Below are 70,268 nucleotides of genomic sequence, written 5' to 3' on the forward strand. Positions count from 1 at the left end.
CTGGATACGAGCGAGCAGAGCCACGCTGCCAGGCTGGAGCTGAGCCTGAGTGGAAAGCAGAACGTGTGAGCAGCCCCACTGAGGATCCACCTCTTGGCACAGGGCTGCCCTAGGGTGAATCCCCTCCTCCCCGGGCAGGGCAGGGCAGGGCAGGGCAGGGCAGAGCAGAGGAGCTCCCGTGCCTCCCCAGCAGGCAGCAGAGCCAGCTGTGCCATGGGCACGGAGCGGGGCGGGCTGGGCAGCCTGACCGTGTTCAGCAGGGAGGATTTCGAGGATGAGTGGCTGCGAGTGGCCAGCGGGGGCTTTGGCCACGTGTACCAGGTGAAGCACAGGAGGTGGAGGACGGTCTACGCCGTGAAGTGCTCCCCGTACCTGCTGCAGGACTCCAGCATGGACAGGTAACCCCTGATCAGCTCCGCTCTGCTCTGCTCTGCTCTGGCCATCCCAGCTGGATGGATTGGGGGATGAAACTCTGCAGAAGGAGCTTGTGCCCCTCGGGAAGGGCTGGGTACCCAGAGGGAGTGGGGAATTGGCCAGGGGTACCAGGTGAAGCACAGGAGGTGGTCTGTGCACTGAAGTTCTCCCTGTACCTGCTGCAGGGCTCCAGCATGGACAGGTAACCTCTGGTCTGCTCTGCTCTGATCTGCTCTGCTCTGATCTGCTCTGGCCATCCCAGCTGGAGGGACTGGGAGATAAAACTTGGCAGAAGGAGCTTGGGAGTGGGGAATAGGAGTTCTGCCTTTCCCTGTCCCCTGTGGATGCACAAGGAACGCAGGGAATAGAGCAGGGCTGAAGCTGGGGCAGAGCTCAGCACCTCAAACACAGATTAAAGCAGCCTGGTGGGTTATTTACAGCTGGTGGGTTATTTACAGCTGCCCCTGGACACTGGGGCTGAGGTGTATCCATCAAACTGAATCAATCACCAGTTAAAGATGAGGGGCAGAGGATTTACAGCTGGTTTTGCTGCCCTGCTCCTGTAGCCTCCAGACATCTCTTTCTTCTCTGTGGGGCACCTGCAGCTCCTCTCTGCCTCTTGCTCTCCCAGCAGAGACTCTTCTGGTGCCCACCTTGAGTCTGGAGATGGAGCAGGGCCAGGCAATCACAACCACTGCTGATAACACATCCAGTACAGGCAGGGCTGATGGGAAAACAGCAGAGTTGATGGACTTGTTTAATTTAAAATTTTATTCCCTTCAATTTGGAAGGATCCTGCCTGGATAAAAAAATCTCACTCTTGTGATTTCTTGTTGCAGACACCAACTGAGTTCAGACTGAGCACTGCCTGTCCTCAGTTTGCTCTGCAGATTCCACATTTGCATTTTGTTCTTGTTTGGGGGGGGGGTGGGGGAAAGAGTAAAACAATCAGTTTTAATTCTGTGTCTTATCAACTGTAGTAAAATACCTGAGATTCCTCATCCCACGGGTAGGTCTCACTGTGAGGAGATTTTGCTTGGCTGAACCATTTCAGATGCCTGGCCCAATTGCTGGCAGCTCAGCTCCATTCCCAGGGTGTGCTTTGTGAAGGCGCTCCTGGCCCTTTGCTGCCTGGCTGCTCCCCCAAACTCGTTCAGCAGGTCGGGAGGGGTGAGCCTTGGGAGAGCTTGGAGGAACAGGTCTGCCAGAGCTGGCAGCCAGCAGCAGTGCCAGGGTTCCCTGGGAGCACAGCCACCGTGCCCAGGGAGAGAGCTGCAGGCACAGGAGGAGCTGCAGGAGTGGCCAGGGTGTGGCACGGAGCTGTGCCTGCTCCTGGCATCCTGCTGCCAGGGACACTGGGAATTTCATGGTGCCATGGAGTGCTTTGGGCTGGGAGGAACCTTAAAGCTCATCTCAGTCCTCCTGCCTGCTCCTGGCATCCTGCTGCCTGGGAATACCAGGAATTCATGGCACCACAGAGTGCTTTGGGCTGGGAGCAGCCCTAGAGCTCATCTCAGTCCTCCTGCCTGCTCCTAGCATCCTGCTGCCAGGGACACTGGGAATTTCATGGCACCACAGAGTGCTTTGGGCTGGGAGCAGCCTTAAAGCTCATCTCAGCCCTCCTGCCTGCTCCTGGCATCCTGCTGCCAGGGAATTGGGAATTTCATGGCACCACAGAGTGCTTTGGGAGCAGCCTTAAAGCTCATCTGACTCCTCCCTGCCATGGCCAGGGGCATCTTCCACTGTCCCAGGCTGCTCCAGCCTGGCCTTGGACACTTCCAGGGATGGGGCAGCCTCTGGGAATTCCGTGCCAGCCCCTCTCCTCTCTCACAGGAGAGGATTCCTCCCCATCTAACCCTGCCCTGGGGCACTTCAAAGCCATTTCAGCAGTGTCACAAGCACAGGCTCTCTGTCCTCACTGCTAAGGATTGAAACAAGTGCAAGCTTTTCATCTTTTCTTCGTGCTGGCTGACTTTGCCCAAATAAACCTCAGCTCATTTTCAGAAGTCACAACACCATCCATGTAGATTTTAATCTACAAAAGATCCCTGTGTGGCAGCATTACCATCCACTCAAGGGGGAATTTGGGGTGAATATTTTTGGGATAGGCAGTGCTCAGAAAGGCTGGGTGTCACTGAGTTACTACAGAGTTACTGAGCTTGTGAATCAACTTATAAAATTTCTTGCTCCCACTGTATTTTTTAAATTTTTTTTTAATTTTTAAATTTATTTTTATTTTTAATTTTTATTTTTAATTTTTTTAAATTTTTTTTTTCCAGGACCAGCATGAACTGTCTAATGGAGGAGGCCAGCAAGATGGAGAAAATCAAATTCCAGCACATTGTCACCATCTACGGGGTGTGCAACAGCCCCCTGGGGATAGTGATGGAATACATGGCCAGGGGCTCCTTGGAGAGAATCCTCCCCACCCACAGGATGTCCTGGCAGCTGAAATTCAGGGTGATCCATGAGATGGGCTTGGCCATGAATTTCCTGCACAGCATGAGCCCTCCCCTGCTGCACCTGGATCTGAAGCCAGGGAATGTCCTCCTGGATGGGAACATGCACGTCAAGGTACGGCCACTGCTCACACCAGAGCCGGGTTATTTCTGCCAGACAGCTCCAGAACCCCAGTAAATCAGGTTCTGCAGGAACACCCCGTGAAAGAGTGACCTGTGGGGTGGTTAACGAGCAGCTGCTGAGCAAATGACCCTGGTGGTGTTCTCAGCATCACACAGCCACTCTGGGCCAGCTCTGGGGATTTAAGGCTCCAGCTGCACACAGTGGCTGCAGCTTGTCAGGGTTTTGTCAAGTTCCAGCTGCTCTCAGCTCCTCCTGCCCTGATCCCAAAGATGGGGAGATGTCTGGGTGACAGCGGGAGGGACAGTGTGAGCATTTTGGGGCATTTTCCCTGTTCCTGCTTGCAGATCTCCGACTTTGGGCTGTCCAAGTGGATGGAGCAGTCCAGCAGGATGCAGTACATCGAGAGCTCAGCTCTGAGGGGCACCCTGAGCTACATCCCCCCCGAAATGTTCCTGCAGAACAGCAAGCCCCCAGGGATCAAGTACGATGTGTACAGGTGAGGGCTGGCCCAGGGCACCCAGGGGTGTCCCCGGGCTGTGACACCCAGCAAGGGGGGCTGGACACTGCCTCAGTTTGTTTCAGTTCTGCTTTTCTGCCTTGTAGAATGTGGGGAACACAGTGGGGTGCCCCAGCCTCAGTGGTGAGACTGAGAGGGAGGAGGTTTTCTGTGGATAATCATCATCCCAATGCACCCTATGCCCCAGGTGCCATCACACCCTGTTCCCAAAAACGAGTGAGATCAGAGCGCAAACAGCCAGTGCTGCTCTTTCAGCACAGTCCCTGCTGAGACTGATTTTAAAACAATTCCAATATTGCCTTATCTGCCCCAGTGTTCAGCTTCATTTTGGTCAGGAACAGGCAGAGCAGAGATTTCAGCTTGGCTTTTGTCCTCTTGGGCAAGGAGCTTTGCAGCATATTCACATGAGCCCCAAGTCCATGTCTGGAAACTCCTCAGCCTTTGCAGCACAGAGTAACCCAAGGCAAGAGGGAAAGGAGGATTTGCAGGGCCAGAGGAACTTGCAGGAGCCAAGAGCTCGAGACCTCAATGTGAATAAAGTGGAAGAAAGGCACTGAGAGCCTGACTTTGCCAGGAAAGGCTCCCAGTGCCTGCTCAGACCCTTTGGAAGGTGATGACCACACTCCTAAGGGAGATGGTGAGGCAGAACAACAAGGCCTGATCCTTTTGGCCTGGGGGACGAAATCCTTCTGCTCTGGGAGCTGAAATCCTCCCCTCCTGAAGAACCTCCTTCCTGACCTCCCCATTTCCCCAGAAGGCAGGAGCAATAAGAGCATCTCATGTCCAAGAGCTCACAGTCTCTCCTCTCCCGCAGCTTCGGCATCGTCATCTGGGAGGTGCTCATGCAGAAAAAGCCTTACACAGGTAAACACAAACCCTGCACCCGTGGAATGTCTGTCCCAGCCCTTTTCCCGGGCAGAACACCCAGAGGTGCTGGATTTCTCCAGGGGCCAACATGATGGCCATCATCGTGAAGGTGGCGGCGGGGAAGAGGCCGGGGCTGGAGCTCGTCAGGGACGACTGGCCCGGGGAGTGCCACCAGATGGTGGACCTGATGAAGAGGTGCTGGGACCAGGACCCCAAGCAAAGGCCCAGCTTTGCAGGTGGGACTGGGGCGTGGATCTGATGGGGTTTCCAGTGTTGAGATGACCCCGAGGTGTTAGAAAGTCTCCTTTTCCCAGCCCCCAAACCAAAGAAGGCAGAATTCCTTGGCTCTTGTTGTCAAGGTTGTTTATTTTCTGTTATCTCTATCATTCTTTCTCCAACCTGCTGAGATCTGTCCAGCAGGTCAGGTTGTGGAACACTGACCGCCCTCAGGGCAGTGTTATCTTTTTATACTAAAGACTACCTGTACTTTATTTACAATTACTTTCCAATACCTATCACTTGTGTTAGACAGTCTGTCTGTACTCTAAACCAATCCCAAAGTGCCACCATCACAGCAGAAGATGGAGGCTAAGAAGGAGAAAGACAGGACACGCCCAGATTCCTCCATCTTGCCCCCTGAACCCCCATTCTAAAAACCCCAAAATTCTACATTTTCAACTGGTGATAAATTCACTATCATTCTATTCAAATCCTGTGGCTTGTAACTCCTTACACAAAGTTGGTAATCATTTCCATGGGTTAAAATCAAAGGCACAGGTATCTCTGACTCCATGCCAAGGTCTCTGAGCCCCCTGCCAGGGTCTCAAGTCCTCCAGGGCAGCCACAGGAGTTTCCTGGGTTCTGACATGGATCAGCCAAGGGTCATCCATGGGTTGACAGACAGGGTTTGTGTCCCGTTTTCCCAGTTCCACCTCCGAGGTTTAACAGCTGGGTGCCCTTTTGCTGTCGCACATCCCCTCACCCCTTCTCCCTCCCTTCCCACGTGGCTCTGGAGCTGGGGCACAGCTGAGCTGAGCTGCTCTGCCCGGGCAGATATCCCTGTGGAGACCGACGTGCTGCTGGCTCTGATCCAGAGCCTGGTGCAGGACCCGGAGAACGAGCGCCTGGTCAGGAAGATGTCCCACAAACCGGCCATCTCCAGGAGCCAGCAGGTGAGCAAACCCCCCTGCGCCTCTCAGGAAACTCCTCGGAGCCTGCTCCTTGTTCTGACCAGACCTTGAGGCTCTTTCCCTTCCCTAAGGTGCTCCTCAGCACCTTCAAAGGCTGTCTGCACAGGCTGTGACTGTTACTCATTTATGGGGATGAGATGCCTGCAAATTAATTAACAAATTCACTAACAAATGCACTAAATGATAAATAGTCCAACAGGAAAACCCTTTTTTGGACCTGCCCAGGTGAATTGGGTTTATCATGGTGCCCTCAATCACTAAAAGAAACTCAAGCAAACACAGAATCACAGGGTTCTGTTCACGGCACAAATCTGAGGGTGTTCTAGTTTGAACAATTCTTACAGAATTTTTTAAAAATAGTTTTAAATCCTCATGTTTCTCTGGCTAAGAAAAAAAATCAGGCTTCTGGAGAGTCACGATGTAATCCCAGCTACTGGAGTAATTATGCCTAGAAAACAGGGAGAGATAGGAGTTGGGAATTATTGGTGTTTAGAGGGTTTTGCCAAGCTGTGCAAGAAACCAGAGACCTGAAGAAGTACGGGCTTGGGGGTCCCTAAACAACAAAGGAAATAATTTTTGGATGCTGCTATGCAGTCAGGAAGCAGAATATGGATGTGTTTGGGAGCAAATGAGCACAAGGAGGAAAAGCTCATGGATATCCAGAGATCATCTTCAGGCTCCCCCATTCCTGATGTGTCATGATTGGCTTAGCTGAGTTTAGGGTGCAAAAACAGGATTGGATGAAAAACTCTCAAATGATAACACAAAACTGCAGAGCAGCAGCAAAGGGCTTTGTGCAAACATTAGAGAATGCAAATAAACACTCTGTTTTATCCTTTTCCTTTCCTCCTTTCTGCAAACAAGGGTGACAAAGAGGAGTTCACCTTCCCCCGAGACACCAGGAGTGGGGGTAAGTAGGGGACTGGCTTTAGAAATTGAAAATGAAAGACGGGGAAGACATAAAAGTTGTTTGTTTTGTTGTAGAGGGATGTGGCTCATAAGGTTTTCCTTGTGGGGGACATTTTAAAGTAAGGAAAATTTTAAGTTAAGGAAAAGTTTAAGTTGAAGAAAATGTACTATTAAGGAAATAGATGCTGTGAGAGAGAGGCCAAATGTCCCAGGTCATGTCTGGCCTTATTTTACATTCCTTATCTCTCAAATGACTTCATTCCATGTCACTCTACAAAGACCCACAGGCTCTCCCTCCCTTCTTGGGAATTTTTCACTCTTTTCCTCCCATTTTCCATCCCTGCCTTTAGGAAAGGACCCCCAGGAGGTTCCTGTCCCACCTCCACACGGGGATGCTGGCACCCCTGAGGAGCTGTGCCCCGAGGAGCTGGGCAGGGTGCAGGAGAACGGCCTGACCCCGCTGCACCTGCAGGTGCTGCAGGGCCACGCGGCCAAGGTGCGCTCGCTGCTGGGCCGCGGGGCCGGCGCCAACGTCGCGGCGGGCGGCGGCTGCACCCCGCTGCTGCTGGCCGTGCAGCGCCGGCTCCCCGACATCTGCGCCCTCCTCATCGAGCACGGCGCCGACGTGGACGCGGCCGACGAGGACGGCTGGGGCCCGCTGCACTTCGCGGCCCAGCATGGCGACGACCGCACGGCGCGGCTGCTGCTGGACCACCGGGCCCGCGCCGACGCCCAGGAGCGCGACGGGTGGACCCCGCTGCACCTGGCGGCCCAGAACAACTTCGAGAACGTGGCGCGGGTGCTGCTGTCCCGCCAGGCCGACCCCAACGCGCAGGAGGTGGACGGCAAGACCGCCCTGCATGTGGCCGCGGGCTTCGGGCACGTGGGCCTGGTCAAGCTGCTGGCCAGCCAAGGGGCCGACCTGGAGAGGAAGCAGAAGAACCTCAGGACGCCGCTGCACGTGGCCGTGGAGAGGGGCAAGTTCAGGGTGGTGCAGTACCTGCTGAAGAACGGCATCTCCGTCAACAGCCTGGACCAGAACCACTACAGCGCCCTGCACCTGGCCGTGGCCAGGGGCAAGTACCTGATCTGCGAGAAACTCATCAAGTACGGGGCCAACGTGGAGCTGAGGACGGACAAAGGCTGGACCCCCCTGCACCTGGCCTCCTTCAAGGGGCACATCGAGATCATCCGGCTGCTGAAGGGCAGCCGCGCCCGGCTGGACGCCAAGGGCGGCATGGACTGGACGCCGCTGCACCTGGCCACGCGCTACGGGGACGAGCCCGTGGTCAGCGAGCTGCTGCGCTGCGGGGCCGACCCCAACACGGCCGAGAGGTCCCGCTGGGCCCCCCTGCACTTCGCCGTGCTCAGGGGCTCCTTCCTCAGCGTCATCAACCTCCTGGAGTGCCGCGCCGACGTCAACGCCAGGAACAAGGTGGGCCGGACCCCGCTGCACCTGGCCGTGCTCAAGGGCAACATGGCCATCGTCAAGACGCTGCTGAAGGCGGGGGCCCTGCTGGACGTGGAGGACATCACGGGGTGCACGGCCCTGCAGCTGGCCGTGAGGCACCAGCGGGAGAGCATCATCACCCTGCTGCAGGGCAAGGAGGCCTTGGGGAGCAAAGCTGGGAGCAGGACTCTGAATGAGGTGAAGATGCCCAGGCTCATCCCAGGAAGGACAGATCTGTAAATTCACCAACTCTAAAATCTGCAGCCTGAGCATTCCCACATTGGCTTTGATGCCTCAAAGCACCTTGTCCTGTCCCCTGCTGATTGCAGGAAAATATTTGCCCTTTTTAAATTGACGTTTTTAAGCGTGAACACTCAGAGAGTAAAAGAAAATGAAGTAATTTGATGACAAGGTCTTTTCCAAGCTTGCAGAACGTTTTGGCTTGGTTATACTCTAGGCAGTGCTTTCCTACTGAATCCTTCCTGAGCAGGGATTTATGCACCCCCTGTTCATGCAGGCAGTGCTGAAGCTGTGCACAGCACACACAGCTTTTATTGCTTTCATTCCATGTTTTCCTACAGAGAAAATTGGTGTAAAATGGCCCTGGCACAGGTGGGAATTGAATCGTGAGATTCTCACCTGCTGCTGGCACAGCAACGTGTCAGATTTCCTGACATCTCCTTTCTGTAACAAGAATGAAATAAAACAAGGCAGGGAGGAAAAATCACTGCTAGAGAGTATTGAAATGGATGCAGCACAGGGAACAGAAATTCCAGAATTATCACACACGAGATCTGGCTGCTTGCAGGTCAAGGTTTGAGTCGTGTCTCTGGGGGGAAATAATTCCTGGTTTCCTTCAGGAGGATGTTCCAGCTCAATCAGTCCTGTGAAAAACATCTTCTGTGGATTTGATTCGCTGGTGACAGTGAGAGCCCTGGTGTGCAGCTCTGACAGCCCTGCTGTGACTCCTGAGTCCCCAAACGTGCCTGCTGGGAGGGTGACTTGTCATGGCCTTGAGCTGGGAAGAGGCTGAAATAGAAACAAACAACCCCAGCTCTGCAGGGGAGCTGTTGTTGCCTGATAACGTGAGATTAAATGGGTTAAAAAGAGGGGTTAAAAAGCCAAACCTCTGCTAATGCAGTTTTCATGTTATATTAACTTAAGGTATTGATGTGTATTGTATTCAAACCCAATTTTTCACAATGCTTTGACACCAGAGCCTTTGGATATCATTTAAAATAAATTGTAATGAAATGATTCATTTTTAACATTTGCCGTTGGTGAAGTGGGGAGCTGGGCAGGTTATGAAATGAAATGCTGGTGACATTTTGGGTTGCAGGGAGTGTAAAAAATTGACTTTTTTATTGCAACCACCAAACCCCCCCCCCCCCACCCCAAAGTCTTGGCATTTCCCTGATTTACCTGCTCTTGATATTCCCTAATTTTCCCCAAGGAGGAAAGGCCTGGCTGAAGGAATTCTTAGGATGCTCAGACGTTCCTGTGCAGCTCCTTCCCTCAGCTTCAGCTCTATTGATTCAGCAAATGTCTCCCCTGCTCAGTGTCATTTGAAATATTTACCCAGAAAAGAAGAAATCCAATTGCCACTTAATTCAGCAGCTCCTTTCTGTCCCCGCTCCAGCAGAAAAACAAAACTCAGCTCGTATGTCATGGAATGTTCTCTACAAGAGCTTAATTAAATTTATAATGAAAATAACAGGGGATTAAGAAGACATGAGGGAAATACATTGCTCTTGCAGAGCATTCCAGAGGTGATAGAAGCAATTTGCAGAGAAAATTACCTGTTTGCTGCTCAGTTTCTATAGAAATTAAATGAGTCTTTACAAACTCTGGAAAAGTGCATTCCAGCCTCCGCTTTGTGACTGTGCAACTTGCAGTTTATTTCTAAAATTATTCGTAGATCTCCATCCCCCCTCCCCTTTCTTTTTTTTTTCCTTTTGCCTTTTTCAACTCCATTTCAGTCTTTTGTCCCTGCTGATAAATCTGCTGCTGATTATCTCACGTTCTTACCCAAAGTTCACAGCCCAGGCAGGGCATGGCAGCAGCAGCAGGGCAGAAACCTCCTAAACAGCTTGTTTAGATTCCAAGAAATAAAAAATTTTGTTATGGCTCAAAAATGATGATTTTGGGGTACCCAGAGCTGCCTGGTGAGCAGGGTGGTGTTCTAATGTTGGCAGAGAGTTGTGGAATGACTCTGAGCATCCCTGGGCTGCAGCAGCTCCTGACACCCTGAACCACGGGGAGATTTCCAAACCAACTGTTCTTCAAATCCCTCACAGAATCCCAGCATGGTGTGGGGTGGTAAAGACAGAAAACCAGAGGGGGGAAATTTAAGGTCACTTCAAGCTGATCTTGTTACAGGCCTGCTCCCTGCTGGAGTCACCTCGAGCTCTGTAAATCCTGGGTGTGCTTGAGAGGAACAGCAGATTTGTGTTTCCAAACCAGCTGTGGGGCTGCTGGTGGATAAAACCAGCACTGGGAGAGAAAAGAAACAATGGGAAGGACTCCACTGATTGATGAATGGAAAAAGAGATTTGCTTTTACAAATAAACTTCAAGTTTTCTGACAAACAAAATTAGACATTGAAAGATGAAAGAAACAGGGGAAGAAAAACCCCTAAATTCCATAAGAATTAAAAATTAAAAGGGAGGGTTATACATTAGAGGGGAATCTTTGGGATCAGGTGTTCTGGGGAGTCTGAATCTCTCAAGTACCTCCGAAATGGGGAAAGAGAGAAGGGAAATGTGGCTGGAAATTGGGATAAAAAGGAGGCTGCACCCTCCAAAAATTGAGAGACCCCAGGGGATGCCCCATGGCCTCTGCCTTGATTGGAATGAAGCCAAAGGACTCCTCTGTCTCCTTTTTGGACACAAACCCCTGGTGTTTGTGGGTTCATTTTCCTGGCAGGCTGCCTGCACTCCCTCTGCATCACCTCCATCCTGGACACCTTTGGGAAAGGGATGGGACTGTCAGGAGCCCGTGTTCCCCACGAGCAGCACGCCAAGAAACTCAGAGCAAATCAATCAGCAGAGCAGGGGATGGTTTCACGAGGGGCTGGCACTGATTTCCTAAGTGCTCTCTCAGTGCTGGATCTGACTGTAATATCAATCCTCTGATGTAAAATTCCTTTGAAGGGGAGATGCTTGTTGTGATGAAAACGTGGACGTTTCAGTGAGAAGTGTGGCTCTTCTGTGAGGGAATGCTCCCAGGAAAATGCTTGGAATTGAATTTGGTTAAATCCACGTTTTGCATTGCTCCTGCTTCCCAGAGACTGTGATTTGTTTGTTTGGCAGTGCTGCAATTATGCAGATATGGGATTAAATTAAAATTAAAATAATGCTGCGTTTTAGAGGAAAAGAGATCTGAATAAATACAGCTTGTGGGGGGGAAAAAACCCTTATTTTTAGCAGAAATGCTTGTTTTTTTCCATAGCCCCTTAGGTGTGGAAAATCAAGATGTTTCTGACAGCAGTGATGTGAATGTAGGAGGCAGTGATTTTAATGTAAGAAGGAATAGTGAATTCTCTGTGTTTCTTTCTCTTGCAAGGAGGTGGTTGTAGGCTCTGTGCTGTGGCAGACGTCAGTGTGAGACGTGCCTGGCTCTGCTCAGCCTCTCCCTGGCCTGGCAGCATTCCTCTGCTCTGCTCCCTCCCCAGGCCAGCCAGCACTGCCCTGTGCCCCCCAGCCCCAGGGAGGGGACGCGAGATCTCTGAAGGCAGGGCTTGGAGTCTGGGGTTCATTGCAGAGGGCCTGGGTGCAGGGACCTTTTGGAGTTTGGGGTTCATTGCGAAGGGCCTGGGTGCAGGGACCTTTTGGAGTTTGGGGTTCATTGCAGAGGGCCTGGGTGCAGGGACCTTTTGGAGTTTGGGGTTCATTGCAGAGGGCCTGGGTGCAGGGACCTTTTGGAGTTTGGGGTTCATTGCAGAGGGCCTGGGTGCAGGGACCTTTTGGAGTTTGGGGTTCATTGCAAAGGGCCTGGGTGCAGGGACCTTTTGGAGTTTGGGGTTCATTGCAAAGGGTGCAGGGACCTTTTGGAATTTGGGATCATTGCAAAGGGCCTGGGAGCAGGGACCTTTTGGAGTTTGGGGTTCATTGCAAAGGGAGCAGGGACCTTTTGGAGTTTGGGGTTCATTGCAAAGGGTGCAGGGACCTTTTGGAGTTTGGGGTTCATTGCGAAGGGCCTGGGAGCAGGGACCTTTTGGAGTTTGGGGTTCATTGCAGAGGGCCTGGGTGCAGGGACCTTTTGGAGTTTGGGGTTCATTGCAGAGGGCCTGGGTGCAGGGACCTTTTGGAGTTTGGGGTTCATTGCAGAGGGCCTGGGTGCAGGGACCTTTTGGAGTTTGGGGTTCATTGCGAAGGGCCTGGGTGCAGGGCCCTGCTGGGAGCTGCCAGCTACACTCAGAGCAGGCCTGAGAGAGAGAAGGAGAGATAAAGAGAGTGGTAGAGAGGATGAGAGAGCGAGGTTCCTGTTACAATACAATAAATCTTCTGGCTGTGGAACTTGGGGTTCATTGCAAAGGGTGCAGGGACCTTTTGGAGTTTGGGGTTCATTGCAAAGGGCCTGGGTGCAGGGCCCTGCTGGGAGCTGCCAGGCACAGCTCAGAGCAGGAATGAGAGAAGAGAGGGGAGAGAGGATGAGAGGGTAAGAGAGTAGAAGAGGTAAGAGCATAAAAAGGTAAAGAGAGAGCGACATTCCCGTTCCAATACAATAAATCATCTTCTGTGTTGAATATTCTGATTCCCACTAACCAATCTAGTACAAGATACAAATCCTACAGCATTTCCATACAGCGTATAAGAATCATTACATTACCATCCTGTGTCACATTTTAAACCCTAAAAACTCCTCTTTGGCCCCTTCTGCCAAGCTGTAGGGTCTGCTCTGACCCTTGGAGCTGTCTGCAAGCAGAGGGTGTTGTTCCATCAAAAGGGGATCACCTTCAGCAGCCACACCATTGTTTTCCAGTTGTTCAGTGACTGAGGGATCTCAAAGCTTGCTTTCTTTTCAATCTCACTTATAGTTTCTATATTCTCAAAATCTTTTGGCAGGCAATCATATTGATAAGGCTTTCCTGTTTCATCTTCCCCAGCCTGTCCCTTCGCAATAAAACCACATTGTCCCCTCCAAAGCCGCTCCCCAGCAAGCTCCATCAGTGCAGGTGTGAGCTGCACTTCCATTAAAATAATGGGGAAGGGCCTGGCTGGGAATCAAGGAGCTCTTGCTGTTTGCTCCTAGCAGGCAGCTCATCCCCAGCAAGTTCAACATCTTTTGATCAGCTGCTGCTTTCCTCTCCTCTGCCACAGAGCACAGCAGGGAACTCTCCTCCTGTGCAATTTGCTGCTGGCCTCCTTCTCTTCTTTGGGAAAAAAAAAATCAAAAAATCCCCACGAACCAGAGCCCAAAAGTGATTGTTTTTAGAGCCTGAGGTTCTTGGCAGTGAGAGGTGGAGTTCAGCTCTGTGGGGACAGCTTGGGGAGGAGATATCACAGTTCAGGCTCTCATTTTGGCAATTCAGAGCTCCTCACACCCTCTGTGGCCTTGGGAAAAAAATCTTTTGTACCCAAACAAAGCCCAGGAAAATATTTATATCCCTCAAAGGTGCAGAGCCCTAAATGTGCTGCCCAGCCTGGGTGTGGGGGGTCGTGGAACCATGGAATTTGTGAGTCCACAGAGCTTTTTGTGTGGCAAGGATTGGTGCTACCCACAGCAGTATGCTGGGAGGAATATAAAACCACCCCTGGAGCATCCCTGCTCTGAATTTCCCTTTAGAAAAATAATCAGGTACAGAGATCACCTCCAAATGATCCAGGAGAAAATGCAGAGAACACGACAGAACTCCCCATCCCGGAGGGAATTTCTTCTGAACAAAAATAAATAAATAAAAATCCCCAGCAGCCTTGCTAGATAGCAAATATCCCATTAAAGACTCCAAGTCCATCTGGAGCAATTACAGAGAGGAGCACTAGGCCAGGTCAGCAATCAGGAGGTGCACTAATTAGCTGCAATAAAGGCTAAAATGAACCTTTATTTGCTGCTGGGCTACAAGGCCATTGCTTCAGACAGAAAAGGGAAATGTTACAGACAGAGAAAATTCAGCTTGGACAGAATTGAGGTTTGGGGCATTTCTGGCTTGGTTCCATGGCATTTCCACTGCTCTCCAGCACCAGCCTCCTTATCAGCAGCAAGGTTTTATTGCTATTCTTTGGGCAAACCCTTCATATCTGCTCCAAGCAAGAAGAAAAAATCCTTACAAGGCATTCAGGGAATTCATTTTCTCGCCTTGGAAAAGACTGCAGTCCACCTAAAGGTTTTGCTGAGGCTGCCCTGCCATTGTTTGGTTTAAATCTTTGTTTTGTAAGGATTTCTTGCAGGATTTCTCCCAGGAGAGCTGAGCTGGGCTCTTTGCTGCCCAATGTGCTGCTCCTTTTGGCTGAGCAGGGTCGTGTTCTGCTCCAGGGAATGCTGGAAAATGCCACAGGACCATGAGCCCGCTCAGACATTAAAAAGTGGCAGGGAAAAATCAACAAGAGAGAGAGAGAAAACCATAGAAAAGGTGGAATTCATCTGAAATCCCACGAGCTTGGAAAATGCTGCTTTTGAGACATTTTGGGATCCTGCAGCAGCTCCTGGGGCTTCCTGCTGCATCTCCTTGGCCCCACAGAATCCCTGATGCTGGGAAAGGTCTCCAGATCATATTTTCCAAAGTTTTTTCCATCCCAGTCAGGACAGCAGGGAGGGCCTGGTGCCCAGCCCTGGAATCCACCTGGAAAATTCACTTGGCCTCCCTGGGCTTGTAGGCTGAGGGGGAAATTCAAATTGTGCCTGAAACACAAGCATGGATTTGGGGATTTTGGAGGCTCGGACAGCTGGAGGATGAGTCTGGCTGCAGAAAAAGCTTTTGGTAACGAGTGAAAGCTGTCAGTGAGCTGTGCAGCCCCTGGGATGTCACCCACAGTGGGGGACAGCTTTCCCCAGGGTTTGGGGTTTAAATGCCTGTTCCCAGCTCTGCCAGCCTGCCCGGGTGAAGCAGTGTCTCAATCTACTCATGGAGCACTTCCTTTTGGCTTTTTTTATTTTTGTAATTAAGAAGGAGGTAGAATTGGCTGTGATTTTCCCTGGTGTCTCTGAATCACACTCCAGGCCCTGCAATTCCACTGTCTGCAATCTTCCCCAGCCACTCTGGCCTCAGCTTTGAAGTGATTTAGGGCTTGTTTATCACACAGGCAATCAGACATGCTCCTTCCCAGACACCCAGAACTGCCAGGGAGCAGAACGTTCCCTTTGCTGGGGGGCTCAGACACAAAGGCAGAGCTAACCGGGTTACCTGGCACCACCTGAGCCCAGCCCTGCCCTCCCAGCCAGCTCCAGGTGGGCATTGCAATGTAAACACCGTGCAGGAATGCGACCTGCAGCACCTGCCACCAGCTGGGAACGGGCACAAACCCAATTACTGCAGCAGGAAATTGCCAGCCCCGGTAATTCAGACATAAATCTGCATCCTCAAGGTTCATTTGGTGTGGCTTTGGCTCTGGCTGCAGCCTCCAGGAGCTGAGCCCTGCTGCTGGCCTGGCAGTGGGGCAGGGCAGGGCCAGGTTAGAAGATGAAAGTTGCACAGATGTGTGTGTGCTTGGCAGGAAGATTTTTCAATGTATAATAAGATTTTTGTATAAATCTTGAATAAATATATAAATAAGATTCTTCAAATGTATAATCCTGGTGCTATGGTCTGGTTGAGGTGTCAGGGCACAGGTTGGACTTGATGGTCTTAGAGGTCTCTTCCAACCTCATCATTCTGTGATTCTGTGACTCTGTGATCTGAAAAAGGAGTAGAAATGAAAGCAAGTTTTGATATAGAAGAATTGCTGAGCCAGTCTCACTGGATAACCAAGGAGGCAAAGGGTGTGTTGGTTAGAAGGGTTTTTATGGCTTAGAGCAAAGGATAAACCACCCCAAACAAGATGTTTTACCAAACACAAAGATAGCACAGGCAAACAAGGCAGCAAATGTGGCAGGTCGAAAAAAGAATTTTCTACTGCAAAAAAATTGAAAAACAACTTCTGGCTTAAACTGTAATGTACAAACTATGAGTGATTGGAGAACAGTAACATGAATATGGAAATTACAGTAGTTATGATGGGCTATAGGTAAAAGTTAAGGGATAGATTGGTTCTGCTGCATCAAGATGCTCAGCAATGAAAAGTATATAATGCATTGTGACCAAAAGAAAAGTATAGAATGCTTTTGTAATCAAAAGAAAGCTGATGGGTATAGGCACAGCTCTATCACCCACAACCCTGGACTGCTGTGACACCTCGAATACAATAAACTGCATTTGTAATAAGCTGCATTTTGTAATAAACTGCATTTTGAAGAGCTGCCTGAGTCCCACATCTCCCATTTCATCTCTCACCCCCATGTTCTGCTCCCAGCCCCCTCAGCAGGTTCTGGGCCCCATCCCCAGCTCAGTTCTGGGTCAAACCCTCCCATTTCCATCATTCCCCCAGCGGTTCCCTGGCAGGGAACTCAGCCCACGGCCCAGAGGGAGGCAGAGGCAGGAGCTCAGCTCTTTAATGTCACAGAATTGTCATTGCTGTGTGCCATGGCATCATCTCACGCTGTGGATTCCACCCAGGGTGGGCTCACCCCTCCGCAGAGCGCATGGTGTCACCCCAGAGCTCATCACACACCTGGTGTCACCCCAGAGCTCGTCACACACCCGGTGTCACCCCAGACTGGTCACACCCCTGGTGTCACCCCAGAGCTCATCACACCCCTGGTGTCACCCCAGACTGGTCACACACCTGGTGTCACCCCAGAGCTCATCACACACCTGGTGTCACCCCAGACTGGTCACACACCTGGTGTCACCCCAGAGCTCATCACACACCCGGTGTCACCCCAGACTGGTCACACACCTGGTGTCACCCCAGACTGGTCACACCCCTGGTGTCACCCCAGAGCTCATCACACACCCGGTGTCACCCCAGACTGGTCACACACTCGGTGTCACCCCAGAGCTCATCACACCCCTGGTGTCACCCCAGAGCTCGTCACACACCTGGTGTCACCCCAGACTCGTCACACACCCGGTGTCACCCCAGACTGGTCACACACCTGGTGTCACCCCAGAGCTCATCACACACCCGGTGTCACCCCAGACTGGTCACACACCTGGTGTCACCCCAGAGCTGGCCCTGCTGTGAGCACACCCCCTGTGTCACATCCTCTGCAGGACCCACAGCAGCTGCTTTCCCATCTTTGCTGGGTTTTTCCCAGCAAACTCAGAGAACGGTGCCAGCTCAAAGTCACTTCAGTGCTTGCCAGGAGCTGTCCCAGGGGGAGGGAGGTGCTCGGAGGAGCTGTACATATTTGTTTAGACTGGCACTGACTGCCCATTTCTTCACACAGACGAGCTCCCAGCTCATAACCTGTCTTGTTCAATCAGATTTGCAGCTCCTGGGTTTCCCTCTGAAGCTTTGTACATTTTCCAGCTGGTGATTTGACAGAGCTCTCTGAACTCAGGAGCTGCTCAGAGATTCTCTGTCTTGCTGTTAGCACTTGGAGACGAGATTACATTTCTGGCTGATGTCAGTTCGGGCTTTTCCTGCTTTTTTTCACACGGCCTGAATAAAAACAATCAGCTCTGAGGCTGCACTGCGCAGTAAATATTAACGATGGCTGTCAGCAAACATTTGATGCAGTGACAAGGGCTGAGGTTATGACCTGGTTTTATGCCAGGTGAGGTTTGCAGCCCTGCACACAGCTCAGAAGGATTTATGAACAGCTGGATACAGCCCAGGAAGCAGAAACAGCCATGAGGACCCCTGAATTCTGCTGGTCTGTCTTTTCCCAGCATGAAAGCCCCACAAGATCAGCAAGGCAAGGAGGATCTGGGTGGTGCCTGCTGCTCTGTCCTGGGGTCAGGGGCAGAGGCTGATGGGGCAGGCTGTGCTCAGGAACTGCTCGCCTTTTATATCCTTAAAAATTCCCCTTCATATCCTTAAAAATTCCCCTTCATATCCTGACAAATTCCCCTTCATATCCTGACAAATTCCCCATCCCAAGGCTCCCAGGCTGCAGGTGAGGAGCTGGGGGTGGCACTCTCTGGGATGGGGTGTGGGGTGATGGAGAGGAGGGGATGAAGGCTCCTGTTCCTGCAGAGTCTGCCTTCCTCTGCCTCCAAAGGCAGCAGCCAGAGAGGATTGTGTCCCCTGCCAGCCAGGAGCTCTGGGGGCTGATTTCCCCAGATTTATCTGATTTATCTGGGGCTGATTTCCCTCAGATTTATCTGATTTATCTGGGGCTGATTTCCCCAGATTTATCTGATTTATCTGGGGCTGATTTCCCCCAGATTTATCTGATTTATCTGGGGCTGATTTCCCTCAGATTTATCTGATTTATCTGGGGCTGATTTCCCCAGATTTATCTGATTTATCTGGGGCTGATTTCCACAGATTTATCGGATTTATCTGGGGCTGATTCCCCCCAGATTTATCTGATTTATCTGGGGCTGATTTCCCCCAGATTTATCTGATTTATCTGGGGCTGATTTCGCCAGATTTATCTGATTTATCTGGGGCTGATTTCCCCCAGATTTATCTGTTTTTTCTGGGGCTGATTTCCCCCCTCTGTTCTGAGCTGAGCCTGCCCAGTGCAGCTGACCCCATCTCCCGGCAGAGCCCCTTCTCCCCAGCTTCCCCTGCACTCTGTGCCTGTTCTGCTGCTGTGCCACTCCTCGTGCCCCTGCCGTGTGCCACCAGCTCCCCTGGCAGGCAGGAGCTTGTGTAAAAACACAAAAAATGCTTTTCACCATGTGCTTTTCCCCAAATTGCTTTTCACCAACTGCCCTGGCAGAAAGTGGCTCGGGTAAAACCACAAAAACCGCTTTTCACCATGTGCAAGGACAATCCTGGGCTGTCCCCTCCCTGCCCCGAGCCTGGCAGCGATGCTGCAGCCGGGCTGGGGGTGCCCTGCCCCTGGCACGCTCATCATTGAGCTGATTGCGTGCCAGGCAGGATGGCAGCAGGGAGGCAGAGCTGCTCGGGCTAAATGTGCTCACTCACTCACTCTCATCAGCCTCTCCTCCTTCCCCAGCCCAGCATGGCAGCTTGGGGAGGCACAGCGCTTTCCTCTCCTTTAAAAGGGTTTTTTGCTGTGCTTCTGAAGTCTCTTTAAAGGCATTTCTAGGCCTGTTAATTATTCATGATGCCGTGATTATGTTTAGTCCACTGTGATCACTCTTTCTTTGGTGAGGAAAGTTGTTACTTGTGAGTCAAAAGCTCTTTATGAAGCAGACGGGCTGGTATCGTCAGAAAGGCTTGGGGGAGCAGTTGGAATTATTAAAAGAAGCTTTGATTAAAGACAGGGAGTTAATTTAACAAGAGTAACTGGTTTTCTCTTTTTGTTTTCATGCAGAACAAAGCCCAGCCAGGGATGTGTCAGGGCTCACCTGGAGCAGCAGGACTCACTCAGCTGCCCCAGGAGATGGGCAGAGCATCCCTTTTATCTCTTTTGGGTGCTCTGAGTGGCTTTTGTCCACAGGCTCAGAAATGAAATTTGGCTGTGAGGGTGAAGCTCAGAGCAGCTGCCTTTGATCCTGCCAGGCTCGGGCCAGACTGGCTGCAAACAGCCTGGTGTGTCCTGTTTGATCTGAAAATATCATTTATTCTGCTCACTTTGGGAGGGGAGGGGGCTTGGAGCTCCTCATTTTCCCTCTGTCACGGTGACACTGAGGTGAATCATCCAACAGGGGAATTCAGCCTCATCTGAACTCAGCAGTTCTGGAGATTCTGGTTTCTGCAGAAACTGAGGGCTTCGGGGCAGGGATTATGCTGTGTTGGCTCAGACCTTTGGATCTGAAACGCCATTAAACTGAAATTTCAGCTTGTTAGTTCTTGGAGATGGACAGACAGCTTTCTTTCCCAGCAGTGGGAAGGAATTTCTTTGCATTATTTTTTCTTCTTCTTTGATATAAAGAAAATGCACTTTATTTTAAAAGTGCTGATTAAGCCTGGCTGAGGGTCCACCTGCACAAACACCAAACCTGACTGTGCAGCTTGAGAAACACAAATTAAAATATTCCAAAATAAAATAATGAAGTCCTCCAGCATGAATCCAGCTGGGCACCTCTGCCTTCCTCCCCTTCCTCCTCCCACCCTCCCCAGCCCACTCCTGCCTGGGAGAGCAGAGACATTTCAGACCATTTCCCTTCTGGCTGTGCCCTTTGCAGCTTTCCTCTCTCGTGTCTGACTCTCGTGGCTGCAGGCAAGACAAACAGCAGAATTCTCAAGGAAACGCTGGGGTAAGGGAGGGAAAAGGAAAAGCCAGTCAGAAAAAAGGCAAATCTCATGTGAGGGCAGCTCTTGCTCTGTGTGTTTGAGCTGTGCAGCAGAACCAGGGCTCCCTGAGCCCAGAGGAAAGCAGAACAAAACAACCAGGTCGACATCAGGGTGACTTGTGCAAGTCTCTCTTTAATGACAGTGCTGCATGAAGACATTGTTGGTGTCACATTTACCTGTGATGGGCATTTTATACATTCCTGACTCCCAGGGGAGCCGTGTTTGCACTGGAGATGTTCACCACAAGAGGTAGTGGCTTTATTTTTCCTGTTTTCCTTTTTTTTTAAATTATTATTATTATTTCAGCAGGATTGGATAAGCTGGTTGGACCTACTGGAGTTCATTTACTCTTCAGCCAGGAAGATAAAGAGTTCTGTGGAGTGGGAGCAAGCAGGCAAGCAGCAAATACAGTGCAGGCAGAATTCACTGGCTTTTAATTCAAACCTGTTTGGGGGTGCAGAGATCCCCAGCCAGGGCTTCAGCAAGCTGGGAACCACAGGGAGGGAAAGCAGGACCAGGAAGACTCAATAAGCAGAACAAAAGCTTCAATTATAAATCATGAATCCCAAAAGAGGGGCTAGAGCAAGGCTCTGAAGGTCTGGAGGAACAAAGAAATGAAATCTTCTGGTTAAGGTGGTTTTACAAACCGGCTCAGTGCCCTCCCCATCAGCAGCAGGGGTCCTTGGGGAAGCAGGGGTTGATTTTTCCAGGGTGAAAGGAACAGTGAGGTCTGGGTTTGGCAGGCTCAGAGCTGGGGAGAGGCTCCCAAATCCCTTGGGCTGGGCTCTGAGGAGCTCCCAGTGCTCTCCCGGTGCCAGCACACCCTGCCCTGCTCCTGGCACTGCTTCACTCCTTGGGCACCAGAGCTGAGGATGACTCTGGTGCTGTCTCCAAGAGGGGAAGGCTCAGTCCTGGGTGTCAAAGTGCTTTGTTTGCTGTCTGGAAGTGCAGGAGTTTTCTAGGGAAGGAAAAGCTGCTGCAGAGCTGGGCAGGCCTGGCACTGCCACCCTCCCAAGGGCACTGGGGACCTTCACACTCCCTCAGTTCAGCCTGGAGCGGTGGCAAGGAGCAGTTTCAAGTGTCCTGGGCATGGAGGCTGCAGGTGGTTCCTCACAGCCAATACTGCAGCTCTGGGAATCACACCTGGGGTTTGCTCCACGTGGAGGACCCTGCCTTCTCCTGCAGCCTTCTTCCCCCCATGGCATTTTGGACGAGTTTTTCAGGTGGGCTGAGCTCTAAGGTTCTGCTTCTAGATTCAGAAAAAAAAAAAAAAAAATTGGGAGCGAGGTTCACAGCACTGGAGATGAGGATTTTAAAACTGGACACAAAGTAAAATTATGGCACAAAGTGAAGATATTATCCACATCATCCTGAGGGATATTATTATTCCATTTATCCTGTTATTATTCCTTTTATCCTGAGAGCTCACACCAGCCTTCAGTACAGGGCAAACATCACCTATGGCAACTTCCAAATGCTTTAAAGCTTTTTTTGGTCTATATATGTCATATTTGCTATTTTTGTTCAGCTCCTCAGCTGTTAATTCCCTAAGTCAAACAGATCTTTCTGCTTGTAAATACATTTAAAAATCGACTTGTTGCTATTTTTCTGCCCCAAAACCTCCTGCCTTTGCATCATGCTGTGGATATTGGGCCACAAGTCTGAGTTGATTCTCATCACTGAGTGAATTTGTTTGGTTAAAACTGAATTTGTTTGGTTTATACCTCTTTTTGGAAGAAAGAGCAGCTCATGTGTGCCTGAGATCCCTCGAGTTGGAGTTCCCAGCTTTGCAGTTTTTGGCTCTGAAGAGCCGGGTTCAAACGTTACACAAGGCTGTGGGCTGAAAAATCAAAGCCCTGGATTGCAGCCCATTCCAGGAACGGCAGGTTTGGAACAGAAACCTGGGGATTAAGGTGGGACTGCTGCTTCCATTTCAGAAAACAGCTGGGATTATGTGCTAGAGCTGCTGGGTGTAATCTCCTCCTGAAGCAGGGCTGGAACTCATCCTGCCAGCACAGGAGAGTGCTCTGCTAGCAACACAGGAAATCCAGGGAATTACAGGAAACCTTGGCAGAGCTTCACCTCATCTGAAGCAGGAACTGAGTGAATATTCCACAAACTGCATAGAGAAAAAAAGGGATTCTATTGCTTTCCCAATTGTGATTTTACTCCTTTAGAAAACAGCAGGAAATTGCACCCTGGGAGTCTGCCCCTGGTTATGGCTATTGCAACATCCTGCAGGGATTTCTAGCCAGACCTATTTCCACGTTGTTTTATTCACCTTGCTGCGTTTTATTTACAGAGATATTGCAAAATATCATGTGAACTGAGTACAAACAGCATGTAGAGCGTGGCTTTGGCAGTGCCAGATTCAGCGTGGTGGAATGATGCTCTTGTGGGGTTTCCATTCCTAGAATCCATGGAAAAATAGATAGCAGAGAGTAAGGGATGCTGGAAACATCCAGACCTTCCCAGAGTCCAGCTTGGACACAGGAGCTGGTCCAGGCAGGGGCTTTCTTGGGTTTTTATTCTGGCTTTTTCCAAAATGCACAGTTTTATCTCCTTGACTGTTGATTTAAATTAGGCACAATGTTATTCTGCACTCTCTGGGGAGAGACAGAGGCAAATCAGACCCGAGGCGCTCCTTGGGCCCCTGATTCAGGTGCGAAGCAGCAGCCCTGGCCTGGCTGGGTGCTCAGGGTGCCCCCTGGCACAGTGTCCTCGTGTCTGTACATTCACCACGCTGCCACCCTGCCCTGCTGTCACCTGGGCAGAGCCTGGAGATGAGATGCTGGTGGGCAGAAACCGCTGATGGGAGCTGAGGGGGTCCTGTTGGATGTACACCATGCAAGACAAGGTTCCACTCCTTGAGTTTCTCTCTCTCCATCTCTTTTTTTTTTTTTTTTTGGCTTGGGGCTCCACAATGCATCCTATTCATTCCTATTTACACCGATGGTTTGATGTGAGACTGATGCCCCCTTCTCCCTTCCACCCGTGGCTCATAGGCTCCCACTGCTGCAGGGTCTGGGGGTGGCAGAACCTTCTTGACCCGTCTGGGGACCTCTGAAAGTTCTTGGGTTGGTTTTTATGGGATTTCTGAAGGCTTCAGCAGTTAAACACCGGGTGGGTCAGCTCGAGGTGAAGGCAAAGCTATTGCACGGAGCTCGCAGAGGCCCTGGCTGGCTCCTGCTGCCAGGGGGAAGCATGGCCTTGTCTTTGGTGAGAGTTGTACCCAGCGCTACCTCCTGCTGCCCCGTGGCCACCCCGTGTCCACAGTGCCCTCCAGGCCGGGCGGTGGCCACGGGCGAGAACCGAGCGAGAGCTCCTCGGTTCCTGCGCCTCCACTTCCAACACAGCGCGAGGCTGGCTCTGAAAAGCGCCCTGGGGGCCGGTCCAGAGGTCACCCAGAGAGGTGAGACACCCTCCCACCTCGTTCCAACCCCACCAGGTGCCCGGGCACCGCGCGGTGCCCAGCTCCAGAGCTCCAGCCCCCTCCCCGGCACGGATGGCATCGCTCCCTCTTCCCCCTCCGTTCCTAAAAAAAAGCGGGCGCTGTTTGTGGCTTTAGCAGTGGAGGATCTTCATGAAAGCCTTGCGAAACTCGATGTTGAAGGTGGTGTAGATAATGGGGTTGACAGCGCTGTTGACGTAGCCGAGCCACGTGAAGGCGCTGTACATGGCCGGCGGGATGTTGCAGTCGCAGTGCATGTTCAGGATGTGAGTGATGAAGAAGGGGAGCCAGCAGATGATGAAAACACCTGGGGGGGAAAAGGAGAGAGGAGGAGTTTGATGGCTGAAAGCTGGGCGGGTTCTCGGGCTGGGGGAACAGCGAGGTTCTCTTTGGTGGAAGGGGAATTTATTGCACAGAGGAATGGGATTTGTGTTTGTGTGCTCAGTGTCCTGCTCTGCGTTCTGCCCTGGCACTAAGGAACTCCTCTGCTCACGGAATGAGCTCAGACACAGCAGAAACTCTGCCCTTCAAGGTGCCAGCTCTGCTGAGCTCTGCTGCCTTTTATTTCAGAAAGCCCAGGAGTCTTCCCTGGTTTTGGGAGCTCAGCTGGCCCCGAGTGGGGCAGCTTTGGGCACCCTTGGTGCAGCCCTGTGCCAGCTTAGTGCACTGTGCACCCGTGGGCAGCCCTTTGCCTGTCACAGACATCTTTTATGGAAAATCCTTTCCTTAGGGTTTTTTTCTCCTGAGAAGCTGAGAGGCCTCAGGAACAAAATGCAAACAATGGTTATCTGCTGCTGTGGAATGCAACAGGTGCATCTGGGATTGGTCTCATGTGGTTGTTTCTAATTAATGGCCAGTTACAGTCAGCCGGCTTGGACTCTCTGGTTAGTCACAAACCTTTGTTGTCATTCCTTCTTTTTGTATTCTTAGCTAGCCTTCTGATGAAATCCTTTCTTCTATTCTTTTAGTATATTTTTAATATAATATATATAATAAAATAATTAATAATAATAAATCAATAAAATAATAAATAAATAAAATAATAAATAAAATAATAAAATAATACAATAATAAATCAAGCCTTCTGAAACATGGAGTCATTATTCTCATCTCTTCCCTCATCCTCAGACCCCTATGAACACCAGCACACTTTCCTGCCATCTTCTCCTGATGTGTGAAGGGAAATGAGTTCTTTGGGGGGTTGGAAAATCAGCCTGCACAGGACAGGGGTTTCTGCAGGGAGCCCAGGGCAGGCAGGGCACGCTCTCACCGAGCACGATGGCCAGCATCTGCGTGGCTTTCTTCTCCTTCTGCTGGGACATTTTCCTCCTGATGACGGCCTTGAGCAAGTTCCTCGTCTTGCCGTTGGGCAGGGAGTGGATCTCGAAGACCTTGGCTGTGTGGTGGGATTCTTTGGCATGGCCATTCTTCTCCACCTTCCCAGGGCTGCTCAGGGGTGCCTGCAGGGTAGAGTTGTTGCCCCGATTAGAAGCAACTGGCACAATCAACTGGTGGTTACTTGGTGCTGTGGGTTTGAGGGCCGTTTTCTCAGGGGGACTGGTACTGGACACCATCTCCATTTCCATCTCTTCTATGTGACTCTCTGCCTCCTGGACAAGAATCAAATGTCCACAACATAATGACAGGTAAATACACAGAGAGGAGCAACGAGCATTCCTTACAGAGTGAAGCTGGATGATGCTGGAGAACAGTCAGTCCCTCTTCTCCCTCCCTGCCTGGAGGAAGGGCTGTGCTGTGTTGGGGTGTTCTGGGCAGATGGGATGGACAGAGCTGCACTGGAGGATTCTCCTTTTTGGCACAAAGAGGCTCAGAAATGGGGGAGACGCTGTCTCCGCTCTCTACAGATTTTGTTCAGGTTTTCAGAGTGAAAATAAATAAAAATGGAATCGGCAACCAAAACCCAACAAAGCCAATGCAGTCCAAGATTTAAATAACAGAGAGGAGAAGGAAATCAAAAGCATAAAAATGTTCAAATGCCGTGGCTTTTAGAGCTGATCTTTCGGTGAGCTTAATCTGGCTTTGTGAGCTCTGTGAGCTTAAACCCCCTGCTTCACTCCAAGGAATGGGAAGACTATTTAAATTTTGAGATTGAATGGTAACCTTTGCTCTTAGGTTTAGTTTTCTCCCACCCTACATAAATGAACCTCGTGTCCTGAGGGAGAAGGGGAAGGCTGAAAGCTCTGGAAAGCTCCCACTTCTCTTTAACACTCACCACTTTGCGCTTATTAACTTGGAAGCTCCCATTGGACTTCACAATAACTGTGCAGAGCTTGACGTCTTCTGGATGAGTGCATTTGTCCTAAGGGGCAAGCACCAGCTCAGAGGTTACATAGGCAGAGAGGGGTTGGGAAGGGAAGCTGGTAAGGGAGGCACGTGGGAACACAAAGGGATGAGTCAGGAGTTCAGCAGCGCGGCTCAGGAGCCGAGCAGGATGGAGAGGTGGATGGAGAATGCCGAGGAGGAGCAGGGATGGAGGCTGCCACCCCTGTGCTGTGCACCAGAGCAAGGAGGCCACGGAGCTCTGCTGTGTCTGCGTGTCCCTGTCTGGCTGCCTCCTCTGCAGGCAGCAGGGTGTGGAGCTGGAGCATCCCCCGGGCTGTGCTGTGTGTGCTGCCAGAGCCCTGCTTTGACAAGTGGCTTCACAGCCAGCCCGCCCAGCTGGGCTCCCTCACACACAGCTCCTGCAGGGACAGGCTGGTGCTGCAGAGCTGTGCTTCCCAGAGAGGAGCTGTGCACCCCAGGCGCTGCCACCGAGCTCTGGGGACACCTGACACCCCCTAAAGGGGGTTCAGGAGAGCTGGAGAGGGGCTTGGAGTGGTGGGGCACGAGGAAATGGCCTTAAACTGAAGGGAGATGGGTTTAGATTGGGTATCAGGGAGAAATTCCTCCCTGTGAGGGTGGGCAGACCCTGGCAGAGGGTGCCCAGAGCAGCTGTGGCTGCCCCTGGATCCCTGGCAGTGCCCAAGGCCAGCCTGGATGGGGTTTGGAGCAACCTGGGATGGTGGAAGGTGTCCCTGCCCATGGGCTTTAGTGTCCCTCCTGACCCAAACCATTCCTCGCGTCTGTGATCCTGCAGGACTGACTCACACAGCAGTGCAGCCTCTGTTCTTGGCTACCCCAGCCCAGCCCACGGCAATGCTGGGGGTCACTGCAGCAGCTCCTGGTGCAGATCTGCTGCTGGATCATCCCCGAAATCCAGGGCAGCCCGAGGAGCCGCAGCCAGCGAGCCGGGAGCCCAGGGAGTGCAGCTGGGAGCCCAAAGTGACCCCAGCACCCAGCTGTGGGAGCTCTGCCCCAGCAGGGCGGCGTGGGGCAGGGGGAGCAGGGCAGGGGGAGGCTGTGGAGGCTGGCTACCTTCAGGGGGGCCTGCGTGTCCGAGTCCAGCACGTGGCTGCTGCGCTTGGTGCTGACGCGCTTCCTGCGCCGCCGCAGCACGATGTAGATCTGCACGTACACCAGCAGCGTCACCATGAAGGGCACGTAGAAGGACACGATGGAGGAGTACACCACGAAGGCGGGGTTGCCAATGATGCACTCCTTCTCATCTGCAAGAGAAAACCTCTCAGGGCTGGTGTCCCCGGCTGCCCTCGTGCTGGAGGGGGTCACATCACCCCGAAAGTCCTGGCTGCTCCTTGCCTTGCAGCTGAGTGTGGTATTGCACTAAATCGTTATTTAGTTGTTTGCACTGGGTGTTTTAGCAATTTGCACTGTTCGCATGATTTGTGTCCTGTGACCTCATGGTCTTCCCCTTTTTCCCCCACTCAGTACTGCAGATCCCATGCTGGATCCAACCAATATTCCCAGGAAACTGCTGCCTGGACTGCCAGACCTTTTCTCTGCTGCCTCAGGGAAGGTTCTGTCCCATGGCTTTCCTTTCTGTGTGTTTTAATAGAAGGAGGATTTTGAATTTCTAGTGGACAAATGTTAAGGTAAACACAGATTGGTGTTGTGTGAACTTCTACATCACCTCAGTTCTGGTGAGACTGAAACCCTGCTCTGGAACAGCTGGAGATGAAACAGACCCAGAATCAGCGTGCAAATAGTGAGGGGTGGCAGAGGGAGAGAACACTTCAGTACACCTCAGACCTGATCCCACCTTTATTTCTGGCTGTCTGAGAGGACAGCGGGAGGGACATGCAGAGGGAAAGGACACTTCCAATATACCTCAGACCTGATCCCACCTTTATTCCTGCCTGCCTAGGAGAGCAGCAGGAGGCAGCTGCAGGTGCCAGAGCCCTCACCTGTGTTGTTGAGGCCGAAGAGGAGCGGGCAGGAGATGGCAAAGGAGAGCACCCAGACCACGGCGATCATGACGGTGACCCTGCGCTTGGAGCTGTAGCGGGTGTTGTAGAGCATGGGCATGGCCACGGCCGTGTACCTGCAGGGGACACATCCCCCACGCTGCTGTCACCCTGCCGGGGCTGCCACTGCCCGCCAAGCACAGGGCATGTGTGCCAGGGGGCTGCAGCCACGCCAGGAGGGTGAGGCTGGGTCAGCTCCTGGTGTTCTCCTCCCACCGTCCCACCAACGCCTGCTGCACCATCCCAGAGTACAAAGAGCAGGGCCAGAGCCATGGAGCACAGAGCAATTCCATGTGCACCCCCAGGAGCAGAGTTTCTGTGCCTCCTGACAGAACCCCCTGCTCACAGCTCATTGGGATCCTCTAAGATGCTCTTCAACAAACTCCCACTGTTTTCCAGCCTCTGAGTCCCACAGAGGTGCTGGGACTGGCCACCCTGGGTTTGGCACAGCCTGGGTTTGGCACAGCCTGGGTTTGGCACAGAGCCCTCACCTGTCAATGCTGATGGCACAGAGGTTGAGGATGCTGGCAGTGCACATCATGACATCCAGGGTGACAAAGATATCGCAGTGGATGCGGCTGAACCGCCACTCCCCAACCACCTGCGGAGAGAGGAAGGGTGGTGAGCAATCCTTGGGCAAACCCTGGGGCTGGAGAGCAATTCCTGGGGCTGGAGAGCAATCTCTGGGGCTGGAGAGCAATCCCTGGGGTTAGTGAGCAATCCCTGGGGCTGGAGAGCAATCCCTGGGGTTAGTGAGCAATCTGGGGCTGGAGAGCAATCCCTGGGGCTGGAGAGCAATCCCTGGGGTTAGTGAGCAGTCCCTGGGGCTGGAGAGCAATCCCTGGGGCTGGAGAGCAATCCCTGGGGTTAGTGAGCAATTCCTTGGGGTTAGTGAGCAATTCCTGGGGCTGGAGAGCAATCCCTGGGGCTGGAGAGCAATCCCTGCAGCTGCTGTGGTTCCACCCTGCTGCTCTCTGTGGGTTTGGGCAGCCCCAGCACAAACCTGGGCTCACCAGGGAAGATAAAGGAGCTTAAACAGCTCCCTGAAGGATTTCAAGGCAGAATGAGGAGGGAAACACATTAATTTTCATTCCCAAGCACCTCTGATTTTACTCACAGCTTTTTCCCAGACAGCTTTTCCAATTACACCCAGCAAAGGTCAGACAAGCAAGAGCTTCCCTTCATTTCTTAGTTTAAAAAATCGGGGTAGGCATTCCTAACCTTTATCTCTTTTATTTTTGGTGAAGAAAATGAGTTTAATTCAGAGTGAAAAGCCTTTAACACTCCACACAAAGTGCTAAAGACAAAGAACTAATGATAACACTTCCAGGCACCAGTAGCCTTTTTTCTCCTCACTTCTCTTGCTGTTGAAGCTGAACTTTGCCAATTAAGTTTAATAGCAATTATTCGGACTGCTGTGTTTGACATGTGATGAAAAAAAAGTATATTTCCCTCTAACAAAAATAGAGCCCTACTGCATTTGAAAATAGAATGAATAAGATATCTATTCTTCAGTTATTTCTGCTCTGATATACATAACCATAGGCAGCATAAAGAAGGGAGAATGACTGCATTGAAGCCTGAGTGACAGATGAATACTCAGTGATTAAAAAAGCACTTAAGAGACAGTTACATCAGGAACTTTGAGGAGAATTTGCCCAAAGGCAAAGGTTTCCAGCCAGATCCAAACCTCTGTGGAACCGATTTCCTGAGGGCATGGTTTGGGGGAAGCTGGGAACTGCACAGTTCTTTCTCTTGGTGTTTTCATTTGTGCTGGAGAAACCTCCAAAGTTTGGGGGTAAAAGATCTGTTTGCACCAAGGCTGGGGTTTTCTCAAGTGTTAATTTTGAGTTTGATTTTTAGGCCAAGCTTGTGACACAAAACCTGGAGGAAACTGTCCCAAATGGGAGATGAAGGTAGCTGTGGCTCCTGACCAACCCTGCACGTGAGCCCAGAAAAGGGAGAGAATTTTGCATCATTGTGGTTTATTCTTCTGCCTTAAAATTAAAAAGGGTCTGAGAGGTTCTTCTGGCTGGACCTGAGGGAGTAGGATCTTCTCCCAGCCTCAACCTCTGCTTCAGACTGGTGGAATAAGTGGACTAGAAGGAGCAGAACAGAAGGAGATGGAGCCCCAGAGGCAGAGCCTGCCTCCCCCAGCCCGTGGCCACTTAATGAGCTTCAGCACGGCTCTGAGTTATCCAATGCCACGAAAACAATCGTTAACTCGGGGATAATTAGCACTGTGCTCTCCCGCAGCCCTTGCCACATCACTGGCTTTGTTTTGCTTCGCATCAGGACTCACTGGGCTCAGTGATGATGGTTCCTTCCCCTGCTCTCCTCCCTGTGTTATCATCCCTCCCATGGGTGAGTGCCTGGAAACTCAGCATGGTTTGTGCTGTGAAAAGTGATTTTTTCCCCCTATATCGTGACATAAAACTGTGGTTTCCCATCCTGCTTCCACTTCCACAATTGCCTTCCTGCAGCCCTTCAGAAACAGGGCCTTGATTGCTTTTTATTTTTATTTTTTTTTCTGATTGCTGGATTCAATGATCCTTGTGGGTCCCTTCCACCTCCACAAATTCCCTGTGATTTCAGTGTGATACCCATGGTGGAGTTTTGAACACAAAATTGGGGTCCTTTCCCACTTGACCCCAAATTTCTGGTGCAATTGGGTTGTGATTTAGTGCTCTGAGCAGCAGTGGGGTTTCAAGCTACCTGCTCTCCCATCCTTCTCCTGGAAAAAAAAAGGCAATTTTGGGGGATGAGAAAGCTACAGTTTCAGGAATGGGAAAAATGCAGTTTCGGGAATGAAGAAAGCTACAATTTCAGGAATGGGAAAAATGCAGTTTCGGGAATGAAGAAGGTATACTTTCAGGAATGGGAAAAAATGCAATTTTGGGAACGAAAAAACCTGCACTTCAGGGAACAAAACCCCTGTATTTAGGGCATGAAAATCACTTGTGGGGAATTCAGTAGGCCGATTTCCAGGCTGCTACACCCTCCCCACCCTCCCTCAGGCCAGCTCCGAGCCCTTACCTCCATGTAGACCACCCAGGGCATGCAGAGCGTGGCCACCAGCAGGTCAGCCACGGCCAGGCTGACGATCAGGTAGTTGGTGGTGGTCTGCAGGGCCCTCTCCCTGGACACTGCCATGCACACCAGGACGTTGCCAAAGACGATGATGAAGATGAGGAGGGCCAGCAGCACGGCGTAGTAGTTGTAGTGCGGCCTGTGCGCCGCCTCCGAGGCGTTCAGGGCCCTGCTCCAGTTCCTGTCCCCGTCGTACCACGAGAGGTTGAGGGGATCCATGGGGGCCCCCGTGCCAGCTGCCAGCTCCACCCTGCCACACAGGTGTTGCACAGGCCCTTGGGTCAGCATGGGAAATGAAAATGGAAAAAATAAATCAGGTTTCTGCTGCCTTGCTCATGGTCCGCCCGAGGAGGTGGTGCAGTCACCAACCCTGATGTGTTTAACAAAGTCTGGATGCGGCACTGGGTGCCAGGGTTTAGCTGAGATGTTGGGGCTGGGTTGGACTCAATGGTCTTGAAGGTCTCTTCCAACCCAGTGATTCTCTGAATTCTGTGAATTTGGGAGAAATTTGGGAATTCCTGGGGACTGGGGAAGTGGTGCAGTCACCATCCCTGGGTGTGTTTACAAAGCCTGGATGTGGCCCTGGGGTGCCAGGGCTTAGCTGAGGTGCTGGGGCTGGGTTGGATTTGATGATCTTTGAGGTCTCTCCCAACCCAGTGATTCTGTGAATTCCCTGGAGCCTGTTCTCCCTGCCCTGGTGAAATGTTTGGCTGGAAATGGGATGGATGCAGAGCTGCTGACCCAGGCAGGGATTCCAGAAGTTGGTTTTTATTTCCCTGACCCAGGCAGGGATTGCAGAAGTTGGTTTTTATTTCCCTGACCCAGGTGGGGATTGCAGCAGTTGGTTTTTATTTCCTGACCCAGGTGGGGATTGCAGCAGTTGGTTTTTATTTCCCTGACCCAGGCGGGGATTGCAGCAGTTGGTTTTATTTCCAGCTCAGCCCAGGTTTCTGTGGCAGTTCCTCTGTGTTCCAGCTGGCTCAGGGTGCCTGGGCTGTTCTGATGTTCTGTCCCTGCCATCCCCTGCTCCCTGTGAGGTGTGCACAGTTCAGGGCACAAGTGCCTTGACCCACTTTGTTTATTTTCCATGTGCTTCGTGGGGCTTTGGGCTGTATTCCTTTCATTTTTTTTTCTTTTTTCCTTATATATTTTTTTTCCTCCAGCAGTGAAATAAATAAATTTTAAACCCGGAATAGTGACAATGATGGAAGTTGACAGCAGCAGCTTTTGCAGGCAGGGCTGGGCTGTGCTGCCTCTGCCATTGCTCCAGAGAGGTGACAGTGAGGGGGGACACGGTGGGGACAGCACTGCTGCCACCCCACAGCCCTCAGCAGCTCCTGGAACTGGGAACTTCGCTTTCCTGGTGAGAGAAATAGCAGATTTGTGTTTCCAAACCAGCTGTGGGGCTGCTGGTGGATAAAACCAGCACTGGGAGAGAAAAGAAACAATGGGAAGGATTCCACTGATTGATGAATGGAAAAAGATATTCGCTTTTACATATAAACTTTGGGTTTGTTGAGAAATGAAATTGGACATTGAGAGATGAAAGAAACAATGAGGAAGGAAAACCCCTAAATTCCAAAGGACCAAATATTCCTCTTTTAATGGAAGGATCAAAAATTCCATGTTTGAGGGAAGGGTAAAAAATTCCATGTTTAATGGAAGGATCAAATATTCCATGTTTGAGGGAAAGGTCAGATATTCCATCTTTAATGGAAGAATCAAAAATTCCATGTTTGAGAAAAGGACCAAATATTCCATGTTTAATGGAAGGACCAAATATTCCATCTTTAATGGAAGGACAAATATTCCATTTGAGGGAAGGATCAAATATTCCATGTTTGATCAAATATTCCACGTTTCCCAAGCTTTGTCTCCACCAAGACCACACTGGGAGGTCTGGCCCTGCTCTCAGACACCCCAAACCAAGGCCACTTAATTTCCTTATTAAAAAGACAAAGTGACTTTGATTTATTAAACCACGTAAGTGATCAAAATAGCAAAACATTTGCAAATATCAAATTCACCTGGGAACAATGGTTTCTTTATGTTTCACTGAGCTTTTGTGTGCTTTTCTCATTCAGAGAACAATTTGGATAATAATCCTTGGAAATTTGTTGCATATGGGTCCTTAATAGCTGATAATTCAAAAAGTGTCTGTCTGACAGTGCTATCAGCAGCACTTGATAGCTCTACAAATGTCTTCTTAGGAGCTGTCAAAGTGTCAGAAATTAATTAAATGTTAGCTTCTGTGACTCAGAGTGAAGGGGAAAAATCAATGCTAAATACGGCAACAGTTTTTTCTCCTCTCCTGTTGCCCTTTCATAATGCAAAACTATCTCGAGGAGGCAGAACCATGCAGAAAATGCAGGGTGGGACCAAAGAAGAAATTCTTTTTAAAAAGGCAGGGGCATGGAGAAGTGTGTTTGAGGTGTGAAAGGGTTGGAGAGGGGCAGGAGCAGCCCCTTGGGCCGGGGCTGGTTTTGCTCTGAGCGCAGGAAGGGAATTGGCTTTGGAAAGGAAAGGCCACAGATGGAGATGGGCTCAGCCATCCCAGCCCTTCCCAGGCTGCTCCAGCTCCCTGCTGGATTGGAGGAGGCATTTATAGCTCATCTCATGTCCATTCATCAGGAGTTCCCTCAATGGTGCTCAGGGAGTGTGTAAAAATCCCTGGGTAAAGCAATCAACATTTCCTTTCATTTCCTTCTCTATCTTTCTCCAGAGTTTATTTTTTTTTTCTTTAAATAGAACTATTTTCACAGTAATAATTTTTGCCTTTCTATGCATCATGGGGAAAGTTAATGTTTGAATATTGTACAAAGGAAAAGATTTGGTGTTTCTGTTAAAATAAAAGAAGTTTTAATTTTGGAAAATGAAAGAGAAGAAAAGTTCCAAATATTTTGTATGAAATAGGGAAACTTAAACACCAAAACCTAGAAATTAAAACCTAGAAATTAAAACTGTTTAAATTAAAATTGTGTGATGACACGATTAAAGGCTGTATTCAGCACACATCCTCGTGGTACAAACTACAGTTACATGGACAACTCTGTTAATGCCCAGCTTTGGAAAGTTTGAGTTTTAGAACTAAAAAGAACTTCCAGTGGAGTTTTTAGTGCTAAAAAGAACCCTCTTTTCCCCAGCCCCGAGCTGGCAGCATTCTTGGTGGCCATTAGGGAGGTTTGTGAGTCTCAGTCCCGCTTTGAGGAGCAATTTTGATTTCAGTGCTGACAGTTCCTCAGAAAGAGGAAAGAAAGAAGAAATAAAGAAAGAAGCACTTAAAGAGCTGGGGGGGAGAGGGAGGTTTTTCCTGCTCTGCCCAAAAGCTGCATTTTCCTGGGGAAAAGGGACAAACAGCACCTGGCTCTGGCCTGGGTGAAGTTCCTGTACAGAGATAAACCAGAGCCTTGGTTTGGGGGAGAAAGAGCCCAAAAAGGAACAAATTCCCCCGAGAATTAAGGGCAGCAAAGCCACTGTAATTCCCGCCCCAGAGATTTCCAGGGTGGCTGAGCTGATCCAGCCATGGATTAGCTGCAGGGTCAAGGGCAGGACAGGGAATGCAAGGTTGCAGCCTCGTGTTTGTTTGATAGCAGCAGTGCAGCAGCACCCTGCTGCTCCTCCCTGCTGCTCATCCTCATCATCCTCATCCTCCTCATCACCCTCCTGCTCCAGAAAAACCTCCCTGCAAGCAGTTCCCCAGCAGCTGGAGGGTGGGACATCTCACTAATACCTTACCAAAAAAAGCCTTCTAAAAGGCTTTTTTAATATATAATTATAATAATTATTTTATTATATTATTTATAATTATTATTTATAAATTTTTTTTTAACACAGTTTTGAATTACAGTCATACCGTTATTTTTAAAATACAGTTTAAGCCCTGCTACTCTGGCTGACCTAGCAGCTAGCTGGTAAGTTACTGTGTAAAAGAATAATGAAAATAAAAATCAGTTAACACGACAGTCTGTTCTAGTAAGGAAACAATTCACACCTCTAAAAACAAAATTCTGTCACATAAGAATCTGCAAAATAAAAATGTAAACACCTAAGTAAAGAGAAAGTCTTGACATGTACACAAACAGACATTTTCTAACCAATAAATTAAGTAGCAAAAAAAATCATTAGTCAATTTGATTTAACACAGTGCCTTCTGATATCCCCATAAAAATATAAGATATATGATAATGATTCAGCTTTTCTGCTTAAGAAATCCAGAGTCCTGTGTGTTTGTGTTGGAGCAGGGGGAATCTGCAGAACTCACAGGGACAAGGAGAAGGGCTGCAGTGCAGAGCCAGGGCTGTGCCCTCCTCTGCTGGCAGCTCCCCCCGCTTTTCCAGAGATCAAACTGAAAAATGCTCATTTGCTGTGCCAATATCTCCCCGTGGCTCCTCGTGATGGATCTCTAATCAGGGTTGGAGAAAGAGCACAAGAGAGTGAATGTGGGATGTTCACGGCCCAGCAAACCCCTTCGTGTCTCTGGCAGCTTCTGGAACCTTCTTCCTCTCAGAAACTGCAACTCTCCTTCTGGTTTTCACCCTGCTTGCAAACCCTTCCAGGACTAAAACCCTGCCAGGCCTGATCCTGGTTAAAGTTTGGGGCTTCCCCACCAAAACTGCAGCCAGCCTTTGCTCCTGCATGGAGCCCCCAAGGTTTTGCCTCAGACATGACCCATTTAAGATGAAATCAGGAGTTCAGGGTGAGATTTCAGCGCCCAGCTTTCCTCTGGACTCCAGACCCAATTTTGGACACAATTGTGCACTCAAGAGGGAAAAAGCAGGCAAAGCCAGCACTGAGAGCATCCCTGAGGGCCATGTCCCACTCAGATCAGCTCCCACCCGCTGTCCCCAAGGCCTTTGGCTTGCAGGTGCTGCCAGACTGAAATTTCCTGCTCATTGCTGCTGCCCAGAGGTGCCCATCCCTCCCAGGCAGAGCCTCTCCAAAGGCTTGGCACAGAAATCAATGTCTGAGTGGGATTTGCACAGAACGCTGCCTCCCTGGGTGTTGTCACTTTGCTCTGGAATTCTGGAATCAATGGGCCATGGGAAGCTGTCAAACTGACATTCCTTTCTGTCCTCAAGGTGTTTGCTGAGAATGCCACAAAAATATTCCAGTCAAAGGAAAAAGCAGCATTTCTTTGGGGCACAGAGAAAGTGGAAGAAAAGGGAAGGGTGAAATGTGTTTCAGGAGCTGCTTTGTTTCTCTGTTTGTGGAGGGGGGAAAAAAGCCTCTTCCGGAGCAGTTTCTCTGTTTTTTATTTTGCATGCCAGCCCAGAATTGCTGTGGACTCCTGGTCGTGGTTCCCTGGAGAGCAGAGAAGGTGTGGAGCAGCTGGCACTGAGTGAGAACCTTTTCCTACTCATTTCTGCTCAGGGGACAGGTCTGCAGGCTCTGAGGAGGAGAGGCCAGGAATGAGGAAAATATTGTAAATCCTGCCTTGACCTGAGAGCTCTGCTGATGCTGCTGAAAATGCCCAGCCCTGCCCTGGGCTCCTCAGGAGCAGCTGCACAGAAGTCGCCCAGCACAGTCCTGGTGCCTTTAAATAACCTCAGCTCCCCCGGGCTCTCTGTGGCTGATGCAAATGCAGCAGGGAGGTGACAGGGGAGGTGACAGCCGTGACTGAGGCCCGGCAGTAATTACACCTGAGTGCTCCTGAGCACGGCTGGGGGAGGCACAGCTCTGCTTCCCACCCTGCCCTGCCCTCTCTGCTCTGCAGGAACCAGCACAATGCATGAGCAGGGGGTTTGGGCACCTCTGCACACACAGGGGCAGAATCAGAGACAAAATCTTATACAGGGATCTCCTTGAGCCAGGTCTTATGAACCCTTGGAGATCTGTTCCTACAAAACTCCCGCCCAGGCTGGGCTTTCAGGGGGTTGAATTCTAATTTCAGCACTGCAGCCTTCATATCGATCAAGCCAACAGTTCTGCCATCAGCTCCTTCCAAAATCCTCTGGAAAATCTTCCTCCTCTGCCTCTCTCCTGGCTCCCCGTTCCCCTGATCCTCTGCTATCCAAGATATCAAGGGTGTATTAATTGCAGCTATTGCTCACTTCTGATTCACAAACATTCCTAGTTCTGTGTAATTGTCACCATCACATTTTCTGAAAAACTCTCTTTGCCCAGGATTCTACTCCTGGGAAGCTGAGAAAAAGGTAAACAATAATTATCTCATTTGCTTCTCCTGTGTTTTGCTGCTTTGGAATGTGGTTTGGCGATTATTTATCCAACAGGTGAATTGTTTTGATTTAATGACCAATCATGGTGATTAAATCAAAACAATTGACTCAGGAGTTTTTCATTATTGTCTTTTAGCCTTCTTCTGTATCCTTTCTCTATTCTTTAGTACAATTTAGTATAGCATTCTTTAATACGATATGATATATGATATGATTGATATGATATGATCTGATATAATGTGATATAATGTGATATAATGTGATATAATGTGATATAATGTGATATAATGTGATATAATATAATATAATATAATATAATATAATATAATATAATATACAATGTAATGTAATACAATACAATATCATATCATATCATATCATATCATATCATATCACATCATATCATATCATAATAAATGAGCCTTCTAAATGGAGGAAGATTCATCATTCTAAATAAATGGAGTCAGATTCATCATTTCCTTCCTGCCACGAGGGACCCCGAAAATACCACAGATAATACTTAATTGGGTGCTTTTGCTAGAAAGTACTACACATAATAATCCCTAACTGGGTGCTCCTGCTGGAAGGTGCTCACAGCCCCCCTGAGCACCTGCTCCCAGCCTTTCCTGGTGCTCAGCAGAGCTCTGAGAGGGCCCTGGGGTGACACCAGGGCTCTGAGAGGGCTCTGTGGGTGACACCACCCCGCTGCCACCGCGGCCTCTGAGTCACCCACCCGAGCTGTTCTCGCTGATGCCACCGCAGCGTTCTCTGTTCCCAGCACTGATAATCACAATCACATTGCTCAGAGCTCCCTGCACCAACTCCAGGCTGTGATTCACCCCCTCCCAGGCAGCAGAGACCCTCAGGAGCCTCCTCTGGAGCACAGCGAGGGTTTCCTGCCTCTGGAGAGGGTGGCAGGACAGTCCCAGCTCCTGGTGGCTCCAGAATTTCCAGGCTGAGCCCTGGTTTCAAGGCAGATTTCCCAGTTCTCCATTTGTGGTGCTGCTCCTTCAAGCATCCCTCTTTCCCCATGGAATTTTTGCCTGAATTTCTGTTGCAGGAAGCAAAGGGCAGAAGTTTCATCCCAGAGCATTTGTCCTTCATGCCTGTGATGGAGCAGAACCTTCCCCAGGACTGTGCTCTGCCCTCCCAGCTGAATCCAGGCACACATCAGGCTGGAGCCCTGCAGAAGGATGTCCTGAGGCTGAATTTCTCTGGGGATTCACTGCCTGCTGCTTCCAGGCCCTCTGAAAATCTCATCCTCCAAGGTTTCTTAGCAAGCCCTCACAGAAGGGAAGAATTCAGGCATATCTTCCCTAGAGGGGGAGGAATGCTCCTGTAACTTCCCTCAACCTGTCCTTCTGCTAATAAAAAACAGGTTCCGTTTTCAGAGGAATCTTTAAAATTAAAGATTAAGGCTTTGCCTTCATTGAAGACTTGCAGCCAAATATGGTTTTATCAGAAATCCTCCAATTCTAACATTTTCTCACTCCAACATGTTAAACTTCAACAAGGAGAGGTCGTAGTGGATTGGTTTGGGGTTTTTGTCATGAATAATCCTTTTAGGACCATTTTGGGGTATAAATAGCTCCCTCCAGCAAGAATCTGCTCCCAGAAAAGCCCAGCACTGCCCCTGCCCACCTGGAATTCAGGAGAGCTTTGGTCCTGCCCGCCAGGCTGAGCAGAGCCCTGGGTTCCTGCTGTTCTTTCAGAACCTGTGGGTGCAGGGCAAGCTTTGATCTCTGCAACATTTGGCAGATGAATTTTTCAAGCTGGAGCTGCTCCAGACACAGCCCACTTGAGCCCTTCTCAGCTGGGTGGAGAGGATGGGCAGAAAAGGCTTTTTAAGAACCATTTCTCACTCTGTGCTTTCAGCTTTGGACACACAACCAGAAACGCTGAGCACATCTCGATTTTCAGTGGCTAAAGGGAAGGATTGATTCCTCCCCTGTGCTCTCACACAGGGATGGTCCCTGTCAGAGGCAGCTCTTCAGCCTGAAGATATTGGTTCTTATTAAACATTACATTGCTATAGACCCAACATCCTGTTCTCCACAAAAGCTCTTTTTTCTGCTCATAATTCCTTTATCTGTATCCTAATGCCTAAAATCTCTCTGACGAGATCTGAGCCTCTGACTAATCTAATAAATTCCCAGCTTCATGAATGCTGGGGATCTGTGTTCCTTTAGAATCTGTGCTGTGTTTGAGATCATCCACCAATGTCTGCAAATAACTCTTAATCACAGCCAATTGTATTAATTTTGAGCAATTGGAAAAGTTGAATCTCTTCACTTCCCACCCCCTTTAGTTATGTACAGAAGTGGCTGAAATTTGAACAAAATACTGGATAAAACCTTGCAAATATTTAAGGGGTTTATTTTCTTTATTTGTTTTTGTCTGTCTGATGTTCACACTTTGATACTTGGCATTTGAAGTGTAAAACAATTTAATTGCAGAAATAGGTTGTGTTAATTCCTTGCCTGAACAAACCCTTTTTGCTTCCCAGGCTTCCCCTGTTCGTGCAGCACCTGGCACAGGGATACTGTGAGCTCTCAAGTCCTTCAGCCACACTTTATTAAAAGTAAATAATAATAATTCAGATTGAAGCCATCAAATATTTGCCCTCCACTTATGTCAGGGAGCACTCGTTGAACAACTGCTCTTTGCATTGCCACTCCTCCCCCTGAGCTTGTTTGCAGAAATGTTTGCCAAAAGCAGCGAGTTCCAGAGCTCTTTGGTGCCCCTTTCCCTCCTCCCTGTTCTCCTCAGATTTCTGGGAGTTTGCCCCAAACCATCCCTAAGATTTGCCCCCAGTCCCGTGGAGCAGCTTTGATGGGGATGTGTCAATCAGCACAGCCCTTGCTCCAAGTGCCATTCCCTGCATTTAAAACCCCGAGAAAACACAATTAATTATTGCTGTCCCTCGTGGCCAAGGAGCAGAGCCAGCTCCCATCTCAGAGGGAAGGCTCTGAGAATTCCCCCATCCAGTTCTCCTCAAATTTCAAATCCTAATGATCCTTAATCATTTCATCCCTGGGCTACATCAGCTCAGCTATTCAAATCCTGAGCACCCACCTCTGCCATCTTTGCAGGCAAAAGGAGAGGAGGATGTGAAAAATGTGTATTTTATGATTGGCTTTTTGCAAATATTAAATGAATATTATATGTATGTATATATATTATATAATATTAAAATGAATATTGTATATATTGTGTTAGAAAGTGATGCTGTGTTAATTTTCTTAAGTAGTGTGTTAAATATAGTTGTAGGTTATAATGTTAGGTTAAAAGTTAATATTATAAGGTTATTAGATATTATTAGGTTATAAGTTTTAGTTTATATATAGTTTTAGGTTATAATGTTACAATAGAAACTGTGCTATGTAAGATACTTTTTTAAAGAGAGGAATGAGGCACTCTCACTGAGATAGCAGCCACAGGACACCTGAATCTTTCAGAGAAAGAGAATTTATTGCTCCATTATCAGAAGAAATGAACTTCTTCCTGCCTCACTCAGTCTTGAAGTCAGAATTCAGAGGCAGAAGCTGAAACTGCCCAGCCAGAATCCTGTGTTTGAATGGAATTTATGCATCATGGATGAGCTGTATGAATATGCAACAGGCTGTTGCTTTTAAGGGTTAATCCTCTGTTATCGTTAGTCCTTTTTTGAGCTTATTTTGCCCAGAAAAGGTACCCAGACTGTCTGTAACTCTTTGCTTTTATTGTCTTGTATTTTCCTAACCCTAATTGTCCAAATTATTATTACTCTAATTATATTACTATTTTATACTATATTACTATATTTTACTACTCTAATTATATTGCTGTTTTTATAACCATTTTATTACCCTTAAACCTTTAACATTTTAAACCACCTGATTGGCGTTTCTCACAAGGAGAATCCACCTCTCCCCCTGGATCTGTCCTTTCCCAGCTGCTGCGGGCACTGAGCCATGCAGGAATTGTGCTGGATCAGCAGCTCTGGGAAGCAGCATCTGTTCTGTTCTGTTCTGTTCTGTTCTGTTCTGTTCTGCTCTGTTCTGTTCTCCTGGGGAGCTCCTGCTCTGCCCTGGGGCCTCTGCAGCACCAGTGTTTGCCTGCCCTCCTTGCTCTGACCTTCCCCAGGCGCACAGAAATGTTCATTCCCTCTGATAGCTGCAATTTTTCATCCCTCCCTGCTCCGTGTCGCCACCCTGGTGCTGCTGCATCATCGTGTCCCCCCTCTGCTCAGGCTTGTCCCACCCACGGAGCCACCAACTCTCTTCTCTGCTGCTCCCTGTTTTGCCACAAAACTCACATTTTCGGGAAAATCATCGCTCCCGGGCAGGGTGTTCATTTTCCCTAAGAAAGATGCTCAGCCCGGCACCCTGAGGTGTTTCTGTGCTTTTTGGGGAATATTTTTCCCTTCCTGGCCTTTGGAATTGTTTTACTGATCCATCAAGCTTCCCAAGAGCAGAGGGGTCCCACACAACATTTCAAATTCTCTCATATTTAGTGGATTCTGGTAGTGGAAGGATTTTGCTTCCATCAGGTGTGGTACCACCTGTTTTCCGGGTGAAATTGTGACTATTTTCAAGGTAAAATCGTGGCTATTTTCAGATGAAATCATTACTATTTTCAAGGTGGGATCATGACTATTTCAAGGTGAAATTGTGGTTATTTTAAGGTGAAATTGTGGCTATTTTCAGGTTAAATCATTATTATTTTCAAGGTGAAATCATGGCTCTTTTCAAGGTGAAATCATGGCTACTTTCAAGGTGAAATCATTACTACTTTCAAGGTGAAATCATGGCTATTTCAAGGTGAAATCATTACTATTTTCAAGGTGAAATCATGACTATTTTCAGATGAAATCATTACTATTTTCAAGGTGAAATCATGGCTAGTTTAAGGTGAAATCGTGGCTATTTTAAGGTGAAATCGTGGCTATTTTCCAGTTTAAATCGTGGCTATTTTGCCTTTTGCCTGTTACAAAAGTGTTTTAAGGTTTTCTTTTGTTTCCACCAGCAGGAGCCACCAAACTGAACTTCTCCCATTAAAAGCTCACTAAAATTCAGGCAAACACCTGGAGGTGCTGCAGTGGAGCCAACCAAGAACAGATTGGACTTTCCAGATGTCTCCAACCCCCTTACAGAGCATCACTTCATGGTTTTGGGCTGATCATACCCAAAAAATCCACTTTGAAAAGACAAATATTTTCTTCCCATATTCCACAAAACTCGTTGGGAGCATCACTGACAAATCCCCAGGCAGGGGAAAAATGTGAACTTTCAGTGCTGCGTTTTTTGGCTGATTGCAGGAATTTCTGTGTCCCTGGGATCACTGCACATGCTCAGCTGCTGCTCTCCTCAATTTTATTTGACTTTTACACAGTCAGCAAAGTTTCCAGCCTGCTGGGAAGTGCACACTCCATCCATTACGAACCCAATTCCTAAATCCAGTGCCTGGGACAGTGAATTGCACATGATTTCCATTTCCCTTTAATCCACAAAGTCATTAGCAGGGCTCCACAAAGCCATGAATATTTTCCCCTGCTTGGCAGGGAGCAGATTTCCTTTCAGATGAAGAATTACAAGGAGCTGTAATGTTTTTAATTAAGGTGCTGGGTGCGAGTTATTGTGCAAATTCAGGCAGGACTAAACTCAGAACTGTTTAATTCATCAGCAATAAAAATCACAGGCTGCAGGGACTAAAATCAGATCTGAAGGCAGGTGCCCAACTTGCTAAGGGTGAAACCAAGAAAAGCCTCCTGCAGACACTGCTCTTGGTCATACTAAAATAAATATTCTCTTTTACGTGCTCAGGCGCCTGTGACTTTGTTTTTTCCATGGCACCAGCAATCATTCCCACTCATAATGGTCACTTTCTTGTCCCACCTGACCCATTGAATATAAAAATTTTATGGGAACACCACAAGCATGATGGACACGTGCAAGTTATTGAACTCCCTCTTTAGTAGTTGCTCTGCCTGTTTTTTTTTTTTCATTAATTTTTTCTAACATGTGTTATTCTCTCTACAAACAATGCCTCTTAAGCTAAATTCTGATGGTTGTGATTGTGAGGCCTCCTGAATCAGAAATTCAATGGTAAAAATTAAATTGCGAAGTGTAGACCCAAAGAAATTGGACAACATCGTCGTCATCATCATCATCATAATCATTATTATTATTATTGGTTTGTTTCATTTATAATTGATGGTATTATGTTATTGCTATTGTTATTGTTATCATCCATCCTTGTCATTTTCTGTTAGGCTTGTGGTTTCCTAATTGATTCTTTCTTCACGCTGAGAGAGGAAAAAAATTATAAATCTTGAGATAAATAAAAATAACGCTCGGAAAGGATGACAAAGGCAAGTGCAGAGCACCAGACATCACATGTAGACAAACATCCTCCCACAGAATTGGGTTCCTGCACATGGATTTCTGCTTTCGTTAGTGGAACATCTCACAGAAATGCAGCCTGGGCTCCAGAGACGGTGGCTGGGGACCAGGGTGTCACCATGATATTTTGTAAAAATCCTTTCACCAGGTTTTTTCTCCTGAGAAGCTGAGAGGCCTCAGAAACATAAACAATATGTCTCAGAAATGTAAACAATAATTATCTGATTGCTTGGAATGTGGTCTGGAGGTTGCTCACCAACAGGTGCATCTTTGATTTGTTCTATGTGATTTGTTTTTAATTAATGGCCAATCATGGTCCAGCCGTGTCAGACTCTCTGATCAGTCACAAGATTTTGTTTTTCATTCCTTTCCAGCTTTCTGATGTCTCCTTTCTCTTTCTTTAGTATTGTTTTAGTAGAGCATTTTTTTAAAATATAATATATACCATAAAATAACAAATCAGCCCTCTGAAACATGGAGTCAACATTCTCATCTTGTCCTGGGGACCACCACACCAGGTCATGGTAACTTTTCCTAAGCCTTCTGATGTTTACATTCTTCATGTAAATAACTGATTATTTTGCGTCCCTTTCTGGAAGAAGAGAAATTTGATGGGCTGCTGGTTTGTCCAGTGTCATTGGAGAGGTGGCACTGTCACCCTCCAATCCACTGTCACTTTTGGAAATCTATAAATCTTGGAATCAGAAATTAAACACTCTCTTTTTCACCTTAGAAATTTGAGTGTCTACATCATTATTTTGTGTCCTATAAGGACAGGAGGGAGCCCTGCAGTAATTCCTGGGTGGAAATCCCTGTGGGTGGGAGCTCTGTGACCAAATGAACTGGAATTCACCTCAGCTCTTGACTTCAGTGAAGAAATAAATAAACCAAATAAATCCCTGACCTGTTCCCTCAGTGCTATCCTTGGAAATATCAAATCCTGCTCTGCATCCCATTGCTGAATTTGAGGGAAAGGCTCCTCTTCCAGTCTGGTGTTCTAGAGAGGAAAGATAAGCAGCAGCCTGGATCTCACTGGTACCTGATGTGCCATTTCAAAATAATAATAATAACAACAATAATAATAATAATGGCAGTGCTTTATAATAATAACTGTCCTGCTTTAATTAGCTCCTGTTTTACAGCACAGGCCCCGGGCATGGATCACAGCCTGCTTTACAAATAAAAACAAACCAATGTGTGGGACTCCACTCACATGGAAATTCTGGGCTTGACTTTTTGACTCCCTTGTTAGACTCTCCCTAATTCTTACAGTTTTGCCATCAAAGTGCAAATAAGGAGCTTTGCACATGCCTGGACATGGTGGGCTGATGTATTCCTGTAGTATTTATTATAATCCCCATTTTAGTACTCACAAACACATTTTTAGAGCATCCATAACCTCATGGGGATGATGAATGATTCATGTACTGGGACATGAGTGATTCTTCCTGTTCAACAATATGGATGTGAATGTGGGGGGGTGTTTCTATTTTTAAGGGCTTTTTAAATTAGCAAGTTCTTTATAATTGTGGCTTTTCAAAGCCGGGTGACTGAGATTCACCTGCCAGATCTGTGTGGGGACGTCTCAGGGAGGCTGGAGGTGTCCTGGCCCCTCTCTGGGGTGGGCTCCAGGGATGGAGACAGGGCTGGGACTGAAAGGAGGAAACAGATCAAGTGCTGGACACCTAATTCCAGACTCCAGCAATCCCAGAGATAATCACATTTTCCTCAGCTGTCATACAACCATGCAGAAGCTTGAAACAAGCAGATACAAAGGGGCTGGGGGTCAGAGAGTGCTCGTTGCAGAGAATCTTAATTTGCTGGAGCTCCGCATTGCCTGAGATGTCAAAATAGGAGGGGGTTTAGACAAGTAATTTGCAAGGTGCCGGATTTTAGGTAATAGCTCAGAGTTCTCTGCTGGAGTGTGTCAGCTGCGGCATTCAGGGGAGCTGATTGAACAACCTGAGCTGCTGCTCAAGGGTTCATTTCTCTCCCTGGAGCTGCACACTGCACAGAGCGCTCTCAATGGCGCTGATTGTGCTGATCCATCCCCAGCCCCAGCACTCGGGGCAGCAAGCAGGATCCAATATTTGTATTTTTGTGTGCATTTATCAGCCCCTGAGCGCCTGCAGACCCTGGCACAGCCGAGGCCACAGAGAGATTTGGGATAAAGGAAAGGAGCTCCAAAAGCAGGAGGATGCCCAGCAGAGGGTTTTATTCAGGTGACTCTGTGATTACCTATCCCCAGTGGGTTTATTTATCCCCCTGTGAAGTGTGAAATGTGAAGTGTGGCCATGCCTGAGCAGCCAGGTACATCCATGGGCAGGGGACATCCAGGGGACAATGCCAGCCCCATCCATGAGGTGCCAGGAGGGCAGAGCTGTGTCCCTGATGTGAACCTTGCCTGGAGCAGCAAGCAGGATCCAATATTTGTATTTTTGTGTGCATTTATCAGCCCCTGAACGCCTGCAGACCCTGGCACACCGGAACAGCTGAGGCTACAGAGAGATTTGGGATTTATTCGGGGTTTTTATTCAGGTGACTCCGTGATTACCTTTCCCCAGGCAGCTCAGTGGGTTTATTTATGCCCCTGTGAAGTGTGAAGTGTGGCCATGCCTGAGCTCCCTGCAGGGCTCTGTTATCGCAGCTTTTATTGCTCCTTGCAGCCTCTCCCTCTCCCCAGCGCTCCAGAACACATAAAGCTGCATTTACATTTTCTGAATGGACTAATCATGGCTCTCTGCTTTGATAAAGAAAGTGCAGCCTCCCACATAACCACATGGAAACCAACAGGGAAGAGTAAACCAGAAATAAACCCATTCTGGGGGGTTGAGAGAAAAATACCCACCGGGATAATTGGGAGGGATGTACAGAGAAGCAGCAACTGAACACACAGTCACATCTCCAAAAAAAAAAAATTAAAAAAAATTTACAAGGCTAAAAATACCCAGGTGAAGGACAGCGAGAGAAAACATGATTGAAGCAGAACAATTGGGAGAGGAGTTAATGGTTATTAGCAATCACTCCAGATTGAATATAGGTTGGTTTTGTAACAGCACAGGGGATGATGCATCTGACAGGACTTAAACAATTGCCTCCCCCTTCCCCAAAGGATCTCGCTGGCAGCAGCCTGGCTCTCACTGCTCTGGGTCCCTGCTCCTCAGGAGCTGCTGGAAGTTTTTATTTGTGAAAAACAGCAAAGTTTGATCCCAGACAAAGCTTTCCAAACCTGTATTCCAAACCTCAATACATTTTAACCTTCAGCCCACTGAATTTTCTCTTAGAAAAATACCCCAGGGAGGCCGAAGTTCCACCAGTCTGGGATCTTTTTATTTATCCAATTCTGCCTTTGCCTGGGCAGGAGTGTGAGAATGGAGAAATGTTTGTGATGTTTCTGCAAACACTCCCCCATCACCCAACTGTTTGCTGTGCATTCATTAACAATCTGTGGACTCCTTTCCCCTGGAACTGCGATTCCCCAGGGTCCCCAGCACTCGGGAACGTTCTGCCTCAGTGCCAGGGTTCCCAGCTCAGGGTTCTCTGTCCTGCACCTCCTGGCAGGGAATGTCAGCTCTGGGCACGAGGGAAATCCAAAGCTCAGAGCCAGATTTCCTCCACGCTCACAGGGAATTTGTGCACAGAGGGTGAAATTGAAATCGAGTTATCCTGAAAGGATTGCGAGGGGTGTGAGCCAAACCCATCCTCTTCATAACTGGAGAGCTACAAAACCTTGAAGAGAAATGTTTTTTCAAAGGGGTTTTTTTGGCTGCTGTTTCAGGGAATTTGTGTCTGGTGACTGTCACAGAATGAACCTTGTGGGTCCCTCCAGTCCAGGATATCCCTGGTTCCACCAGCTTCACCTGCAGCTCCAGAGCTGAAGCACCCAGAGCAGGGAGGGTGGGGATTTGCTGCTTTGGAGCAAAGGATGGGTTTGGTTTGAGGAGGAGAACACGCAGGGAATGGCCCTTTCTGTGCCAGGCCTGTGCCACAGAGGGGGAACAGCTCTGGCACAGCCCTGCCTGCTCCGAGCTGCTCTGTGAGGTTTTCCTGCTGCTGCAGCTGCATCTCCCAGCACGTTTGTCCCTGCTGGGAACCCTGCCTGGTGCCTACAGCCTGGAACAGCCTGGGCAGGGCAGGGGACAATGCCAGGCACATCCATGAGGTGCCAGGAGGTCTCTGCTGCGAATCCTGCCTGGTCCCTGCAGCCTGGGGCAGCGAGCAGGATCCAATATTTGTACTTTTGTGTGCATTTATCAGCCCCTGAGTGCCTGCACACCCTGGCACAGCTGAGGCCACAGAGAAATTTGGGATAAAGGAAAGGAGCTCCAAAAGCAGGAGGATGCCCAGCAGAGGGTTTTATTCAGGTGATTCCCTGATTACCTTTCCCCAGGCGGCTCAGTGGGTTTATTTATCCCCCTGTGAATGTGAAGTGTGGCCGTGCCTGAGCAGCCAGGTACATCCATGGGCAGGGGACATCCAGGGGACAATGCCAGCCCCATCCATGAGGTGCCAGGAGGGCACAGCTGTGTCCCTGCCAGGCAGGTGTGTGGCTCCTGAGCACACCAAGGGCACCCCGTGCCCTCGTGCCTGGCACAGGGGCACAGAGGGGACACCTGTGCCTCTGCTGACCCCTCTGTGGGCACAAATCACCCAATCCCCACGGCCAGGCAGGCTCAGGGGGGGGTCCCCTCAGCTCAGGGTGATTTGGGGTGGGGAGCAGTGTCAGGATGGGCATGGGGGACACTGTGGGGCCACTGATCCCACCCAGACCCTGGCCAAGCCTTTCCTGCAGGGTGGCAGTGACACAGGGGCACAATCTCACAGGGAAGGAGCTCTCAAACACACCCACACTGACTGCTCCCCCGCTTTTGTGGGGTCACAGGCTGCTCTCTAAAGCCTGAAGCTTGCACATTTTCTGCTCTAGTGTGGCAGGGAAGCTCATTTCCATACACAGTGTGCGTGTGTGCACATGGAAGTTAGGTGGAAATGTGGAAAGCGCAGCAGATTTTACACAGGGGTTCGTAAATCAGTAGAAAACTCTTTTACAAACTCTGTTCAGAAGTAAAGAAGGGAGCCCTGAACGTAACAGAATTTCTGCAGCATGGAATAAAAGTTAAGGGGGGATAACAAGAACTACAGCAGTCTTTACTTGATGGAGTCAGAAATATTGCCAAGAGCTTTTTCCTAGATTACTACAAGCAATTACTTCAAAAGAGATAAAAACCAGGGCTTGGAGTTTTTAATACCACTGTGTGTGTAAAGAGCAATAATGCCAGGAAAGCCTGAGCACGTAGGAGAGCCAGCCCACGCTGCTCAGCATGTGTAACCTATCTGACCAGCCCTGCTGTAACCTGGGTATTTATAAAACAAACCATGCTGTTTTCCTTTCCAACTCGGAGCTCCAACAACTCGAGCAGCAGTGATTCATGCTCCGCACACATGCTGGGAGCTGTGCAGCTCCACGCCTGGCATGTGGCAAAGCCGGCATGGGAGAGAGACTTGAGAAGTGCAGAGTGGGGAAGTGTGATCTGGGGTAGAAACAACCCACAGACAACAGCTTGGACCAAAAATACCCCGGGGCTGAGCGGGACCCAGCGCCAGCCTGGGCTTTGGTTCCCTGCCCCAAAGCCGCACTTTGCACTGCTTTCAAAAGGCTGGATGGAACTTGGAACTGGGGGGAATGGAAAAATGAATGAAGGTCGAGACAAAGGTGATTGTAAACACAAAATCTGCCTGCAGCATTCAGAGAAGAATTTCTGAGAGATTTCCTTCCAGGGGTTCTCAGGAAAGGGTGACAGATCCCCTGTTCTCCACTGGGGAGGATTGCTCTGCATCAGGACTGGTGCTGAGCACGAAGTCTGACAGGATGCCAGCTTTGCCTCACCAGATGTAAAAGAATGAGTGTGGTAAGAGGAGAAAAGAGTGTTTTCCCTCAAATAATTAGACTGAACACTCTTGTTCCTTGGGGAGCTGGAGTGTACCCACATTCTATCCTCTGCACACATCCTCCTCCTCCACTTCTCCCTGTCACTCTCTCCATTGTGTCTGCCTGAGAGCAGCGTTAAACATCAAACTTCTAAAAACGAGCCGAGCTTCTCAGCAACTCCAAATGCCTCTTTAGCATACAATAACAATTGTTTGTTGCTTTGCAGTGAGAGGTTTAGATGGAGAAATGAGACAGCCTGAATTTCAGTTTGAAAAGCCGCTCTCGCCTCTTGTCTCGCGGAAAGGAACGGCTTAATGGATCCTTTTGGTGTAATGACAAATATTTTCCCTTTTCTCCTGTCTTTATTTACATCTCTAGGCAGTGGTGATCACAGCAGCCACTGCTGTCTGTGTTCCCTCACCAGGATATTCACCACATCCCTGTTTCTGGAAGAAAAGCACAACACCAATCCCTTACCTTCAAGCCATACGAATCCCTCGAGCAGAGGCGCGAGTACTTTGTGCCAAATAAATCCAAACCACCACAACTCTCCACCGTGGCTTTTCCCAAGCTCTCCCAGGCTTTCAGGCAGACTTGTCGCTGTCCAGCATTCACGCAAAAAAAGCAGAGGAGCAGAAAGAAAGGCAATCACCTGCCCGACCCCTGGGAGCGGGGCGGGTGGGACCCGCCGTGGGCACCCCGGGCTGGGCACTGCTGGAACTTGGGGAGCTCGGGAAGCGTCTCAGCTCTCTGGGAAGCGTCTCAGCTCTCTGGGAAGCTCCTGAGCCCCTCGGGAACAGCCTCAGCTCCCCGGGGCCGGGCTCCCCCGCAGCAATTCGCTGTCCATCCCCTTCAGCACACGGCCGGCTGGCGAGGCAGCAGCTCCGGCTCCATCTCCCGGAGCCCAGGCTCGGCTAGCGGCCGGGCAGAGGCGCCCCTTCCTCCCGCGGGCAGATGCCAACAACCTGTTTCCACTCGGGCTCCCTTCTCCGGCCGCGGGATGCGAATCCCCGCAGCGCTCCCGCTCTGCCTCGCCCGCCGCTGCCGCTGCCGCTGCCGCGGGGAGGGAGGGGAGGGAGGGGAGGGAGGGGAGGGGGCGAAGTTTCCTCCCCCGAATCCCACGGACTCAGCCCGGCCGATGGGGATGGGCGGCTCCAGCCGCGGGGATGCGGCCCCGGCACCGGGACAGCGCCGGGCGGAGCGCGGGGCCGGGACCGGGGGGGCTGGAGGGGCTCGGCCGCCCCCAGCGCAGCCCCGGAGAGAGGAGCGAGGTGGGGTCCCACCCCCAGGAACCCCTCGGGGGAGCGGCCCTTCCCTGAGCGCTGCCCTGCCCCGCGCTGAGCTCCCGGGTGAGCGCCGGGAGTGCTCGGGCAGGGATGGCAGGGAAGGCCAGGGATGCTCGGGCAGGGATGGCAGGGAAAGCCAGGGATGCTCGGGAAGGGATGGCAGGGAAGGCCAGGGATGCTCGGTCAGGGATGCTGGGTCAGGGATGCTCGGGCAGGGATGCTGGGTTAGGAATGTTCAGTCAGGGATGCTCTGCCAGGGATGCTCTGCCAGGGATGCTCGGTCAGGGATGTTCGGTCAGGGATGCTGGGTTAGGAATGTTCAGTCAGGGATGCTCTGCCAGGGATGTTTGGCCGGGGATGCTCGATCCGGGATGTTTGGTCAGGGATTCTCAGCCCGGGACGTTCCCTCAGAGATGCTCGGCTGGGGACACTCTGCCAGGGACTCTCTGCTCGCTCAGGGATGCTCGGCCCGGGATGCTCTGGTGCTCCTGGAGCTCTGGCACCCTCTGAGCACCAAGGTTTGCGCTGTCCCCTCGTGTGCACAGCTGTGGCATGGCAGGGAAAGCACGGAATGGGCCCCCCAGCACGGAAAGGAAAGCATGGAACGGGCCCCTAGAAGGACAAGGAAACCTCAGAGTGTCCACCCAGCACAGCGGGGAAAGCTCAGAGTGGCCCCCCACACGGAAAGCAGGGATTTCTGTGTAAAACCCGCCTGGAGCTGTTATTGCCACTGTGGGCAGCTCGTACAGCCCCGCTGAAAGGGAACAGGACCGGGGCACCGCAGCCTTCCCACCCCTAAAACCCCGCTGGAATTCTCAGCTGTGCTCCTTGTCTGAACACCCCCTGTGCTGGCAGAGAGATCTCTCTGCCATTCAAACACCAAGAGAAACCATTTCCTGAAAGGGTGGCTGCACCTGCAATATTTTCACATCTCCTCATAGTTTAATACCCCTGACACCAGCTCGTTCCAGAGCATTGGCAGTCCCTCATCTGAAGGGTTTCCTGAGAAATCTCCTCTTTATTTCTCCTGTAATGGCTCAAAACCTTTTCTGAATGTGTTTTTCATATCCCCAAACAGCCCTAGACAGAGAGAACAGAGTGAAACCCATCTCCGTGGTGAGGCTTTAAGGAAATTCCGTTTCTGTGGGGTTTTCTCCACATGAGTGGATCTCAAATGCTGCTTTCACCTCTCTGGGTGGTGGGACCCTAAATCTCCTGGGATGCTGCACTCCTGAGTTGCTATGTGCTCACTCTTGACTTTCTGAGTCATCTTCAGTGCTAAAGTCAGACTGAATTCTCCTGAACTTTCCAAGCGTTGCTGCAATAATTTCCTTTTTATCGGATTTATGTGAGTATTGCAATGCCAAGGCAGCCAGATGAGCTCAGCACAGAACAATTATTTCTTCTGGGGAGCAGGACAGCAAAAGCTCTCACACGCTTTGCTTGCCTCCAAATAAAGATATTTATTTAATGGATGGACAAGATTTCTTTGAGATGTTTATGCTTTCTCTGAAGCCAAGAAGGACCTGTCCTCTCCTTGACTCCTTGGGCTTCCAGTTGGATCACAAGAATATTTTCCATCCAGCCATCCATAAGGAAATCAACTCCAATCTGAGTCAGGAAAGAGCAATTTAATAACTGAGAATTGGGCGAGGTGTTTAATGGACGAGCTCTGAGTCTCACTGACTCTTTGCCATCTGCCTCAGCCTGTTGATTTACAGCATTTAACTGCTTGTAAAACTCATCTCTGTGTGGGGTTTTTTTTCAGCCCTACTAAAGAAAAGAATAATTTATTTTTTCCCCTGGAAAAGGATGGATTAAGATAATGGCTGGTCTGATGGGAGATGTGCCACAAATCACACCTGCCCCTGCCAGAAATGCTCCTTGTCTCTGAGTCTGGAATGGGAAGGGCTGGAAAAAGCTGCAGGAGGCTTTAATCAGGTGATGGAGATGTCCTTAGGAAGTTTAAAGTGAGATTCATTTCCCTTGCATTCCGTACCAAGGATTTCAATAAATGCCCTGGAGTCAGATGAATCACGGCGGAAAATAAAGCTCAATAACAAGCAAACCAAAGTCCAAACAAAATGAAACTCCAGACCCACGAGCCCATCCTTCTCATAAGGAGCAAAATCTTTTCTTTTCGGGGCTTTTCTGGTTTGTGGAGCGCTGCTCCTGGGGCAAACATTGGTGAATATCCCGAATGTTCTGTATTTTCTGACCATTTGTTCATTTTTTCTCCTGCAGCAGCAGGCTCGGAGCAGCACAGGGACTGCGAGGGGATCAGGTGCCTCTGCGCTGCTCCAGGCCACAGAAAAAGGGGAATGCCAGGGGGATTTCAGCCCCTGACCATGAGATAATTCATTCTTCTGCTGCTCTGTCACAGGCTGCTGCTGTGGAAAGCTTTGGAGAGAGCTCTGAGGTCCTGATGGTGATCTGATTTCTCTGCTGAGAGGAGCAGTTGGCCACAAATGCTGAGGAGGAAACACTTCTGGCACCTCTGGGGTAAGGCAGAGGTTTGTAAGGGCCAGTCCTGGACTGCAGAATGGATTTCCCTGCAGGTTTATCTCAACTTTGCTGCTTTCTGTGTCAGGCCTGTCTCTTTCTGGCACCAACATTCGACAAATACAAAAACGGGGAGGATTTCCAGAGCAAACCAGTTCAGTTTGCACTCAGTTCCTCCTCCTGCAGAAACCAGACTCACCCAAACCCTTTAACACTGATTCACTGGTACAAGAGCATCACACACACCCCTGAATGCTGCTCAGCTATCACAGAAAGTGAAAAAACCCAGAAAACCACAAAAACTAGCCCAGAATGGTGCAGAACTCCCCCTGTTTCCCTGCAGGGTGATGTTATCTCATGGGAGGTGCTCCAAAGCACCAGTTCCTCGTGCTCCCAAAATCAGGGCTCAGTGCTGTGCAGCTGAGGAGGAGAGTGAGGAAAATGCCACCGCCAGCCCAGGCTGCTCAGCCTTTCTCTGTGGCACCCAAATTCAACACCTGAAATGGTAAATCCCGCTCAGGGGTGGAAATGCAGGTCCCATTTCCCCACTTAGAGCCCAGCCTGCCTCTCCAGCAGCCCCAGAGCCAGGCTGGATGCTGGATTCTGGAGCTGGATGCCGGAGCAGGATGCTGGATTCTGGTGCAGGATTCTGGAGCTGGATTTTGGTGCAGGATTTTGGTGCAGACCCCTCTGGGAGCTGGCAGAGCTCCTCTCCCCATCCTGAGCTCCCTCCCAGCCCCGCTGCAGACTCATCTGGCTGCAGCCTGTGCCACCTTTCCCACAGATCTCCAAATTAGCATCCCTTGCAGATGTTCCCTCGCAGGGCAGGCCTATATCTGACTCTGGAATAAAGGACCTGCAGCTCAGGAAGGCAGATTAGTCATAATGAGCCTTCTGAACTCGAATGCTCTGCGGTTTTCTCGTCTCCTCTGCCAAAACAAGCAGCACTCCCAGCCCCCTGTGCGCACTCAGAGCCTTTGCCTTGCTCAGCAGAACGGGCTCGGGGAATTTGGGGCAGAACTGGGGCATGATTCTCCCTGTGGGATGGTTCTCTGCCCTCTGCGATGCCAAGGGAAGTGCCCAGGGCTGGCACAGGCTGGCTGCTCATGGCAGATGGGAAATGCAGCCCTGGGGAATGCAGGCTCTGGGCACAGATGTGTTCCAGGAAGTGTCCCACCAAACGAGCTGTGCTGTTAATGAAGGCATTCCCAGCGTGTTCCCAGTATATTCCCAGTGTGTTCCCAGTATATTCCCAGTGCATTCCCAGTGCATTTCCAGTGCATTCCCAGTACATTCCCAGTGCATTCCCAGTGCATTCCCAGTGCATTCCCAGTGCATTCCCAGTGTGTTCCAAGTGCATTCCCAGTGCATTCCCAGTGCATTCCCAGTGCATTCCCAGTACATTCCCAGTCATTCCCAGTATATTCCCAGTGCATTCCCAGTGCATTTCCAGTGCATTCCCAGTACATTCCCAGTGCATTCCCAGTGCATTCCCAGTGCATTCCCAGTGCATTCCCAGTGTGTTCCAAGTGCATTCCCAGTGCATTCCCAGTGCATTCCCAGTGTGTTCCCAGTGCATTCCCAGTGTGTTCCCAGTATATTCCCAGTGTGTTCCCAGTGCATTCCCAGTGTGTTCCCAGTGCATTCCCAATCATTCTCAGTATATTCCCAGTGCACTCCCAGTACATTCCCAGTGCATTCCCAGTGCATTCCGAGTACATTCCCAGTATATTCCCAGTCATTCCCAGTGCATTCCCAGTGCATTCCCAGTACATTCCCAGTATATTCCCAGTACATTCCCAGTGCATTCCCAGTGTATTCCCAGTGCATTCCCAGTATATTCCCAGTACATTCCCAGTACATTCCCAGTCATTCCCAGTGCATTCCCAGTGTATTCCCAGTGCATTCCCAGTACATTCCCAGTGTGTTCCCAGTATATTCCCAGTGCATTCCCAGTGCATTCTGAGTACATTCCCAGTATATTCCCAGTGCATTCCCAGTGTATTCCCAGTGCATTCCCAGTACATTCCCAGTACATTCCCAGTACATTCCCAGTACATTCCCAGTGCACTCCCAGTACATTCCCAGTGCATTCCCAGTGTGTTTGAGCCCCAGCCCAGTGTGTGCACCCAGCCCTGGCACTGCCTGACCCAGTTCATTTCGAGTGCAGGAAATCAATAGTGCTGGGTGTGAGATCTCTGCAGGAGCCAGGCTGGCTATTGAGATCTGTGGGAAGGAAATGAATTCTCCTCTCCTCGCACATTCCTCAGGATGGGCCGGGAGATGCTCTTACTGCCATCAATCAATAATGTCAATAGTGGGCTCAAAATATTTAAATTTTTTTTTCCCAAAAGCAATCACCAGAAATTCTAATCTGACAGAGAGGGCTGGAAAATGGATCTGACCTGCCCATGCCACTGATTTTGTGGGGAGCATTGAGCACACTTTGGCTTTTTCTCTGTCTTAGCCCAAAGTTAGGGCAGAGTGTTGGATTGTCATGGGCGTGGAGTTGACACATATTTGATATTCTTCAATCAATTGCCATTTCTCAGGGTTGTTTTTATGCTCTGAACTGGCCTGTGCAATCCCCACAGGATCTGACTGGGGAAATGCCATCAGTGCACATTCAAATAAACCAAGACTTGCTGTGGTGGTGTTCCCAAGCCATGGCTGAGCCCTCTGGAGGGCAAAGCCAGGCTCAGAGCAGAGTCAGTGATGGTCCATCCGTGCTGAAGGGTCAGGGTGGGCACGCCAGGGTGGCACAGCACACACCCCCCTCCCAGAGCAGCTTTTTGGAACCTGAAATCCTCCCTTCATTTCCTCCTTGTGCACAGGGATAAAGGATGTGCTGCTGAAAGGGATTCCGCGGCAGGCCCTTTGTTTCTGCCCACATTCAATATTTTGCAGGGCAGATAAGCACAAGAGGAGGAGGATTGCAAAGCACCTGGCTGGGCCCAGGTTATTAATTCTGATTCAACCCCAGAAAATTCAGCTCCTCGCTGTTCCAGCACCCGTGGGGTGGCTCAGGTGCTGTCAGAGCTGTGTCTCACCAGGGAAGCACAGAAATGTCAGGCTCTGATAGCCCCAAAATGCCTGATTGTCCCAAGTTTTGGGTCCTAACTTGAAAAGGTAGAAGGGGATGAGTTTTCCTGTTCTCTCCATCTCTTTGTCTGGTGCTTTCTCTCTGCTAACAAAGGCCCTTGGGAGCACTGAGTGTTGGCAATCAGCTTGGCAGAACTCACCTGCATTGCAAGAGCCTCTCCTCTGCCTTTTCCGAGGTGTTTTTCTTTTTTTTGCCTCCTCGTTATTCTCACAGAGCTCGGCAGCCAGTGAAGACGTGTAATTAGAGTTAATTGTGATTGCTCGGTGATGCAGCAGCCCCCCACTGACTTCAGGGTGCTTCAGGCTGGGAGGGAAAGGGAAATTTCAGCGGGACAGAGCGCCCACAGCACTGCAGGGTTTGTCCCGCTCCCAGGGGAGGTGGCAATGTCACCTCGTGCAGGTACATTTCATTTTCTGTTTGTTCCTGAGGCTGCTGCTGACAGATCTCTGGTGCTGATCAATGCCCCAGCTGCAGTTTTTCCTCCCCGGGGCCCAGGGGGAGGTGACAACGCTTTGATGGATGATCAAAGCCACTCTTGTCACATCTCACAGCCAAACGCCCAGCCCAGAGCTGACTCCTGCCCTTTCTGGGATCCAGAACCCTCCGGGAATTTTGCCTCTGTCGTGCTGGGATTTCAGGAGGATCTGCATTAAATAACCTGCCTGGCTTGCTGGGGGAAATAAGGCATTTTAACAGCATACAAAACCCCTACTTGACATCATTCTGAGCTGCTGTATGGCCACTCTGGACAGGGCATGGACAGGCCAGGACACCGTGCCCTGCTGTGCTGATGGGGATTTAATTGCTGGAATTTTGGGCAGCACAAACCCCAAACCCCAGGGACCACCCTGGGCTGGAATTCTCCTTTTTCACTGTGAGATGGGAAAAGAGCAGAGAGGAGGGGAACAGATGGGCCCTTGCTGGTGCCACACACACACACATCCCCAGAGTGGGAGGGAAACTCCAAACAGCTGCTGGGAGTGGGAGCTGGGGGGAATTCTGGGGAGGCTCAGAGCCGGGAAAAAGCGGCTCTGTATATTATTACATATATACAATATATATATAATAATAAAAGGCGGCTGCTCATGAGGCAGGAGAGATGGGGAGGAGAGAAAACCCCAGGGACAGCCACCCACGGGTCACAGGCTGCTGGGAGAGAGAGGCTGCCAGACAGAGCTGGGAATAATCACAGAAAATAACTCAGCACATCCAGCTCATCCCAGCTCATCCCAGTGTATCCCAGCACACCCCACCACATTCCAGCCCATCCAGCCCATCCCAGCTCATCCCAGTGTATCCCAGCACATCCCACCACATTCCAGCCCATCCCAGCACATCCCAGTGTATCCCAGCCCATCCCATCTCATCCCAGCCCATCCCAGCACATCCCAGCCCATCCCAGCTCATCCCAGCTCATCCCAGCTCATCCCAGGCTATAGATAAAAGTTAAGGTATAGATTGGTTCTACTGTATTAAAATGCTCAGCAAAGTATACAATGCAGTGTAACCAAAAGAAAAGTATATAATGCATATAATGCATATATATATGTGTGTATATATACATAATTTAACCTAATATAGAATATATATTATATATATAATATTTATATATTATAATTATGTATAATAATAAATAATATATGTAAAATAATAAATAATAATATATATTAAATTAATATATATTATATATATTATATATTTTATATATTTTATATATAATATATAATATATATATATGTGTGTATATATATAATGTAACCTAATGTTTCTTCTCCTTCCCAAACTGGAGTGGGCACAGTGAGAGGTGAATTCCCAATGAAACCTATATATATATATATATATATATATATATATATATGTGTGTATGTGTGTGTGTGTGCGTTTGTGTGTGTGTGTATATATACATATACATATACATATATACACACACACACACATATATATATGTGTATATATATGTATATGTGTATATATATGTATATATATTTTTTTAATGATATATTTAATGTTACCTAAACCAAGGGTCTCCAGGCCTGCCTGCAGCTGGAGCTGTAGGCACAGCTCTGTCACCCTGGACTGCTGTAACCTCTTGGTTTAATAAACTGCATTTTGCAATAAACTGCATTTTGTAATAAACTGCATTTTATAATAAACTGCATTTTGCAGAGCTGCCTGAGTCCCACATCCCTCAGTTCTCTCTCGCTGGCCAAGCTTCAGGGAGCAGCTGCTTCAGCAGGAGCTGTTCCCTCCCTGCCTGCTCTGCACCCGAGCCCAGCTGGCTCAGCCCTTTCTGGAGCACCAAACCCTTCCCCAAGCCAGGCTCTCACACCCAGGGCGCTTCCCCAGCTCCTGCTCAGCAATGAGATTCACGAGCTACCTGGATCCTCTTTGCACTTGGGGAAATAATTACTTTACGCAAGATAATTTGCTTAAAACCATGACAGTTTTAACTATAGTTTAAGGCTAAATGACTGCTCAGCAAGACAGCTGGTAAAATTCACCCTGTAATAAGACTGCAGCAATGTAAACAAGCCCAGCCCATTTAGGGCTTTGAGTTAATATAGACGTCAAATACTTTCAATATCTCTAAATTTCCCAAACCATCAGGCATCTCCCTCCTTTGTAAACGTGTTTGTAATTGATCTCATCCTTTATCACCTAAAATGTCTGTCCTAAATCCATATAATTGGTTCTGTTGGAACATAAATTGAATTAACCTCGGAGGAAATGCTGTCTGGTTTGTTGGAGCACCAGTGACACAAGGAAAGAGGAGTGGAGGGAATTCCAGGCTGGGCTCCTTCTCCCTTGGAATGTGGCTTTTTCCAAAGAAAACTCAGCCAAAAATGACAATTCTTAACTTTGATGGTAAAACGTGCCGTGGGGATTTTCCCTCTGTTTGTAGAGCTCATTGTAGGAGCTGTGCTCTGCTTGATTTTAAGATTTTACCTGAGTTTATTTTCTCATGCTCAGGAACTTGGAGAGCTCCAGCCAGGTAAGAGTCACCACAAACCAGGTCTAGGTGACAGGCTGAGCTTTTTCTCTCAAATGCTGATAATTTGAACAAAATCAGGCTCAGGACTTGCTGAACCCCTGCTATTCACTCCTCACTTCAGACCTTGTGAGAGCCTGACCCAGCAGAACCCAGCATGGTGGGCAGGTGAAAATGGTATTTATAGAGAAGCCAAAAATATATATATAAAATATATATATAAAATATATTAAAATATATATATTAAAAATATATATTTCACATATTTTATATATATTATATATATATTTTTATATATTATAGATATTTTAATATATATTATATATATTTGTAGAGCCTGACCCAGCAGAACCCAGCCTAGTGGGCAGGTGAAAATTGTATTTATAGAGAAGCTGAAAATAAATAGAAAATGTATTTATTTATTTATTTATTTATTTATTTATTATAATATATCTTTTTTATATTATATATACTTTTCTATTTTATTTTTATTTGTAAATATTATATATAATATCTTTTATATATTACAATTTTTTTTTTCCTGCCAGTGAACCCTCTGCAGCCTCCTGGCAGGCTGAGCAAAGCCAAACCGTTCCAGCTCCCCTCCCCAGCAGCAGGAGGGATCTCTGGGGCCTGATGTCCTCTCTCCTGCTCACTTCACCACCGCCATCCAATTGCAATGATGGCCATAAAGCCGAAAATTCATTTGCAGCCGCTGGAGTTGGGGTGATTTATTGCTGGCTAATTATCTTGCCGCAGTCTTGAGGACGGAATAATCGCCCTGATTTGCATAATCAAGGCATGGAGTCTTTAGAGCGGGGCTGGCTCTCAGCAGATGGCCCTGGTGCGTGTGGTTGCAGCCATCTTGTGTCTCTTTGCCTATAGCAAAAGTTTACTGTCTTTTACTAATTAAGTGTAATTTACGCTAATATGGGGAGTTCTTTTTGTCAGCCTGCTGGGGGCACAGGCAGCCCTGACCCACCTGTGTGCCTGAACAGGAGCTGGGACAGGCAGGATTCCATAAAAATGGGGAATCCCAGCATGATTTTGGTTGGGGATGACCTTAGAAATCATCTTACTCCAATATACCACAAGCAGGAACACCTTGCCCAGGCTGCACAAACAGAATGGTTTCCCCTTTGAACAAAATCATTCCAAAAAAACTCCCTTAACTCCCAAATAATTCCAAAAAAAACACCCAGAGCAGGGGTGGTTTGGATGTGCCCTTGTGAAGAAGGAACAGGATCCATAAAACCTGAGAGCTTCCCTCTGGAAATGAGATTTCTCTGAGTGCAGGCTTCCAGCTTGCCATTAGATCAAAAACCACACATGCAAAAAAAAAAAAAAAAAAAAAAAAGGCTGGGAATTGTGTTTCAAACCGAAATTTTGACTTGACATTTCTGAGCCCTGTAACTCAGTGCCTTAAAAACGACACCAGCACTTTTCATCTGCCTCTAACGTCGGTTTTATACCAATAATTACCCTCACCGTGTAATTAGCTGAGTGTTCTGCAGCTCTGCCTGTCATCACAGAAATGGGGCTGCTCCCGTGGAAGGGTGAGCGCTCATGGGCTCTTTCACTGCCTCAAGTCTGAGTTTTCCAATCCTTGGTTCGGGTGTTTGTCGGTAAAACCATCACACAGGGGGCAGAAATCAATAAAGATTCTGAAGCAGCTCATCAGGGGGGTTCCGTCGTTATGGTTTTATGCAGGATGGAGAGAAGGAAGGCTGGGTTTGAAAATTCAAATTCCTCCACTTTAGATATTTACCTGCAGTGCTGATTTTTGATTTCAGCTCCATTTCAGGTGCCCTGCACATGTTTCTGCCCAAAACCTCCCTGCATTTTCCACTGACACCAACCCCACCAGGTTCAGTGTCCTGGTGCTCCCAAACTGCCAAAGAGCAGCAGAAATTGCCTCATTCCCTGCACTTTGCACCCTCACCGTTGAGGTTTTGCGTGTCTAATGAGGGCTGTGCTCTGAGAGGAAATTTCCCTGTGCTCTGGGGAGTTCTGGGCAAGAAAAGGAGGAAAAAGGCAAACAAGGGCAGGGTTTGACACTGAGCAAATGTCATCCCACTGCCTTCCATCCCAAACTGGAGTGGGCACAGTGAGAGGTGAATTCCCAAGGGTTCAGCTCACTCTGTTTCCAAAGGACTCAATCCTGCTTTCAGACCAATCCTCAAAGGATTTTGTTCCCTTAAATGGGTGGGGTGAGAAAGCACAAACCGCTCTTTTTTTCCTTTTTTTCTTTTTTCCCCAAGTGTAATTTTTAATTACGCTTCTAATTAGGGAGGAAAACTGTCATGGAAATTACATCTTTGGATTGTCACAATGCAGGGAGGTGAACTTGGCACTTCTTTCCCTCCTGTTAGCTCCTCTCCTTGGGGTTGGGATGGCTTTTTATCCACGGGGCATTTTGCTGTGCTGGGGTAGCCTGGGGAAAATTCTGTGCTCGGGATCTGAAGGTGGGAAATTCAAAGCAAACTCCACAATTTTCCACGAAATTGTGCTTTTTTCCCTGCCTGTTTCATCCTCAAGGAGAGAAAAGCCACGTATCATGGATCTCTGTTTGAAGGAGATTTTTCAGAGGACATCTCCTCCCAAGAACCACGGGGAAAAGGGGGGAAATGGGGTTGGATTTGCAGCATTTTCCTCTCCCAGGACACCCCTGAAGGGGTTACAGGGCCAGGATGCTCATCCCTGGCTCAGCTCTCCCGTGGGAAGCTGTGCAAAGTTCAGGAGGAGCCTCACCTGTGTTTGCCCAGAGCTCACCTGCTGCCTGCGCCCTCCCCGAGGAGCAGCTCAGCAATAAAACAGGAAAGGTCAGCTCTGCATGGCTGATGAGCAGCTCTGCCCAGGGGACAGCAGCTGATTCAGGGCTCTGGCAGCCCCCAGGCCTGGCTTTTCCCCGAGTTTTGCCCAGCTAAACCTTTAAACCCAGCTGATTTAGGGATAAAACATCTCCTCAAAAGCGTTCCAGCTCGCTGCCTCCTCCACTGCCAGCCAAGGGCTGTTCCAGGAGCTGGCAAATCGGGCTTAAAAGGCAAATTAACACTTGGAGATTATCTCCACTCTCGTTTTTTCCCTTTTATTTTGAATTCATTTCAGGCTTACCCGTGGAGCCTGCAGGATGTATCACTGCTGCAATCAGAATCCTTATTAAAAGGGAGCAGGATTGAGCTGCTAATTCCACAGAGCCATTCTGCAGCTCGCAGCTCGCTTGTAATTTAGATTCAATCAGCAAATAAATATGATAACAGGCTGCTGTTTATTGAACCAACACACAGGAAAGCTCTGGCTTTAGGAGCAGAGTTGTGGGGCTTGGCAGGGCTCTTGTCTGGCTGCTGGGCTGGAATTCGGGGAGCAGGAGATGCTTTTGTGGGATCCATCCAGGTGTTTTCCCTGCCTGTCCCCTCTTCTGCTGCCTGGTTACCCAAACCCCATCCCTGCTTTGTCCTGTCACCCCAGCCCCATCCATCCCAGTATTGATCCCAGTATTGATCCCAGTATTGATCCCATCCCAATGGCATTTCCAGAGCGTGGCAGGTGACAGACACAGAAGAGCTCTGGCAAACGAGGCTCTGTGGGCAGCAAATCCAGCAGGATCTGCCTGTTCCTGGCTGGGAGCAGCTCTGGAATGTCCAGCACCGTGTCCTGCCTCAAGTGGAGCATCCCCTGCTCCTGCTCCAAGAACCTGGAGCATCCCCTGCTCCAGCACCAAGAACCTGGAGCATCCTCTGCTCCTGCTCCAATAACCTGGAGCATCCCCTGCTCCTGCTCCAAGAACCTGGATCATCCTCTGCTCCTGCTCCAAACAGCCCCATACAAACACCAGGCAAAGAGGAGCTGAGGTTGCCCCAGCTCTGCCATAATTTGGTGGCAGATAAAATGCCCAATTCCCACATTTCTTGCGCTAAAATTTATCTACATATGGCATCAAGAAATCCCCGTAAGGCTGAGCAATGCAAATGCTGGGTTCTCTGGATTTGGGAACCCTATTCCCTCTTTTCTTGCACTAAAATTTGCCCAAGTATCACAGCAAGAAATCCCCAATGCAAAGTGGGTTTGGGAGGCGGGTGTCAATGAGCTCAATTAATCGTTTTCCTCTCGGATCAGGGCTCCTTTCAGACCAGCACCTTTCATTCACCAGGGGCAGCAGTGACAGCCACCTGCTCATTAAGGCAGTCATGGACCTGTGTTAATTATCATGGACCTGTGTTAATTATCATTTCCATGATGTGGAGCCATCCTGCAGCGGGGCAGATGGAGCTGGGCTGATTCAAAGCCATTTCTGGTGGCTCAGGGCGTTCTCCTGCAGATTTCTGCCAAACAAATGCAGAAACACAAACAAATCCTCCCAGCAAAAGGGAGGATTTAGCCATGGAAATGCAGTTTTGGGGTGGCTCTGGGGTTTGCCAGGGGGATGTGGCACTGAAGTGCAGGATGGGTGAAGCAGGGAGAGCTTTCCCTTGGCCTCTCAGTGCAGGGCTGGTGGGTCTTGAGGCAGAGGTGTCACTATCTCTTCAAAATTATCCAAAATCATCCAGTTTTTAATCCCATTTCAGAGCCAAAATCATCCAAAATCATCCAGTTTTTCATCCAGTTTTAGAGGGAAACCTTACATTCCATGTAAAGCTCATTCCACGTCTGCCACAATTCGCTTTTCCCGCTGGCTCTGCTCCTCCTGGACATTTGTTTGCCTGTCCTCAATAAGAGTTCCCAACTGTTTCTTTTTCTCCAACTGTTGACTTTCCAACACCAGGGGGGGAAATGCAGAGATTTAGGGCAGGATGGGAAGGGAACTAATCACTTAAGAACTAATTAGCAAGGGACTCTCACAGGGACGTCCTCCCCGGGTGATTGCTGCTCATTTTCAGCTGCGGATTCAGGAAGACAAAATTGTTTTAGGGAGACTTTATTCCATTTGAATTTATTCAATTTTAATTTATTCGATTTGAATTTATTCCATTTGGATTTGTTTGATTTGAATTTATTAAATTTGAATTTTTCAATTCCCAGCAAAACCCTGCGAGGAGCACGCAGCGTTTGGGTGGGGAGGGTGGAAAGGAGGGATTTACAAGGGGTTCTTTATTTAATGACCCGGATTTCCCCCAGTTTGGTGTGGGGCTGATGAGGGATTTGCCTCCTCCTGCTCTCTGTGCTCACCAAACCCAAGCCCTGGTGGATTCTCTGTGCAAGATGCTGCAGGGTCTCTGCTGCCACAAACCCATTTCCTTTTGGAATATCCCAGAATTATCACCAGGGACCACCCCCAAAACACCAAACAGAGAGAATTTGGGAGCTGTGCAATGCCACTTTAACTCAGCCACCAGCAGCATCCAAAGCATCCCTGTTTATTTACCTCTCCAACCGGATTTAAAACATTAAATTTGGGCCTTTTTTCCCCCTGCAGAGTGAGAGCTGCACAAGGCATGTGTGCTCCTGCAGCTCATGACTCTGGCACTGTGAGTGACTTGTTCTGTTAGCATGATAAACACATGCTGGAGAGGAACAGCACTAATTATGACCCTGTCACCTTCATCAGCTCCCCACTAATTGTTTTGGCTTTTTTTAATCTCAGTGCTTGGAGATGAAACATGATGTTTGGTTCTGCAAAGGAGTTGAAAAGAAAAGAGAAGAAAGAATTGCATTTTAAAATAGCAGCATCAGGTAGATCTTTCTGTTGGATTTGAAATTCAAATGACAGAAATTATAACTTTTTTGTGTGTTATTAAAATAAGGCATGGGAGGTTTTCAGAGGACTTTTCTGGCACTGCCCAGGTGGAGTCTCAGTCCACTGCTTCACCTTGGGCTGTGCTCTCAGGATCCTCCCAGCCCAGGATCGGGGTTCTGTCTGTGTCACAACAAAATAAAACTTCCTAAATCTCTCCAGGTGCTGCCAGACAGCTCAGGAACCTCCCCAGTGAGAAATCCCTTCCTCACTTTTTGAGGAAAAGAGGTGATATCTCCTTATTATGGACTCTGTGGATCTTGGGAGAATAAACATTAGGATTCTAGCGTGCAGAAAAAAAAATATATATATATCTTTTGTTCCTCTGGCTCTCCAAAACAGCAGGTGAATGGAGCAGAATGTGGATTTTCTGCTGGGTATTGCTTGAGGGTGATGTACAGGTGTAAAGGACTGCATCAGAGTCACACAAAAAACTACCAAATATTTCACAAATGAGAATCAGGACTAAGGTTTGATTAGGGGAAAATTTCTCCCCAGGTGCTCCTTCATCCCTCCCAAGGGACAGATTCTGTGGCTGCACCAAGACCAGAATTAAACCCGCTGCTATTGACTCCCATGGCTCAGAAATGTTCTGACAATTCAGATTTGTATAAAATGAGGGATCTCTGAAAACTCTTGGCAAAGCTTGCAGGATGCTGTTCCACCTCTTGAGGTGGAGAAGGTTCCCAGCCACTTGAAATATTTCCATTTCCATTTATTCCCAGTTCCATTTCCAATATTCCCAGAGCAGTGAGTGAGGCCCAGCCCAGCCTGTGGCACTCAGGCCTTGTCGCAGACCTTCACACAAACTGGTTTGAATTTTTGTTTTACACCATCTCTAAAGGAATATTGGAGAAATCCATGGATCCCACCCAGTGCTCTAAAGGAATATTGGAGAAATCCATGGATCCCACCCAGTGCTCCACCCTGGCCTCTGTGCTGGTTGTTGTTGGGTGCTGTTTCAGTGTCTGAATTTTCATCCCCACGTGCAAACAGCAGCAAAAATTCCCAGTGCAAGGCAAGGTGTGGTGTGGAAAATGCCAAAACTGGGGTGCCCAGGCCTTGGAGCAAACACACACACGGCAAACCAGCCAGGAAATGAAGCCAAATGTATAAAAATGAATGAAAGACCAAGCTGTGATCAGTCCAGGCTCTGATTTCCCGTGGCTGAACTGGGTAATTTCCACCAGCAGTTGTGAAAGGAAATTGCCTGGGAAAGGGAGCCCAGGGCTGTTCAATTGTGCAGGTTTCTGTTCCACCACATGTTTATAACCAAGGGCAAATGTCCAGGTTTATAGCCAAGGGCAAATGTCCAGGTTTATAGCCAAGGGCAAATGTCCAGGTTTGTAACCAAGGCCAAATGTCCATGTTTATAACCAAGGCCAAATGTCCAGGTTTATAACCAAGGCCCAATGTCCAGGAGTGCTGGGCTGGGCTTTGGAGCACCTCTGGCTGGGCACTGTTGGAAATGTTCCCCTTTTGGGGGAGAACAAAGGGCAGTGGGGTGGAGAGCAGGAGCTGCACCCCACAGCCCGGGCAGGAGGGGCACAGAGAAGGTGCTGTGTGAAATATGGAACCGCAGGCAGGTTTGGGGTGGAAGCACATGAAATACTTCCAGCTGCACCCCTTCCATGGGTGTGGGAACCAAGGACACTCCTCTGGCTGTGCTGGGCAGCCCTGACCCTGCCGGGGGGCTCAGAGACCCTGGCACAGAGCCCAAAATGCCCCCGTGGGTTTGATTATGACCCATGGAACAAGTTACCAACCTTCTATGAGGATCAGCAAGCCACGACAGTTTAGGCAGAATGATAGTGAAGTTATCACGGGTTGGAAAAGTAGATTTTGGGGTTTTTGGTATGGGGGTTCAGAGGGCAAGATGGAGGAATCTGGGTGTGTCCAGCCAGAAAAATTAAGTAGAATGATGGTGAATTTATCACAGAGTGGAAAAGTAGATTTTTTGGGGGTTTTAGAATGGGGGTTCAGGGGGCAGAATGGAGGGATCTGGGCATGTCCAGCCTTTGTCCTTCTTCTTCTTGGCCTCCATCTTCTGCTGTGATGGTGGCACTTTTGGATTGGTTTAGAGTAGAAGCTCACTGTCTAACACAGGTGATGGGTATTGGAAAGTAATTGCAAATATCCATGCAGGGCTCTGTGCTGTGCCAGCCCAGCCTGGCTGCTCCAGCTGCCCAAAGGGGTCCCAGGAGCTCCCCAGGGTGAGGAGGGAGCAGCAGCTCCGAGGCTGGGAGGCAGATCATGAATAAACATGATGTGCTCTGCGACTGACGCACGGCAATCAGAGGCAAACTCGCTCAGAGTTTGAAATCCGGACTCTAATTGCCAGCCCACGTTTACCTGGCTGTGTAGGCAGGAGGGAGAACTCTTCACCCAGCTGCATGGGGATGCTGGCTGCAGGCAGGGGAGGGATTGCTGGCAGCTCCTCTGGGAGAGCTCTCCTCAAAGCACGGGCGCTGTCCTTGCTCCTGCTCGGCACACAGGGGTCATTAAATAAAGAAAAAAGGCCATTTACATCTGCACAGTAATTAAACAGCAGAGCTCAGCTCTCAGGATTATGGAGGGATGTTTGTCTTGGTCATTTTGTTTCTTAGCTTGAAAACATTCAGATTATCCAGGCTAATCCAGGAGTGGGGAAAGAAAATCGTCCTGCGTGGGTTTCTGGCTAATCCAGCCCAAACTGGTAAAATACCTAAATCAAAGTTCCAGCAGGGCACTTTCCAGGGAGCAGGGAGTTGTTTTCACACAGCCTGGTGGGATGCAGCTGCCGTAAATGAGAAAAAGGGCTTTTGCTCTGCATCATTTTTAATAAAATCGATCCTCACTGCTGACAAAGATCAAAGAAATCGAATCTGCATGGGGAGACACTGGGCCCTGTGGGCTCAGATAATTCCAGTCCCCTCATGCCGTGGCGCTGGCAGCACCACCCCATCCCCAGGCACTTGTGTAACCTCATTAGCCCAGCTGACTGCAGCCCAGTCTATATTTCCTATAAATTCCTTTTCATTGCCTTTGGTGGCCCCAGCAAAGCAAACCCAAAAATAACCCACGATTGTGTCATTGCCCAAACCCAGTCCCTGATGGATTCACCAAGAATAACCCACGATTGTGTCATTGCCCAAACCCAGTCCCTGATGGACTCACCAAGAATAACCCACGATTGTGTCATTGCCCAAACCCAGTCCCTGATGGATTCACCAAGAATAACCCACGGTTGTGTCATTGCCCAAACCCAGTCCCTGATGGATTCACCAAGAATAACCCACGATTGTGTCATTGCCCAAACCCAGTCCCTGATGGATTCACCAAGGATAACCCACGATTGTGTCATTGCCCAAACCCAGTCCCTGATGGATTCACCAAGAATAACCCACGGTTGTGTCATTGCCCAAACCCAGTCCCTGATGGATTTACCAAGAATAACCCACGATTGTGTCATTGCCCAAACCCAGTCCCTGATGGATTCACCAAGAATAACCCACGGTTGTGTCATTGCCCAAAACCAGTGCCTGATGGATTTACCAAGGATAACCCATGACTGTGTCATTGCCCAAACCCAGTCCCTGATGGATTCACCAAGAATAACCCACGGTTGTGTCATTGCCCAAACCCAGTCCCTGATGGATTTACCAAGGATAACCCACGACTGTGTCATTGCCCAAACCCAGTCCCTGATGGACTCACCAAGAATAACCCCTGATTGTGTCATTGCCCAAACCCAGTCCCTGATGGATTCACCAAGAATAACCCATGATTGTGTCATTGCCCAAACCCAGTCCCTGATGGATTCACCAAGAATAACCCACGGTTGTGTCATTGCCCAAAACCAGTGCCTGATGGATTCATCAAGAATAACCCATGGTTGTGTCATTGCCCAAACCCAGTCCCTGATGGATACACCAAGAATAACCCACGATTGTGTCATTGCCCAAAACCAGTGCCTGATGGGCTCACCAAGAATAACCCACGGTTGTGTCATTGCCCAAACCCAGTCCCTGATGGATTCACCAAGAATAACCCACGGTTGTGTCATTGCCCAAACCCAGTCCCTGATGGATTCACCAAGGATAATCCATTACTGTGTCCCTGCCCAAACCCAGTGCTCTGAAGTATTCATGGAGAATAACCCATTCTTGTGTCCCTGATGGATTCACAAAAAATAACCCATTATGGTGTCCCTGCCCAAACCCAGTGCCCTGACGGATTCACGGGACTAACCCATTATTGTGTCCCTGATGGAATCATGGAGAATAACCCATATTTTTTTTTCAGGCTGGGCTTGTGCCAGGCTCAGGGAGTTTTGGAGCACACAGAGCCCATCCATGGCAGCTCCTGTGCCCTCCTTCCCCAGAGCAGGGAGCAGCAGAAGGGTCAGGATCAGGCTCAGGAGGGGCTGGGCAGGATGTGGGGACAGGGACAGGGCTGAGGGAGGCTCTCCAAGGGACAGCAGCCAGCTGGAGCCAGACGAGCCAAGCTGCATGGCCAGACTGTCGTGGGGGCAGTAAATCAGGCAGGGAGAGGCAGGCAGGGGAAAGGAAACGTGTCTGCAGGAAAGCTGGAAAATCCAGAGCTGGGAGCCACCAGCGAGCGGAGAAAGAGCTGTTCCTCCTCACCAGCCTGGCACGGAGCTTCTCTGCTGGCCCTGGCACCACAGCCACTGCCCTGGCACCACAGTTATTGTTTTGGTACCACAGTTACTGCCCTGGCATCCCAGTTATTGCCTTGGTTACTGCCCTGGCACCATGGTTATTGCCCTGGCACCATGGTTATTGCCTTGGTACCACAGTTACTGCCTTGGTACCACAGTCACTTCCCTGGCACCATAGTTATTGCCCTGGCACCACGGTTATTGCCCTGGCACCACAGTCACTGCCCTGGCACCACAGTCACTGCCCTGGCATCCCAGTTATTGCCATGGTACCACAGTCACTGCCCTGGTACCCCAGTTATTGCCTTGGCACCACAGTCACTGCCCTGGCACCCCAGGATTGTCTCTCCCCATCCCCAGCTT

The 70,268-nt window shown here is 49.3% G+C and overlaps 2 protein-coding genes across 4 annotated transcripts; one reads left to right on the forward strand and one right to left on the reverse strand.

The window, feature by feature from the left end:
- Positions 1 to 213: 213 nt before the first annotated feature.
- ANKK1 (ankyrin repeat and kinase domain containing 1) lies at positions 214 to 8,170 on the forward strand. The gene is made up of 8 exons (XM_058041330.1): positions 214 to 398; positions 2,694 to 2,988; positions 3,342 to 3,493; positions 4,329 to 4,378; positions 4,462 to 4,617; positions 5,435 to 5,553; positions 6,436 to 6,481; positions 6,831 to 8,170. Exons 1-8 carry the CDS (start codon positions 214 to 216, stop codon positions 8,168 to 8,170), a joined length of 2,343 nt encoding a protein of 780 aa, XP_057897313.1.
- A 15,672-nt stretch (positions 8,171 to 23,842) lies between these two features.
- On the reverse strand, positions 23,843 to 50,294 carry DRD2 (dopamine receptor D2). Of its 3 annotated transcripts, none has more exons than XM_058041262.1 (8): positions 50,112 to 50,294; positions 31,096 to 31,424; positions 28,551 to 28,660; positions 28,000 to 28,136; positions 27,113 to 27,303; positions 25,971 to 26,057; positions 25,008 to 25,197; positions 23,843 to 24,044 (listed from the first exon to the last, which is right to left on the reverse strand). In XM_058041262.1, the coding sequence occupies exons 2-8, from the start codon at positions 31,366 to 31,368 to the stop codon at positions 23,851 to 23,853; spliced, it is 1,182 nt and encodes a 393-aa protein (XP_057897245.1). In that variant the 5' UTR covers positions 31,369 to 31,424; positions 50,112 to 50,294; the 3' UTR covers positions 23,843 to 23,850. The 3 variants fall into 3 exon arrangements, with proteins under 3 accessions (XP_057897245.1, XP_057897244.1, XP_057897246.1); XM_058041261.1 differs by having other exon boundaries at positions 25,008 to 25,347; XM_058041263.1 differs by lacking the exon at positions 25,971 to 26,057.
- Between the last annotated feature and the right edge of the window lie 19,974 nt (positions 50,295 to 70,268).

This window comes from Melospiza georgiana, chromosome 27 (genome assembly GCF_028018845.1).
Source record: "Melospiza georgiana isolate bMelGeo1 chromosome 27, bMelGeo1.pri, whole genome shotgun sequence".
In the NCBI taxonomy this organism is placed as follows: Eukaryota; Metazoa; Chordata; class Aves; order Passeriformes; family Passerellidae; genus Melospiza; species Melospiza georgiana.

Bases quoted from the DNA above. Each gene is read 5' to 3' on its own strand.
- ANKK1 (XM_058041330.1), top strand. From the start codon at position 214: ATGGGCACGGAGCGGGGCGGGCTGGGCAGCCTGACCGTGTTCAGCAGG. The intron at 2,989-3,341 runs GTACGGCCACTG...TCCTGCTTGCAG, and splicing joins ATGGGAACATGCACGTCAAG to ATCTCCGACTTTGGGCTGTC. The intron at 5,554-6,435 runs GTGAGCAAACCC...TCTGCAAACAAG, and splicing joins CCATCTCCAGGAGCCAGCAG to GGTGACAAAGAGGAGTTCAC.
- DRD2 (XM_058041261.1), bottom strand. From the start codon at position 31,368: ATGGATCCCCTCAACCTCTCGTGGTACGACGGGGACAGGAACTGGAGC. The intron at 28,661-31,095 runs GTAAGGGCTCGG...CTCTCTCCGCAG, and splicing joins CCTGGGTGGTCTACATGGAG to GTGGTTGGGGAGTGGCGGTT. The intron at 26,058-27,112 runs GTAGCCAGCCTC...CTTGCCCCTTAG, and splicing joins ACACGCAGGCCCCCCTGAAG to GACAAATGCACTCATCCAGA.